The following is a 71,830-nucleotide window of genomic DNA, read 5'->3' on the forward strand; positions in this document are numbered from 1 at the left end:
TCCTCCGCTTTGGAATCAGCAGGTAAATATAATAAAGCTTAAAAAAACCCCAAACAAACAAACAACAACAAAAAACACGCGCACACACACACACAAACAAAACAAAAAAAAACCAACAAAAAACAAAAAACCCAAGCAAACCCCAGCGCCGGCTGAAGAGCGAGACATAAATAACTGGAGGGATTTAAAATCGTTTGGGAAATGCCAGAATAACACAGAGCTGCGGCGGCGATATCAAGCTTTATGCGCTCGAGTCCGTCAGAGTTAAAATAATTATCTTTCGACAAATCTATTTCTCTTCGGAGGAAAGGGGGGACGCGGGGAGGTGGGGAGGGAGGCACATAAACCATCGAATCTGTGCTGTAGGACACTTCATTCTCCTTCTGGGGAGCCTTTTTACTTGTTGAACCAGGACCGAATTAGTCTTAATATCACAGGAGAGTAAAAATCAATACGATTGTGGCAGCGGGTGTCTGTTATTCACTTATGATGGCCTAATCTAAGTTGAAAGCAATCGGAGAGCAAGTGTTAAGCAGAAATTCCGGGAGCCAGCCCGGGTCTTGCGGACTTAGGACTGGAAAATCACACCAGGAAAGCGGCGAGGTACCTCAGGTGCGGAGAAAAAGGCCATTCGAGGGACGGCAGCACCGAAGTGTCCTCGGCGAGGGTCACAGATGCTGAACTGGCTGAAGTTCAGGAGCCAACAGAAACGCCAGCCGCCTCCCGGCAGCGGCCTCGGCCCCTGTCACAAGAAGGAGGGGGAGACCTATATTTTTTGGGGTCACAAATTGCACTTCTGTATGCAGGAGGAGGCATACTGTTGGGGAATAAATGCGAATGTATTTTCTGCCTCTTCGTCTTTTCTCACTTTTTTTTTCCTCGGATGCAAAAGTTTTAACAGCCCTTGGGTTAGACCTTACAAAACCAAATAGAAACACTTTCCTTCCTTCCTTCCTTCCTTCCTTCCTTCCTTCCTTCCTTCCTTCCTTCCTTCCTTCCTTCCTTCGATATTTTTAATGAGGCATTTATTAAAAGGGCCTCCTGAGTATTTCGTGGTTTTACAAACTGTTCAGATTCATCCGACGGAACGCAGGACATTCCGGTTTTGCACAGTTTCCTACCATGAAAAATAGGAAACTCTGCAAAGCTTTTATTTTCACCATCTGTTTTATTAACATATTATTTTTTCTTTGTACTCGATAAGGATTGTACTTATTACAAAACAAACTCCTTAACTTTTCAATACATACATCGGTCATTACTGTATAATACAAATGTGATAGAACTTGTAACATTTCAGTCGTTTGGGGCAGATGAAAAAAACCCCAACATTTGTAATTATTTTTATTTCTTCATTCCTGACTCTCCAAAAATGATATCCGGTAATACTTTTCTATAAAATAATATTTTTACAAATGCATTTATTAAAAATTCTGATGACATTTCAAGTTAGTAACAACAGAAACAAGTCAATTTCTGGTGGACGAGATCTATGGTTTTTTTAAAAAATACCTTTAGTGCTTATTTTTTAACATCAACAGTTGTTTAAAATCACAGCTTTTTGAACGTATTATTCTTTTCTGAACATCACATGTCTTAATTCACAGATTTACCGGCGAAATTAAAAAGATTTGGCTAAAATATGTCTACAGAAGAAATAATCCCAGCTATTAAGTAACTTTTTACATTTGGCATCTGATCTGGTCACAGGTCATCAGAAAATAGAAAGAGGTTCTTTGATCACTTGAAGCAGTAGGTGGCATCCTATACGTTCCTAATGAACAATTGCATTTACAACATAAGGAGAGATCAGTTTAGGATTTTCATATTTATTAACCCAAAATAAAAATAAAGTATCTTGTTACATAATTAAGTGCAATTAGGCCAGTCAGAACAACATATAAACCTGAAACCACCCAAGCTTTTGTTCTTTATACATATTTTGTAGGTGCATAATCCTTTCCAGCAAACTGAAAAGAAATACTTCAGAAGTCCTTCTTAAAATTTTACTTTGATTTATATTCTGCAGTCATAGAATAAACTTCAAGAAACACACGCAGCTAATATATAGTTAATTTTATTCAGAGCACCGATTTTCACATAAGAGCTATCTCAAAGTAATGATTTCTGGATTTAGCAGAAAAATACATCTCTCACTATTTTCTTTTTGGTAGAATTAGTCGTATCGTCTAACGGCCATACCTTGAATTTACCAGCCGTCTCTCGGAAATATTTTATTTTTTTAAATGCACCCAATAATAATAACTATTCTGTTTTCACGTTTGTTTTATTTGTAAGTATGCTGGGACGCATCTCCCTGTTGTATTTTGGCGTACAGAAATATTTCTGATAGAAATAAAAGTAATAAAGACACAACCAAGGAGAAAGCTCAGCAAACATACATGGACAGGTAGATTATTCAGTGAGACATTTCGGATCCACACGTGGTAGCAGTTTAACCTTTTTGTGTGTGTGTGTGTGTGTGTGTGCATTAAAGAAAATATTTACAATCGTCTTTCTTCTCTTTTTTTTTTCTCCTCTTCCCCCCCCCCCCTCTTTTAAATCTAAATACAAGAACGTGACAAGAACGTTTGTGTTTTCGGTGAAAACAGGCAGTTAAACTGTGAAATTACACCATCCACAAAAGATTCTACCAGAAGCTAGTCTATTTAGTGCTCAGTTTCAAAATGCATAGAATGTTTGCGCTGCAAACAATGATACACAAAATAATAAAAATATTCGTAATAATACTAGTAATAATAATAATAATAAAATAAATAGATAAATAAATAAATAAATAATATCGAGACTTTATCACGGATCTTTCTATGCCATTTTTTTCCTTTTCTTCCTTTTTTTTTTTTTTTTTAGGTCAGTCTATTATTTGTTTTGATTTAAACGGAATGGTATTGTCTTTTCAGAAATTCCTTGTTACTTGGAAGCCTTAACAGTCGTTCGGTAAGAGCCAGAGCCAGCAATGGCTTCTGCTCGGAGCTGGCGCTTTTACCTAACGAGCGCTGAGAATTTTTTATTATTTTTTTTTCCAATCCGCGAGACCTATAATGCACCTTGATGAGTATTTGTAGTACCAGCATCGTTATTACGGAATAACATCATCGCTTCCAATCCGGGAGACTGTGATAGTGCAAACTGAAACCCCCCCCCACCTCCACGCACACACCCCCAGAAGCCACCCTCTACCTAACGTTTATTATTTACAATAAACGACTTTTAAGCCCAAGCGGGGGTTTTGCATGTTTGTTCTCAACATGCAGAGCCCTCAGAAACAAATTCCAAACCCTGCACTGGTGATTCCTTTTGCCCACCGGGTGCAATAACCCCTCGCCCTCGGAGCAAACCAAGGCAGGACCTTTTTCCCACCGCAGACCGCTGCTAACCTAAATCCAGCAGATTTGGTAGGGAGGCCGCGGGGCATGCGGTGGGGAGCAGGGGCAGGGGGGAGGAGATAGTTCACTACAAGCCTTAATGAATCTGAACATAAGCTCTTGGAGAGCATCCCTGCTCAGGCAGGTTTGGCATCTGCCTCCAGACACATCTCTGCAGACAGAGGCAGGGACATGTCCTTCGACGTAGATGGAAACGTAAACCAGGCAGGCGAGGGAAGAGAAACAAGGGGCCGTGGAGTAACTTTTTGTTTTGTTTTGTTTTCCTTGAGCTAGCTAGGATGATTGAGGCAACAGCGGAGAGGGAAGGGACCGCTCCCCGAGCCCCGCCGGGCTGCGGCCGCCTGCCCCGGCCCCGGCCCCGCTCGCCCCGCTCCCCCAGCATAGACAAGACCCATCGCCAAAGCCTCGCAAAAAAACACACTCGAGGGGGAAAAAAAAATCCCAAACAAACAACAACAACAAAGAAACTCAACTAAACACTACGAAACCAACCAACAACAACAACAACAAAATCCCCAACAAACAAACCCCAAAACGAAGGCAACCAAAGAAAAAGAGCCCCACACACCAAACCACCGCCGTTTTCATTCATTACCAAGCCAGGGAAAAAGAAAGAAAAACCAGAAAGTAACGAAAAGAGACCCAAACCAAACGTGGCATCATCACCGACAGTTTCATCTTCCGGATTTGTTGGTCGGTTTTGTTTTCCTTCGTAAAGTTGTGACTTAGGTTTCTCGGTTTGTGGTTGTTGCTGTCACGGTATTTATTGGTGTGTGTCTGTGTGTGTTTACGCTTTAAGTTGCTTTCTCCCGCTTTCTGGCGGGGGGCGGGGGGGAAGGGGGGGCAGAGGGGGGATGGGGCCGCAAGAAGTGACCCCCACGGGTTTCTAGAGCGTTTTTACCTCCTCTCTCCTCCTTCTTCTCGTTGGTGTCCCGGTGTCTTTCTGGTTTAATAATTGATAGCGCACACCCCCCCTCCCGCACGTCCCCCCCTCCCCTCTCATCGAGTAGTTCGCGTTTAATTTCTACATCGTCCCTTGGTCCCCAGGAGCTTCCCACGGCGTCTCGGACGACGGCGGCGGTGCGTGGGCGTCCCCCGCGGCTCCGGCCCGGCCCCCCCCGTGCCCCCGGTGCCAGGGCCGCCCCTCCCGCCCGCCCCTAGTAGGTGGCGGAAAATTTCATCCGTTTCTGCTTCTGTCTCTGGTTGCAAAACCAAACCCGCACCACGTTCTTTTTGAGGTCCAATTTCTCGGCGATGGCGGCGATCTTCTCGGAGGAGGGCCGGGGCTGGACGGCGAAGTAAGCCTCCAGGGAGCGCTTCTCCGGGGCGGCGATGGAAGTCCGCTTGCGCTTCTTCTCGCCCCCGTTGAAGAGCTCGGGCTTGTTCATTTTTTCCCGCTGGGCGCCCTCGGCCTCCTCCAGCCAGGCCTGCAGGATGGGTTTGAGGGCGATCATGTTGTTGTGGGAGAGGGTGAGGGACTCGAAGCGGCAGATGGTGCTCTGGCTGAGGGAGCCCACCCCCGGGATCTTCAGGTTGGCCAGCGCCGAGCCCACGTCGGCCTGGGTCACCCCCAGCTTGATGCGGCGCTGCTTGAAGCGCTCGGCGAAGGCCTCCAGCTCCCGCGGGTCCGTGTCCGAGTCGCAGATGGAGGCCAAGCCAGCCGCCCCCACCACCGCCGCCGCCGAGGCCACCTGCCCCGCGGCCCCGTGGTGCGCGGCCACCAGCCCCGGGTGCGGCAGCCCCGACGGCATGTTCATGGCGGCCGGGTGCGAGAGATGGCCCAGGCCGTGCATGTGCGAGTGCGGGTGGGCCGAGGTGGAGATGAGGCCGCCGCCGCCCCCGCCGCCGCCGCCGCCGCCCCCTCCGCCGCCGGCCCCGCCGCCGCCGCCTCCCGCCCCGTCGTGGCCGCCGCCGCCGCCTCCGCCGCCGCCGCCTCCGCCGGGCATGAGCGCCAGGGAGGGGGAGGTGATGTGGTCGAGGAGGTCGCCGGGCTCCAGCGCCTGGTGGTGGTGGTGGTGGTGGTGGTGGTGGTGCGCCAGGGGCACGGTGGAGGTGGAGGTGCAGGGCACGCTGTTCATGGTGTGGTAGGTGGCATCCGGCTTGAACGGGTGGCTCTTGCCCTGCGAGACGGCGATGTCGACGGCGGCCAGAGCCTCGGCCCGCGCCAGCAGCGTCTCATCGAGGCTGGCGAAGATATTGCTCTGCAGCTGCAAAGGGACACAAAACAGAGCGGGGTGCGGGGAGAGGAGGGCAGAGAGGGGGCAAAGCGAGGAGAGGGAAGGGGACAGCGGGGGCAGGTGTGGGGTTGCGGGAGCGCCGTGGGGAAGGAGGAGGAGGGGGGGGCAAGTCGGGGGAGGGGGAGCCCGGGAGGAGAGAAAGAGGTGGGCAAAGTTGGGGGGACCGTGCGGGGGGGAGCCGGCAGCAGTATGCGCGTGTAAGGGGTACGGGGGGCGGGGAGAGCCAAGTGAATGGGGGAAGCGGGGTACAGCAGGAGACAGAACAGGGAAGTGACAGAAAATAGGGGATGGGGTAGAATAAACAGAGGGGAAAGCGAGGAAGGGGAGTGAAAGAGGAAAAGAAGAAGCGAAGAGTGGAAAGGGCAGGAAGCCGGGGGGTGGGAGGGGGGGGGGGGGGGAGTGGGAGGAATCCGAAAAAGAGAGGACGAGGGCGTAAGGGGAACAAATAAATTAAAAAAAAAAAAAAAAGGAACGAAAGAAGAAGAGAAGGGAGGAGAAGAAATGGATCTGTAACTCTCAGCTGGGGAATTGTGTCAAACACAAGAGCACATAAAGCGCATTCCTTTTCAGAGGCCGAGTCATAAAAATTAATACAGAAAGTGGATGAAGTCGGAGACTCGTGTGAACACCGCTTTCAAAAAAGATCACAGGCGCTCAGATGATTGCAGAGGAAGACATGAAAAAAACATTAAGCGCCGCTTGTCAAAATGTGCCTCGCAGCGGTTTTTTTATTAATGCACATACACATACATGCAGTATACAGAAAGAAGAGAGAGAGAGAGAGAAAGTGTGTGTGAGAGAGAGAGAAAGAAAAGAAAGAAAAAAGAAAAGAAAGAAAGAGAGAAAGAAAGAAAGAAAAAGAGAAAGAAAGAAAAGAAAGGGAGAGGAGAGCTGCAGCTGCCTGTCCCTTACCGGAGGAGTTGGTAGACATGCTCTTCTTATTGCTTCCGAGCTGGAGTGTAGAGAGGGGTATTTGTGCTCAGGTAGGGTGGGATGCATGGCAAAATGCGGCTGTTTGCTGTTCATGGACATCATCTTGAAGGCTTGGCATGTAAATCCACAAACACTCCTAAAGTCAGGGGAAAAGTGCTCTCCGGGCGCTTCCCTCCCGCCGGGGGAAGCCGCGGACGGCGGCGGGTGGCGGTGGCGGAGCCAGTGGCGGCGGTGCCGCAGCAGACCCTGCCCCCGCCGCCGCCGCTGCCGCGGTGGCCGGGGCTGGGGTGGGTGGGTGAGCGGGCGGCGAGGCTCCCTCCGGCCCCCGCCGTCTCACTCCTCTGCCAGCCGCTGCCCGGCGCCGGGCGCGCTGCGCTGCGCTCTGCCCGCACCTGAGCCCCGCATCCCGTGGCTACCGCCGGGCGGGCTCTCGCGAGAGCGCGGCGGCTCCGGCTTTGACAGGCATCAGCTGTCTCCCCCCCTTCCTCCTCCTCCTCCTCCTCCTCCTCTTTTTCCTCCTCCTCCTCCTCCTCCTCCTTTTCCTCCCGCCGCCCCCGGTCCCTGCCTCCCCGCGCCTTGTTGCATCTCCCGCAGCCCTCGCCCGTCTCGCCGGGGCGGCGGCGGCGGGGCCGCTCTTATAGCGAGCGACGCCGAGCACCGGGCGGCTGCGGCACCTGTGGCTGCCACACGTGCGCGCTGCGCGGCCATCGGCGCGGCCCGGGGCGCCCCGACGGGGCGGGGATGGGCGGCGGGGCGCGGAGGCGGCGGGCGCCCGCGGGGCGGGGCCGGCCGGGGTGCGGGCGTGCGCCCCGTCCCTGCCCTGGGAGCGGCGGTGGGAGCCGGCCGCCCTCGGCACCGAAACACAACGGTGGGCTGCCCCTGCCGGGGGCGGGGGGCGCGGCGAGTCCGCGCCGAGGCCCCGCACCGCGGAAAGGGGCGTCCTCCGGCCGCACCCCGCTACTTTCGAGAATCACTTACACCGGCTCCTTGGGAAGAACCGCGGTGGCAGACATTTGTTTGAAGCACTCAGAGGCCATTGGCTGCCACAGCGTTCCGTTCCCCCCTGCCCCGGGCAGTTCCCCTGGAAATACTGTTGTGTCAGGCACCGCGGGTGACAGCCCACGGGGAGCGCGGGCTTCTGCACGGGAGGCTGCGACGGAGCCGGCATTGCCCCCCGGCTGCCCAGCCGGCCCTCCCTCCTGCTCCGCGGCAAAGCCCAACTTTCACTGGCGTGGTCTGAAGCAGAAAACATCCACCAACAGCGTGTTCTGTCTCTCTGCCTTTCTGTTTTTATCTGTCTCTCTCTTGCTTGCGCTCTCTTTCCGTCCCTCCTCTCCTTGCCCCATCTTTTTTTTGCTACCCAGGTATCTCTTATGCAAGAAACGAGTCGATTTCACCTTATACAGCCTGAAAAAAAAAAAAAAAAAAAAAAGGAAAAGTAGTTTGAAAAATGTTTTTTTCTTCATTCCCCCTTTCTTTCCCCGCACCCTCCACCCCCCGTCTTTTTGCCTGTCTCACTGTTTTCTCCTTTTTCTCTTTTCTGTGGTTTATTCTTTGAACACTTGTGTTTGAATCAAAAGGTTAAGGAGTGACTCTGGAGTTAATAACGCACGCTTGTTCTTATGAGTGGTTCGGGGTTACTGTCCCGCTTCAGAGCAGATATATATATATGTATATACATATTTTTAGCTGCTTGTGAAGTTGGAGGCAAAACTGTCGAAGGAGTGAATCTGCTGCTGTGCCTGTGGGATTAGTGTGCATCTCTGGGGAACGGCCCCGGTGAATTCCGTCCCCTGGGGCAGGCTGGGGCCGTCCCTCGGTGACCGAGCAGATGCTGCCTTGTTTGTTTCAGAGGCTGCAGGCAGGCAGGCGGCGGGGAGAGGCAGCGGGGTGTTTGGATCAGGGATGTGACAGCCTCGGAGTGCATCGGAATTGCTCTGTTTCTCCTGAACGCCTCTTATTTATGCGCATAAACACAGCCGAAAGGGCAGGCAGGCGCGCACACACACACAGAGCACACACCACGACCCCAGGTAAAGTCCACATTTGTCTTCATAAGCCCTTCCCCAGCTCCCCATCCAGTCCGGGAGGAAGGAGGGAGCGGCTGCCAATTACTCGTGCGAAAGGGAGCCAGGTCTCCATCCATTACCGCGTCCCCTGGGGTGGCGGAATGCAACTTCATCTCTGAGGGGGGTGAAGTTGAAACTGAAAGACACGGGTCTGGGCTCTCCTTATTTATCGAAATCATTGCATCAGAACAGCTAAATCACGTTTTATGTAGATTTCTTAAAAAAAAAAAAAAGCCTTATGACTTATTCTAGCTATTTCTAAGCTACCGTGCCTTGTAAACAGAAAGGCTCCTGGAGAAAGGATGGAGAGGAGGAGGAAAGTGGGGAGACACCAGCGCTTCTGGCCAAGTGGCTGAGAGGCGCCGAGCTGCAGGAGGAAGGCCCGAGCCGCCTGCCTTCCCTTACCGGTGGCGGAGAGCCAGCCGGCGGCAGGCGCGGTGGGGCTCCCGGCTGATCCCGGCGGGGGAGGGAGGCGGAAAGCCGGGATCACTTCCTCACCCCGCGGAGGGAGGTGTGGGATGCTGCTCCGCCTGGGATGCGTGGGTGTTTGTCTGCGCGCGGCTCTGCGCGGCCCTCGCTCTCCGGGACGCTGTCAGGCCAAGTTCATCAGGTTTCTCCAAGGAAAATGCTGAGAGCAAGGGGAAATTGCGCAAGCGGCGACGCAGGCGGCCGGGGAGTGAATTTCTGGGCTAAGCGGTGACCTGCCTCTGCGCCCGCATGCTGCCTGGCTTGCTTTGCCTCTGCGGCCGGGGTCTCTAACCTCTGGGCTGGCAGAGGCTGGGGGGCGTCTACACGAGCGCAGGCGGCCCCAGCCCCGGTCCCGGCCCCAGCCCCAGCCCTGCCCGCAGCAGCAGCAGCGCGGGCAGCGAGGCGGCCCCGGCCCCGCCGAGCCAGCGGGTGCGGGAGCGGGAACGGGGACGGGGACGGGGACGGGCGGCTCGGGCAGGCGCTGGTGGGCCAGACCTTCTCCCTGGCCAGAGGAACATCATACCCCTCCAGTATTTTTAAAACGACCCCTCCTGTTCAAGTGCTGCTTTTTTTTCCGGCCAGAAAGGCAGAAAATTCAGCCCCCCTCCCACCTCCGCCTCGAGCGCTGGCCGTAGGCTGATGCGGTGAGGACCTCTAGATGTTCTAAGGGTCTTCTGTCCCACCTCCCCGGTATCTTCTGGAGGCAGGGGTGGGGGGTCGGCACGTTGCCTCTGCAGCTTGCGACGTGCATCCTGCTGGATTCTCCTCGGTTTGGCACACCCGGGATGAAGCAGCGCCGCCCGGCTGGAGGGGCACCCCTGCCCAGTGCTCCGCAGCCCCTCCTTAAAATCACCGCGGCAGCCCGAGGGCGGGGGGCGGCTGCGTGCCGGGGGGGCAACCGCCTCCGGACCCCGGGGAGGCGTCGGGCTGCGGCGGCCCCCGCCCGGTCCCCTCTGCCACCCCGGAGCAGAGCCTGCGGCAGGAGGCGCAGCCAACTTCTCCCTCTGTCTGACCTTTCCGAGGTGCGAAGAGGAGAGGGCGGGAGGAGGAGAGGATTTTTTTCAGGCACACTTTAGTCTGCCGCCCGAGAGGAAAAAGTTTCCTCCGCAGTCCTTGGGACACTTTTTTTTTTTCTTTTAATTTATTTTCTTTTAATTCTAAAGCAACGCTTAAACTTCCAGCCCTTCCCAGTGCTGTCCCGACTGTAACGCCCGCTGCTGCGCTGCACGCTGTAGCCGGTCTCGGCGCCGCAGCCCCCTCTGCTCCCCTGCCCCGCCAAGCGGGGGGGCTGCTGCCCGGGGGGGTCCCCGGGGGCTGCTGCCCGGGGAGGGTCCCCAGGGGCTCGCCGGGGACCAATCCCCCTTGTCACCAGCCCCCGGCGGCCCCGGCACACACACATCCCACCCCCCCCCCCCCGCCAGAGGCAGCCGGCTCCCCGGGAAGACGGCTTGAGCCAGGCTCAGCATCGCACGGGCCTGGTAATAGATTTTATCTTAATGTTCGCTGTTATTTCTATTCCTCGTGGGTACGTCCAGCCTCATGAATACTGATGGCAATAAACTCGCAGGCTTTGAGGAGCGAGTTCATTGGCGATACGACCATGCTGTAGCCCTGCTTTTATGGCCCAGGATGCTCAATAAAGCGAGGGAGGCATATATATATATATAACGCATTTACTTGTCTCCCGTAGTTTTCTCCAGCTTCAAATGCAAGAAATAGGCAGATTTCCTTAATTGACTGAACTGCCTATCTCGAGAAAGTAATAAAGTAACCCCTTATTCCCACAGTGAAACGATTTATAAATTAATTACTGTAACCCATTGTATTTGATTTCTCTTTTTAGGATTCCCCAAAGATGAATATTCTAAAGCTTGGGATATTAAGTATTAACGTCTGACCATAGTTTGCTATATATCCAGACTTTAAAAAAAAGTTAATGTGAATCTTACAGAAGTGCTCGCTCTAAACCTTCTGGATATTTTTATTTCACCAAACGTTAGCTTTACATTCTTTAGTCGCGGTATTTGTCCTACCCTGAGTATCAGTGGGAGCACCGAGAGAAAACCTACAGTACATGTGTTATTTGGTGAAGTTCACAGAAAGTCAATATCCCATTTAGTGTAAAAGCTATTTTCCCTTTAGATGATAAAAATCAACCTTCAGAAGAAAAAAAACCCCAAAAACAAAAAACAAACACAAACCGAACCCAACCGACCCTTTGGGTGAATGCACAAAAAGTGTTTCCATGTCCTAATGAGGACTTTCCTTACATCAGCAAAGACCTGCTAATTACTGTTGTACAAGCCACAATAATTGCTTTTGCAGCCAAAGTGTAGAATGTTGTCATATTAAAAATTGAAACGCTTGATGGTGATTTAAGTCCCAAGGTAGTTCACAACGTCCCCGTTCGGGAAAGTAAGGAGACCGGAGCAGCCAGGCAGGAGGTCCGGTGGAAAATACTGCAGGTCCTGTTCTAGCAAAGTTTCTCGAGCTTTCTGTTAAGTGATGAGGAGGGATCATAAGGCACACCGAGAACCCCCGCCAGCAAAACACCCCCAGCCCGTGCCCGCGTCCCACACCGCCTCCGCGGGCAACCCCCCCGCCGGCTCCCACCCGCGCCCACCACCGCTCCCGCTCCCAGGGCTCCGCGTCTCGATGGGGTGGCCGAAAGACGCTGCCTTCTGCCCCTCAGAACGACCCGAATGGGGGATCGGAGGGGGCAGGGGTCGGTCCTCAGCCGAGTCTCACCGCGCTCCGGGATCCGCTCGGCTGCCAAAACCGGGAGCAGAGCGCCCGGCTCCCCCCGCCCCCCCGCGCGAATCAAAGCACCTTCCGAGGGGCTGGGAAGTAGTTGCCTTGTCATGTAACACATTGCCCTGATTTATTATAAAATTTTAACGAAATCATGCATATTTTAACAGCCTTTAATCACTGCATGAAAATTTAATTCATGAACTGTAGCGCGTTTAAATAAATGAAGTGTTAATTCATTAGGATTAATTAATTTGTTAAAGGATTGTGTGCAAGGTTAAGGTGGAAGAGAAACTCTTTGTTAGTTTCGCGTCTTAATCACCAGGTTTTGTTAACGGTGAAGGGGGAGAACCCCCCCGCGACGAGGGTTTACGTGGGGCGGGGGCCGGGGCGGCGGCCGGCCCGGGAGGGGAGCACCGGACTCCCCCGGCCACCTCCTCCCGGCTGGGGCGGGCCCTGGCGCCCGGGCCGGTTCGTTAACTTCATCCGAGCCGGGCGGGGGAGGCGGGCACCGGCGAGCCCCGGGCGGGGAGTGGTGGTGGCAGGCGCGTCCCCTCGTTGCCACCCTCCGGGCAAAGGAAAGAGGGCTCTGCGCCGCCGTCCTGCCAGCGGCTGGCAGCCGGCGCCAGCACTTCGTTCCCCCAAATTTGGGGAGAGCTGTTAAGGCGGCGGGGGGAAAAAACCCTAAATCCCTGACATCATTTTTAGCGAGGTCCGTACGGCCGTGCAGCCGCTGGTCCCGGCCCTCGGGCATGCTGCGAGGGCAGTGACCCGGGATGGAACGGGGACCTCTCTCACCCCTGCCCGGTCCCCGGGCTTCCCCGGCTTGAAACCAGCCCCCGACGACATGATGAGCATCAGGTACAAGTGGTAGCTGCCCGATGGATTTTGAGATGGTCCACCTGGCTTCCCTGAGAAACAGCAGATAGCACCCACACAGCCTGCAAGAGCATTAGAGAGAACTTTCTGCTGAGAAAAGCTGAAAAAATCAGGAATACTAAACTTCATTTATTTTCCAGCCCACTTTCATCCTCCCCTGCTACCTCCCGCTACATCCAGAACTGTCAAAGTGCACGCAAGCTTTCCCCTGTGCCAGCTGTGCTTTTCCCTTCCATCCTGCAGCTAGTGAAGGCGGCTTTTCCAGTTAGAGCTAAGGGACACTGAGGCAACAGCTCGATGCCGGCCACCAAGGCAGTACAGACAAGCCACCCCTTCAGGCCAGGCCTGACAAACCGGCGGCTTGTCACAGCAGTACAGGACTGCTGCAACGGGCCAAGATGCAGGAAGGGCCAGACCTGAATTAGTAGCCAGAGGCGCTTGCTTATCATCTCTGACTGTGGGCAATCCTTGGAATAACCGTGAACCCCCACATTAAGTTACCTCGGAGCTGCTTTTCCTCTGATCCACACCTGGGAGGGGAAAAGCTTTAGTCTATTTATGTGGGATGGTCCTATGCCAAAAGCAGCAAGGAAGGAGTGTCAGCTTCACAGGTTGTGAAACACTTACCGTAACCACAGTACAGAAGGTGTGCGTAAAGACTCACAGAGCCTGTGAAGAACAGGCTGGCCAGGGAGGTGGTGGAATCCACCATCCCTGGAAGTGCTTAAAACCCACATAGATGCGGTGCTTAGGGACATGGTTTAGTGGTGGACTTGGCAGTCCTGGGTTAAAGGTTGGACCTGAGACCTTAAGGATCCTTTCCAACCTAAATGATTCTACGACACCGTTTTTAAAGCCTATGGCTGCTGCGAGTCAGAGGCAGGACTTTGATGCTGTGGAAGAATTAGGATCAGACCTAGCTGGTTTAAACTACTTTTAAATGGCATTATTGGGGAGGGAAACAGTTGTGAGACGAAGGGGGAAGACGCAAGTTAGCACACCTTGTGTTGCATATATAAGCTATGCATTGTCCTTGCTCCCTTTTGCAAGGTATTTTAAGAGCAGACAATAAAGCACATTCAAAACCAAACACAGCCCAAGCCAGGATCTGGTGCTGATGGGCAGAACTATTCCAGCAGCCTTTCATATGAGGAAGCAACAGCAAGCAGAACTGGGTTCTCACAGGGCCTTGAGGGAATTGCAGAGAAGCAGGTCACTTGCCAGGCTGCCTGTAGGTAAAACTGCCGATAACAAAGTGAAACCCTGACCTTGGTGTTCTTGCTCCTAGATATAACCTAACAGATTTCACTGGCAACGAACTGAGGCCGGTAGTAATCTCACTCTCTTGCATTACCAATACTCCTGGAGAGCGTTCTCTTCTGCTAAAACCTGCAAGTTGCCTCATATTTAGTAGAGTAAGTATTATTAGATGAAGTAAAAATTTTATGAGCTACTAAATATCATTAGATGTTATAGATCTCATCTGTACATCACTTCGAAACATCTACTGTCTTAATCAAAATTGTAATAGCTAGATTTTAAATCTTCTGTATTCCAGTTCTACATTACTACATAACTAGGTAGCTATCATAAAAAATTGACAGCAATGAACTCTTGTTTAGGCCCTTTTATTCAGAGAGCATAGTTAAGTGCAGCAAGAGATTAAGCATGCACAGCATTGACAGAATACAGCCTGGAGAACTGAAACCCCACGTATGGCCAAAAAATTTATAACTGAAAAAAACTCTAGTCATTACATATAACTTAAATTTTTGATTTGATAGTGCACCAATCACTCTGTCCAACTTTAAGCCAAAAGGAATACAATCTACAGTAACCAAGTAAGATGCAGAATTCAGAGTGTGGCAGTTGTTTTAAAGGCACTAAATTAAAAAAAAACAAATCAAACCCAACCCCCCCAAACAACAACCACAAACAAAACAAGACTAAGATACAAGAATTCAGAACTTGTGAAATGTAAAATGCTCCTACCTATAGCAGTGGGTGCAATCACCGTCTGCTCACTGCATCTGCAGCAGACATCTGAGAGTACAGGAGAGCTTGGAAATCAAGTAATTATGGATAGCTATGACAACCCTTCTTGTCACAACATAGGAAACAACCAGCCTGGAGATGGGAGGCTGTAGGTGACAATGTATGTGCTCCCACAACCGTTCCAAGTGAAAAGCCAGTACCTGGCCTGCAATGTCTCACTCTCCGTCCCCACTTGAGAATAAGATAGCAAGTTTACGACTTTGGTCTTCAGCGGTTTTTTTAAACTTAGGCTCAGCCCTTCTATCCATTCAAGTCGCATGACATGTAAAGTCAAAATATCCATATTGAAGGGCAAGCTCAAAAGCAGTTTTCCTGTCCAAAGGACTGGAAAGTAGCATGAAAATTTTCCAGTGTTTTCCTTTATTCTAGTTTGATTTCAGGTACAATACCAGTTGTATTCATGTTTCCATCAGTGAAAATCATTGTGCATCAGAAGTGTACTAGAGTATAAAACGAAGCCCATAAATACCCCCCCAACCCCACAATGAAACAAACCAATGACCATAAGATTTGTTTACTGCATATTTGTGATTGCTTTGCAATACAAGGATGTTTTAAGAAAGTATGAGACATGTTTTGAGAAGCCCTTGCCTCTTCTCCCGAGAGTTAAATCAAGGCAGCACTTTTTGACTAGTAGTAAAACTAGTCAAATCAAGTAGCAGCTCACGTCTAGATGGCTTTGCCAGCTCCCTAATTTTTGAAAAATATGTTAAAATTGAACAACTATAATTTTTTGTGACGATTAAAACTCAGGTGGTATACTGAAAGTGGTATATGAAAGCACAATGCCATCTTGCCTGTCACCAGGAAAATGTCCTTGTCTTTATGGCTTGAACAATGATTTTTTGGTAAAAGCTGTTTCTCAAAATAGTCCCAGTTTAGAGTGAACAGGCCCATTACACAAATGTACGCACACATTACAACGTGAGACATAGCTCTTGTTCAAACCCCTTACAGGACTTTACAAAAGCCAGTCTATTGAAATCTTCCAAGCGGCAGTCACTCCTTTCAAAGGGACAAAAGGCAGCATATGGATTTTTCATACCACAGGTATTGATGAAGCGAGGACAACTGTTTGTAAGAAATGCCATCAGAGGCCTATATAGAAAGAAAAACCTGCATCTTGCAATTAAATATGCCCTTAAAAAAACCCCCAAACTTAAACACAATAATGCAAAGAAACCAATTTTGTTCTGCTGCTTAATTAGGTCTCCTGCCTCTAGTAGGCCATCACATTATGTTGACCTATGCAATACTTTATGGAAGAGTCACCTCCAGAGAGGCCGAAAGCCATTTCCATCAACTGTATCGATGCTGACACTAGAACGGTAATATGTCTAACAAGGAGGAGGAAGGAAGATTTGAGGTTTTTTTTGTGGAAAAGCTCACATTCATGTTTTACGAAACTAGATACAGATATGTATTTTCCAAATTGGGAGGGGGGGGGCGGTGATGGACGGACACGGACAACATTTCCCCATTCTTTTTTTACTCATTCAGTATGTGAGGCAACATCAAGGATTACACTGCTTATATTTTATTCAATTCACATAGAAAAGCATGCAGTATTAATGTAAAATGGTACAGTATTAATGTAAAATGTTCAGTGCACATTAGGTAAACAAGTCATTAGCATACAAACCCATTTTTATGGTCTATACAGGCATACTGAACACATTTAGAATAACAATGCTTTTGGGGAACTAAATTAAAAATTGTGCTTAACTTCAAAAAATACAAGCCACGTTTGCAGTGTTAAAGAAGAGACGTTTTCTAACTGAAGTGCTGTAACCCTGAAAAGAGGCTGCTACTTTACACCCACTTAAAACAAGACTTTCAGTACAGTACAGTGCTATGCAACAGCCCAAGCAGCAACATTTCCTCTGGGAGGCAAGTTTTATGGCAAAACTGACATTGTTTTATGGCAATTTCATGAATCCATATGATATATAGCCAGTAGCTGCCTTACACACACAAAATGTAATCTTTAGGAATGGGAAACGTAACCTTTAAACCAAATTTCTACATAAATGACTGATTTGACAAGACCACTTAAAACTGTCCTGTTCAAGGGAGCCATTAGCTGTGTTCACAATGGGAAGATCGTGTAACCTGAAAACTTAAAAGATCATCCAAAACCCCAAACCCCCTAAGTAAAGAGAACACCCAGCCAAAGAAAAGAGTATGGAATGGTTCTTCCCTAGGAAAGAGCTTGTAATGGGCAGGGGAATGTTCAGTTTTCACATAGTCAAAAAAGACAGGATCAGATTGCATGGAGGTCATTAAAAATTAAGTTCACCTGTAAATATTAAACATTGGCAGGTTGATGACTTTTGAGTCACATTTGATTTCCAAGCAGAGTCAGTTTTTGGTGGTTTTCGACGGACTAGCACTGGAAAGGCTGCTTTGAATTTTCCTCTTGGTTGACTGACTGACATTCTTATTTTTCTTTTCAGCTATAAAGGAAGACACCCAAGGAGGATTAAGCTGATTGTGCAGGTCAGACGACATCTTTAAAAAGCAGGAACTGAACTTTTGCTCCTCAAACAACTGTTGTGAGTTACTGAACAGTAAACTCTGGGAAAAGTCTCTTTGAAATAAACAGTTTGGAGGTTTGATATCACTAGCCACTACATTTTGGCCTGTAAACAGCGGAAAGTGGTCATTCATATCTAGCTCAGATGGGGAAAGGATGGAAAACATAGCAGGTTTCCAGCCAGTTCTGTCAACTGCTTGATCAGTTGTCTCTGGACACTTCATACTCTGTTCCTCATTCATCTCTTCCAGTTTCTTCTCAGTTCCATTCAGAAGCTTAGAGCACTCTGTTGACTTTGAAGAACTATCAAGATCTGAGGACTTGAAATTATAGCATGGACTCTTGCTGTTGTCTGATTCAGACATCATTGAGTCCAACTCGGAAATTTTATCAAGGTAGGCTGCATCCATAGATGCCTCACTGGAGGTTCTTGTGCGATTCATTTCGGAAGAGCAAAGAGTATGTAACCTTTTAGGTAAGCAAGAATTTGTTTTATCACTGGACTTTGCTGATGTCTCATCTGACCGACCAGCTACTGAATTTTGCGCTGATTCATCAAAATCTAAGTTCTCAGCAAAATTTGTTGGGCAGGTCCCCCAAAACCCTGATTTTCCTGTAGTAAAACAATTTAGCTTCTTTTCGCTATTACAGCTGCTTCTGCTGTGTTCAGGAGAATCTTTGCTGCAATCATCTGAAGTGTCAGAAAACTCTTCAAATTTCAGTTTTCTCAGGAACGTTGATTGTTTCCTTGCATTTTCTTTTCCATCAGGAGTGTTCAACTGAAGGCGACTGAGAGAAAGAAAAGGAGTGCATGGTGGCGGAAGATCATAAAGTTCTTCATCCTTATATGGCGTACATTCCTCAATTTTATTCCACTGCTCTTCTAAGCAGGCATCCATATTTGTGGTATTTTCATCTAGAAGAACCCCACGACATCCTGGAAATAGTTCTTTCTTTGGGGCGCCCTGGATGTTTGAGCCATTTGAACCATCTTGACTAGAAGAGCTTAAACAAGTTCCACCACTTGTCAGCTGTTCGAGACTGTCAGGACTTTGACTGATAGTCAAAGCTTTTTTGTCCTCAATGTGGGTTTTCAAACATGTTGTATCTTCACTGCTCTCAGCTCCTTTAGCATCCGTGGAAAGCGCTCTCTCACTAACAGCACTCACTGTCTGGGCTCCTTCGCCTGCATTTTTCAGCTGTAAAAGCTGACATTCCATTTCTTCTATGTATTTATCACTTCTTTCCAGTGCCTTTTTAAGACGGTTAATTTCACGTTCACTTTGCTCTACCTTCGACTGAAGTGCAGCTACTGTAAACCTACCAAACCTGCAAGAAGTAAAAAAAAAGAAAATATTAAGCTGGAAAAAGACATTCTCATGGTGCTTTGTGATCTAACTTCAGAAAAGAACAAAGCTATTAAAACACTATGTTAATTTGAAAACAAAAGTCAGAACTTTTCTCTGCTAGTTATAAAAAAACCCCGAAACATTATATATAACGTACAAGTGGAGGTGAATACTGAAAAGCCAAAATTAAACTATTAGCAGTAGTAAGGCAGTAACAAGCAGATTACCCTTCCAGGGTCTGGTTCTATCAATTCAACTCAAATATGCATGAAGAATTATCCCCTAAAAGAATGGCAAAGATTTATGATAACATTTGAACAGTGGTCCACATCTTGAAATATTTACATTCAATCATTTTCGTACAGTACAGCAGTGCTTTACAATACATTTCTTACACAATGTCACCTTGTCAAACATAAAATGTCAATGTGAAATTCAGAAATTGCAATAGTCCTTTGAGGTGGTTTAAATGCTTATATAGACCATTTCAGTTACGTTCCCATTAGATATACAGCTTTTCCTCAGCCATCATGTGGACAGTACTTCCACTGACTTCAGAGCTACTTGGTTTTTTGAGTTTCACAACCAGAACAATCTGATTTCTTCCTTGGCTGCAATATAAAAAGCCTACCACTTGTGGTTTGTGAAAGTTGTGTGCTCATGGGGCTTTCCGCTTGAGCACATTTTCAGCTGCCAAGATACGGACTTGCCTTCCCCCCATCCTCCACCAGCTTTAAAGATTGACCTTCCCCAGAGGGCAGGTGAAGGTTTCAGCTATATGCTGTGACTAATTCTAACCTGTCACTGACAGGTGGGCACCAGGGAATTCCCTGCTCCATCCATGGCTTTCAATTTACAGAAAGAAAAAAACAATTAAAGTTCTGGTATTATTAGGAAGGACCTGCAGCCACCCTACAACTCTGACACTTAAGGTTTTATATCACAAAGAAATGACAATTCTCTGTGTGGGCTTACACTAGCTTCCACTTTCCACCTTCCAGCTCCATGTTACAGCAGAAGTTTACTCTTCCAGTGCAAACACTACCTAGTCTTTCTACTCTGCTTCTTTGTCTGTCTGGCCCTCCTTCAGAGTCACAGGAAATTCCATTTTCCCCATTTCACCCCCTTACCTCTTCACAAAAGGCTCCCACTGCAAACCCTAGACCAGTGAGGTCTGAAGATGGTATATCTGGAGCCAGTAACTATGCTGGCAAAACATCCATGAATCTGTGCATGCATTTCCAGCAAAGAATTAAACTGTATTTTGTTTCTTCAACTCCTGAGCCCAAAGCAGTAGGAAACTACTCTATGCTGACAACTGCAATACAGTTAAGTGGGTACTTGGGGAAAGGAATAGGGGGTATCACAAGCCCCAAACAAACTGTGTACGAGTGACCAGATCTACCGACGTTTTTCACCATTCAACTGCTTCTGCACACTTAATGGACTCTGAGGATTTTGATATAGATAGTTCTGTGGTGGGTAAGATTCACACAACAGTCTAAGTCAGTTCTTTCATAGCACTCCTACTAGACCACTTTTAAAATCATATCAGCCTAAGCTTCATAGCTCTGGTATGCGACACTTACCGCTTGGTAGACATGAAATGGCAGGGTAATAGATTTTATATTTATAACAGGAGTGTTCACTTAGTTTTTTTTTTCCCCTAAAAGAAGTTGGCTGGATTGGAACTCTTGTTGAGGCAAGAATCCCTCCACCTCTACATTACCTCTACCCAATTACCTCTGTCTTCACAAAAAAGACGACGGACCATTTTTCATTGCTTACTCTGTAGGTAAGCAGTTTTCTCAACTGATTATAGCAGCTTCTCCATTTCTGGTCACATGCAAGAGGAAATGGGAGAAAAGATGCACAAGACTTCTTCACTCTCCCTAGTGAAACTAGATGAAAGCAGACAGCTCAGGAATGTTCCAATTATATTTTCAGGTGAAGAGTGTTACAATGAAGTAAGCATCCTCATATCCAACACATTTTGGCTTCATCCCTCCTTCAGTAAAAGGAACTGAGATTTTGGTTTAAGACATTGAAGGAGCCACTGTAGCACATCAGGGCCCAAGCAAGACCTTCCCCAACTCCTAGGGTGATCCAGAAGTATTTATTTTGCCTTTTTCTAACAGACCTGTTCACACAGCCTTACAGGAGCAAACCCTACACTGCTTAATAAAGTATATCAAGATGATGCAAAAAACCAATTTAGCTTAATAGCCACATGAGAGACGGGGAAAAATGCTTATGTAAAATAAGCAAGATTTTCTAGAATCTGCTGTTACAGACACTTTGAGATAAAAATTAAACATGTTTACATTTATATGCATACCTGGCAATTTCTTTTTAATGGAAGAATGGTGTAATATGTTTATTTAATGCAGATAGCATTAGTGACAGCCCGAGATTTGCTTATGAGGAAAAAGCACTGTATTCTCAAGTGCAACTTTTATAACAAGTGTCCTCAGGTTAAAAAAATACAGTACGTTGTTCAAAGCCAAATAGCATCACTAATATGTTAACTGTTGCAGAGGTATGTGCTTGGGAATTTCACTTTTCAGAAATGGAGCATATGACATGCTGCCTACAAACAGTTACCTCTGCAGTTAAGCACCAGAACAGTAGTTGCTTTCTGTTCCTGCTTTGAGACTTGCATGCATTTATTTCCTAAATTTTCAAGACAGCCATATTAAAATGCACATATTTAAACCAACTACACCAGACCAGAGCATGACCTGGCAGGTCAGCAGAGAGTTTAAAAGACATGCATATTTGGTTAAAGAAGCCAGAACCCTCTCCAAATCAAACCACCCTCCTAAAAGATTTCCTCTTCTTTTCCCTTCAGATGTACAGTGAGCTGTGCTGTAGCCAAAAATTTACGGTCTGATGATAATAAGAATAGAATGCAGTACAGTCACATGAAAATAACCTGACACTCTAGATAAATTATTTTGCTGAAGTATTTGAACCATTTCACATTTGGTAACAAGTTGATACATTCTTCAGTAAAAGTTAAGATATTCGGTATACAAGTAGTGAAGCGCTTTTTTCATATTCTCATGCAAGGAAAAAATCTTTGGAATGTTAGGGTCTTTTCTTTAGTTTTATCACTTAATGAGTTTGTATCTTACTGTATTTGTTTCAAGTATATCCTTTCTATAGAAAACTGAAAGCTCAGAGAAACTAGTGGTCACTCATAAAGTAAACAGAAAGACATTTCAGGTGGGATATGGATCTTTCAACACCTAGTGACATTTCAGATGGCCTAAGGTCTTTTACATGACTGTTGGCCTCCAGCTATCATTCCAGAAGGATACAGGTGTCTTATAGGTCCTGTATCACAGCTGCCAGCCCTAGGCTGGTATACTAGATATGTTACAGTGTCTCAGGTGACACTGCATGTCTAGATGAGCACCTGAACCCCATATCTCAGGATCTTTCCTCAGAGTCCTTCTTCTTGTCCCAGCATGATTCTAACTTGACACCAATCAGAAAGTTGCAGTCAGCTCTCACCTACAATGAGCAAGAAGAACTAACATTATAGCTACAATGTTTGAGTAACCCTTTTTTTACATTATTCCCCAACTGCTCCCTCAGTTATGTTTGAGTGTCACTGTCCTGGTTAATTTTCTTCACAGTAGCTAATATTAGGGCTGTGTTTTGTATTTGTGCTGAAAGCAGTGTTGATAATACAGGGATCTTTTTGTTATTGCTGAGCAGTGCTTGCACAGCATCAAGGCCTTTTCTGCTCCTCACCCCAACCCACCAGTGAGCAGGCTGGCGGTACCTAAGAAGCTGGGAGGGGATACAACAGGGACAGTTGACCCCAAATGACCAAAGGGATATTCCATATCATATGATGTTGTGCTCAGCATATAAAGCTGGGGAAGAACAAGGAAGTGGGGATGTTCGGACTGATGGCATTTGTCTTTCCAAGTCACCATTATGCTTGATAAAGCCCTGCTTTCCTGGGGATGGTTGAATATCTGCCTGCCAATGGGAAGTGATTGAATGAATTCCTTGTTTTGCTTTGCTTGCGTGGGCGGCTTTTGCTTTACCTATTAAACTGTCTTTATCTCAATCCACAACTTTTTTCTTTTTTACTCTTCTGATTCTCTCCCCCACACCACCAAGAGGGGAGTGAGCCAGTGGCTGTGCTGTGCGTAGCTGCTGGCTGGGATTAAACCACAAGTCCTAAAGATGTCCATTTAGAAACTGTTTAGGAAATCTAATAGTCTTTCACCTACAAGAGAACAAATGCCTTCAGTTGTTTCTTCTTATCTATCAGTTCTGCAAATTCAGCTTTAGTGTTTTATTTTCACATATCAGTGACCACTGACTTCAGCATGTCTGTCTAGTCGAGCCCTTAAGTCATATCAACTCACTTTAAAACCACACAAACTCATACAAAAACATTTGTCTTTTGGGTAGTAAGCAGGCTGGAGCAAATAGTTTTCCTGTATAACCATTTACAGAAGACTGGGGCTGCAAGGTTGCTATAGAAAATGACTCTCCAGTTCTAATCACCTGATGGCCCAGACTGGGGACCTCCCTGCAGGCTAGATACATGAGCATGATCTATCCTCCAAAGGGAACAAAGGGTGAGAAGTGGACAATGATAATGTACAGTCAGAAGCTGTCCCAGTTCAAGATCAGGGCAACGCCAGAGTACACAACCAAACCCAGTCCCACCATTTAGATATATTTTCACTGGAGTTCTGCAGTTAGATGGGAAGAAAAAGGTAGGAAATCCAAGAACAAACCAGCTGAAAGCCCTACCAGTTTTACAGCCCTTCTGTGAAATCGTGTACCAGATGCAGCTGTATGAGAACAAGTTCTGCAATCATTCTCTACATCAACTATGAAAGTGATCTGCAGCAACAACTTGACAATATCCCAGGTTATATACAATTGCCTTAAGAGCGCGTCATATTTGCATAGGCATGTTTAAGAAGAAAAAACAGTTAATGGGAGACTTTTCCTAGCAAGCCAAAAAAAAAAAACAGTCAAGAGAGACACCTCACACGGCTTGCTCTATTTAAGACCTGAAGCCAGAAAAAAATAAATCAGTAATGGGATTTGGTTGCACTGAAGAAGAAATCCTGGGTATAGCCTATTACTGCTTTCCATGCTGCAGACCAGACCAGCCAATAGAAGAAAGTGTACAATGGCTCTTTCTTGAAGGAAGTAGTAGAAACGTTTGCTATAGCTAATTTTCTAAGCTTGTAAGAGAACAAGTTATTTTAAATCTAAGCAAATACTGGGGAGTAAAACCCCTTCATCACACAGTTCACAGAGTACAAACCAATCTAAAGATGCCCGTCCTCATGAAATCTCTTGTGAGCATCAGGGAAATCCACTTTCTTCACATCATGTGAATAAGGCTAAGGTTTACTGTTTGTTGGATGACTGTAGAGCAGCAGGATTTGAACAGAATAGCCAAGTCAAGTACATTCTTTGAAACAAGCTTCTCCTTCTGCCTAGGGAATTGGATGAATCAGATAAATGTGCAAAGCCTCTCCAAGCATTTTAACATCTTTCAGAGAAGCAGCACTAGTCCTTCATGTAAGAAAGCCAGATTATACCCAAGATCGGTGAACAGCATAAACCAGAAAGGATTACTTCAGAATTACTACAAAGAAACCCACCAGAAAGCCCACAAAACCAGTGAGTGTGATCTAAACGTCCTTACTCATCTGCTTAAGGTTTAAATCTTCACACCTGGAGTGGGTGCTTCCTCAGGATTTAACGCTATGACTCAAGAACTCAAAGTTGTTTTGAATTTCTTCTGCTACTATATTGCTTTTTCTCTTATATACTTTTAAGGCCACACTGCAGCTGGTCTTTGAAAATGGCCACTCCTCTGGGACAGTGAGCTTGCAGGGAGGTGAGAAAGTAGCTGTTTTCTATCAAGGAAGATAGCAGCGTTCTTACCCTCTGCACCCTCGACACAGGTTACTAGAAGCCTATTTGTAGGCTGAATGAAATGCAGACTGAATTAAATTGTCTGGCATGAGCGGAAATATTTGAGTTAGATAAAACCAGAATGTTGTACGGAATGACCTAAAAAGACAACAGCCTTAAATTTCAGTGTGCAGGTACCTGAAGTCACAAATAACAGTAAAACCGGAAAAAGGGAAAAAACCCTCAAAACACAACAATACAACAACAAAACCAGAGAAAAGGGACAATGCATCAATTTTCCGCATGTTGTAGATACTTTTTCAGACTGGGATTTTAACTAGCAGAAGAAATTAAAAATTTAGCGAAAAGACTCCTAGGAAGCCTAGAAGTCTGGTTCAAGCTAATTTGAATCTAACCATTCATAAAATACACTATACCCTGGAGTAGATGGACTTGCTAGTTATTTTCCTTCAGGTAAAAAGCAAACATCCCTTTGCCAAAAATGCTTTTAGATTCATTGTGCCTTGCCAATAGACCTAACGTTTTTGTAATTTTAAGTAGAGCTGGAAGTAATAGGCCTTTGTCATCCTGCAAAACTTAAGTTTTAAAAGTTTTCCTGTTCCGTATCAGGAAAACAGAAGTCACTGAAAATTTCTCAGCAAAAAGGGCAAACAAAGAGCAAGCAACGGCCACCAAATAGTGTTATTTGCCTTAGAAATGGGAGACTAGTGCAGGTCTTCGGTAAAAGTCAGAGCAAGAAAATTCCCTCTATTTGCTTTTCAGACCTATGCCCCAACTATATGATGGTATGGTATTCTGGTGAAGGTCTATTCTCAAAAATGTTTAAGCTGAAAAAAATAATTAAATCTAAAAAAACGTGTACAAAATGCCTGACATGGCAGCAATATCAATTTTATGGACATGACATTTTCCAACAGGTTTTAATGGATACTAACAAAGAAAAGAACAACTCAAGACTATGATAAAAGGAAAGTTTTTTTTATTTACCACTGAAGGTCAATTACATTTTTTTTGGTGATGTCAGAGGTAGAGTCTGTGTTACAAAGGGATCATTCACCTGGCATAAGTCTTCCCTTTGGTGTAAAGCAAAGCTTACTAAAGTAACTTAGGTTGTGATATTTAGCTCCAGTGCCATTATGAACAAAGTGAACTACATTTGGGATAAGAAGACTGAATACTGGGAAAGCCTTTCAAAAATTATTTGATACAAGTTTTAGTTAGTTACCGAGCCAGTTGTTTAAGCGGGTTATGAATCCATACCCCATGGATTGTAATCTGAAGCTAAGAAATAGAAGACAAAATGAAACAATGTTGGTGACACTAAATTACAAAGATTCAATTCAGCAGCTATTTTTAAATTGCACTAGAGAGAGCCATTCAGAAACTTTCCAAAAATTACCTTCTGAACAAAATACGCAGAAACAACTGTACTAGCAAATCCACCTGCAGAGAAAGGTTTAATTATAGTGACGTTGCTGGGCTCTGATGTTATGCCTTCAATTATAATTTGATAAGCGGGTAAGAAAACATTTATTGCAACCCCTGTTCAGTGTATGAAGCCTAGCTGAAAGACCTTTTAGATATTACCGAAGTTTGCCACCAGAACTGGAAGAACATTTAAAAAATATCTTGATGTTAGGTGACTAATGACTACAAGGGTGAAAGTTAATTTGCTAACAACACTAAGATGGGAGAGACTTCTTACCACCTGAAGGACATGACCAGAATTCAAAAGAATTGTTTTAACTTTGATATGTGCATCAAAACATCAACCTGAAGAAAGCCAACAAATTGGTAAAATCCCATGCTTTGGAAGGGGACATTAGCATTACAAATGCAAAATGAGGCAGAAAGGTAACTTTCTAAGTAGCTATTTAGCAGAGGTAGTGCTGGGCTAGTCATGCTAGAAGTGCCAGATAAAAGTAAGCAACAAAAAGAGTATTGCAAGATATCAATATAAGATGTTGTAGCAAGACACAAGACAGTTTTTCTGCTCTAGTTAGAACTACTGAGGCTTCTTTTGGAAGCTAGTAATCAGTTCTAAGCGTTACTGCTTCAGAACCCCATAGACACTGGAGACCCCCGAGAGTACGGCAAAACCAAATAAATCAGAAGTTTACTTTTTCTCTTAAGTCACACTTACCTAAAAGAACTGGACAAATCCAGTCTAGAAGACACGATTAGGACTGAATGGATATAGGTAGGGTGAATCAGAATTGCTACATTTAATGTGCTAAAGGGTTTCTTCCAGGACAAATTCCTTATATATACTTAAATTCTTGTAGTACACAACTGAGCTCCAACTGAAACCAAAGCTGAAGATAGCAGAAGCAGGGTACAGACATGCAAACTCCTGAAGTATCTGAACTGGTCCTGGCCCAGTTTAAGCCTGATTCAACTCATGTCCTCAATTCCCATGCTCAATTCTAAAGTAAGCATGGGCCAAAGATAATTCCCAGCAGGCAGGCAGGATGTGACTATCTGTTCTGGAGACTAAAAAACCGCAAAGTTTAATAGTAGAGACATAGACAGGCTGATCTAGCTGGCATCTGCGTTGCAAAACAGACCTTGAAACTGTCCAATTTCTAGTAACATGTGGCTAATAACAATTGTGCTTCTAAAGGAGAAAGTGACTGACTGGTGTTTTAGGCCACGCTGGCAAAAGATGGGAAAGTGATCAGCTGGCAGCAAAGGCTACTTCTTCACACCCCTGTCCCTCCAATAGCTAATTTTTCTGACGAACAAGATGGTAAAGCATGCACAAGCTAGAAGAAACAGAAATTCCTTCCACTGAGGAGTTTACTTGACATCAGTAAAGTAAAAATCAAGTTAGATGACTTGGTCTCTTCTAGCTCTTCTTTTCTAGGATTTATTTGGTTACATCTATTTACTTTACAAGTTTGCCATTCTTGTCAATTCACTCTTGAATCCTATGGGAAGAGATATTCCATGGCATTAAAGCCCTATCCATTGCCAAGACCTTAAACAGGGTTCTATCTCCCTTATTAGGGGACTTCAGGACAGAATGTACTTTTATGCATTTAACAGCATAGCACAAGGATCATGCATCCTCTTTCCTGGGGTCTTGAATGACAGGCAGTCTGGCAAGCAAGCTCTCTATTAAGGACGCATTTCATTTTCCAGCAAGTGAGATGTGAACTAGAACAAAATCCAGAGAGCTCTCTTCTGACATTACACAGGTGTCCCCCAACCCCCTTCCTTAAAAGCACCTTATAAACCTTTGATCAGTGCTGCTCTTAAGGTTTCTAAGTTATAAACCAAAGAGAGAAAAAAAGGGTAGAAAACTGAAAGAACAGAACACAACTTTAAAAATATGAACATGGTGGTTCGCGAAGTACTTCCAAGGAGAGGTACCTTAGCACACCACTGTAATCAGTATGGCAAAGTTTCTGCTTTTTGAGGTCATTGTCATTGATGTTTTAACTGTTTAAGACACAGTACTAAACACAGGTGTCAGTTCTGCGAATTATGTTCTTATGCTGCAGAAGCTCGATTCACATATCTTGCCCAGACACAAAGCTATCAGGGACTTTCCCTGAACAGGGAGCCAAAGTCCACAGAACAAACCCTGAAGGCAGCAAAAGGAAGAACAAACCAAATCCAAATACAAACAACCGGAACATCTGCACTTAAAAACAAATCTTCTACTTCGACCATATACCAGATTTAGAAATTTCCCGGTAACAAAAATAAGTTAACTGTAGAATTCAACTAATAAATCCAGCCCTTCAGTACTGGCCAGGTAATAGAAGGAATAGCACTTCTAGTAATATCATATGCCTTCAGTGTATTTTTGTTGCTATTCTGTAAGTTGCATTTGTCACCCAAGTCTGTGAGGATAAGAACTCCAAAATTTACCTGGAGACACATATGCAACACCATGTACACCACCACAGTTTTAGGTTAAAGTCCTACAACAGTTAAACAGTCTATAAATAAAATACAGTAGCTTTTAAAATATTCACATACTTTTGGGGTGATCTACTATCAACTTCAGCTTTTAGTCGCAAATTCTCTCTTAAAAGGCTATTGTTTTCCATGCTCAGTTTCTTATTTGCCTAAGGAAAAGAAAAAGAAAAAAATAAGTATACAGTAAACCAGAAATGACTTCTAATATTTATAGGACAAGCTGTTACTCCTTTTTAAAGAGACAGAACTAGAAATGTGGAGGCAGGAAACAGCCTTCAGACAGGGACACCACTTAAAAATCACCATGGGAAATGGATTGCAAAACTGAATAGCGAACAGACATTTTTTATTTATATTCCCAAAATACATTGCAAGTGTCCTATCTTGGGAAATAAACACAGCTATGTTAGTTAGCACAGAAAGTCATTAAGGAGATGTACTAATGGCAATTTCATGTTTTTTTTTTTCCACATGACTAAATATGTTAAGTACATTAGCATTACAATATGCAGGTATCAGCAAAACTAATGTTGAACAGCTTCCTCCATTCCAGATTACAGTAAGATTACTTTGGGTTTTTTTGGTTTGTTTTTAAAGCATAGTTATCCTGTGGATGTAAATCCATTACGACAAGCTATTTGCAGTCTTTCTTCACTTTCTTCCAGGACGCTGTGATTAAGACTTCTGATTCACAATCCTTACTTCTTGAATTGAGGTCAATTCCTTCTTCTCAGATCAGCAGACACCCTTGTTAACAAGATACTTCATACAAAGAGAAGTTTTCCTGCACCTTGTTTCAGAACAATGAATGCCTCTATCCTAACAGTAGAAAATAGTCTTTGCACTTCACAGGCAGCTCAATCTCCCTATCCTGAAAACCGCATCCCCAGTCCAGGACTTTTAATTCATAGCCTCAATTAGATGACACTTCCACTGCATAATAGAAGTCTGACGTAGAGTTAGATCTGAGGGAGAAGCTATGCAACTGGGCTCAGTAGTGAAATGTACTTTTTCAGAAGCATCCAACAGTGCATGAAAAGAGGCAGAAAAACTCTAAACGCTTATACAAATATCCGCAGCAACCTTTCCCTGCGAGGCTAAGACAATGGGAGGTAGGGGGAACGGAGCAGAAAGAAATAAACACTCACACTCCCCCCACCCCAACACCACAACATTCCTAGAGGCAGAAAGATTTACTTCTGGTAAAGGAGGAATGGGAATGGTGAGCCCAGGGCTTGGGTGCCTGAATGCCAACTATTTGGTGTTTAACAAATAAAAGCACAAAATCTTGAAAGCAATGAGTAAGAATCTAGGACACCTCCGTTCCAAAGGAGCATCAAACCATTTCACAACATGGCCAAGACCTTTCTCTCTTCCCAGTCACACAACCAAATAGAAAATTATGTTACTTGTGTAGAGTTTGTAGATAGAGCATCCACCTGGCACATGGTAAGACAAGACCGAATCTCTTTGGTGTCCTTCCAGAGAGTGCTCTACCCTCTAAGCCAGTAATCTGCAAGGGATTCCCACTTGCAGCACAATGTCTAGGTTAGGAAGTTCATGTAACCACATTATTAATGAGTTTGTCTAGTATTTCTACTACTGGGTTTATATCACCGCTTCCACACTTGTTATGACTTCACTTAAAGTAGTAACACCTACTTTGGGAATCTCTGCTCCATGACATTATATGATAAAGGTTGCTGCTATTTCCTGACTCAGTCTGGTCTTAAAAGGAAAGTGATGGCAACCACATCTAATGAGGGACCCTGTCTCACTAGGAAGCAGTAGGTGGTTGAAGCTCCTGGGTCAGGTACTTTAGGAGTAAGAAGGTTTCTGGTTCCAGACTGAGTGTATATGGGAAGGGGTCTTGCTGTTTAGATTGGGATTGGTCAGTGCATGCTCTGAAGGGAAACAAGTTTTAAAAGAAGAGTCAACAGAACTGAGAAGCTGTTGAAGAGGGAACAGATGGGAAGAGAGTGTTGGACTCCATGATCTGAAAGGTCTTTTCCAATCTAAATGGTTATATGACCACTATTTAAGGCTTGGTTCCTAAAACCCATTTAAATCTCTATTTGTATCTAACCCTTAAGCAAATTCAGAGACTCCATAAACTTAAAACATTTTTCTTGCTAAACCTGATATTATACTGAACCCCCTCTCAACACACCCCTCCCTCAGTCCCTGCTATAAAAAAAAGTCAGTACAGTTTAATTTTACGACACACACATACCTCCCCAAATTAGGCAGACAAGAACTCTTTGCTGCAAGTCCCCTTTTACCAACTACAAGTGACTCTGAAGCTCCTGGGATCCTCTTAGGAGGGCAGATGCTGTGTCCCAACCTGTAAAGTTGAAGTCTGAGTCTAGCTAAGCTATCGAACAAGCAGATTTTGGAAACTCAGTTTGCTCCTTTTAGTGTTTATCACAGTCCAATCAGGGTCAGAATTTGCTTTAGACTACACAGAGGCAAATCTAGAAGTGTCCCAGTAATGACAACAGCATAGCAGAACAGTATAATGTGGGCCTCTCAGTCTGTAGCACAGGAAAAGCGTAATCACCGTTAATACTTACAAAGGAAGAAACCCGTACTAAACAAAATGCTTCAGTTTTGCAGGAGGCAACCCAGGATTGTTAATAGAAGAAATAAAGACAGCATTTTAAATAAATGCAAGTCCAGTTCTTTCCACCTTGCCTTTCAAATGAATCTTGAAATTTTGCTCTTCTGTGTTTGAGGAGATCCTTCTTGTGCCTACAGGTACATTTTGCAATGTATTTTTACTTAGATGTATTGTCATATGCCTGTCTTCTGCATCCCTCCTCCTGCAGTATCAGGTTTTCTTTTATACTGCATTCAAGATGTATAAAAAAGCTGCAGGTTTCCAGTAAAGGATCTTCTGGTCATAAAATGCTGAAGCTTGTCTATTTTCGGTCAAAGGGTCAAGTTACCCTGTCTCAGCAAATTGCACCAAAAATATCGGCTATCAGGGAGGGCAATAGTGCAAAATCTGCCTCAGCCAACTGTACTGTGTTTGGCCACTGAATGTTTTTAAATAGATATATTATATAGATTATTGCAAGCCTGAAAAATCTGGTCATCAATACTGGTGACAAGTGCTACTATAATCCAATTACCCAGTCATGGAGTGACAGAGGAGTTGAAGAAGAGTCACATACAAGACTCACTAGAACAAGCAATAACATCTGACACTTGCAGAGGCTATATGGAAATACTATGATACACCAACAGTCACTGGAATTCAATTTTTTTTTTTTTTCTTTCTTCTGGATCTATGAAGTACCCAGAGGTCATGCTAGCTCTCGCTCCCACTTAACTAACATGAAACAGTTACAGTATAAGATAGCTAAAGAAATGTATTTATTACCTCCTTCAGCTTTTCCACATTATCCACCACTTTTTCATATATATCATTGGCAGCTTTCAGCTTTTTGCTCCATTCCTCTGGGGTTTCTGGGCCACTGGTACTTGCTTCATTTGCTGACTGGCTAGTTTCCTTGTTTTGGCAAGACAAAGCTGATGCTGTAGGATCCAGAAGAGATTTCAGCTGTGTCTGTAAACTGAGATTTTTACCTCTCAGATCTTCCACTTCTTTTTGCAGGGATTCTATTTCATCCTAAAGGTGTCAGAAATTCACAGGAATTAAAATAATGCATGAGATTAATTAAATAATACTGGCAAGTTCCCACAGCACTTTAGAAACATGGGTTCTGGCAAGCCCAGACGCATGCCTTCACTTACACATACATCTAAGTATGCTTATGTATTGTGCTCTAGGCAGGATTTTAATCAACCTGCACACTCAAGCATAGTGAACGTTTTAGTGAAGGGAATCCCTTGACTACATAAAGGACCCTGAACAAACTGTCGGGCAGACCAAAAGCTTCAAAGCATTCAGCAACATGAATCTATTATTAGGGCACTCTGTGGGAGGATTTCCTGTATCAAGTGTTCTTAAGGTCGTCCTCTGCTGACTCATTTGCTGTTATTTGGAAATGATCTGATGAAACATTCTGAAACATCACATATTCAGATGCTGAAGGTCTCAAGATTCACAATGGACAGAACACTGCCTGGAAGAGGCTGCCCCAGCTACATGAAAGTAGCAACATCTTAGGAAGGACTCTCAAAATGCAAAGAACAAAGCTCTTAGCTGTATTGGTCTGAAGCCACAGAGAAGCAAAAACCTTCAAAAGCCTGTTGTTGTAGGCATAAAAGTAATTTATCCTGAAAACATGTTGTCTACACTGTTCACCAACTCAAGTATTTGAGTTGCTCAAGGTCAGGTTACTAAAGGAGGCCATCTATGGCATTTACATAAACCCAAGGCATAGTTGCATGAATAATCAAGCATTTTTTCCCTCCTCCCAGCATCAGAACAACAATTTTAAATTTAGGTTTTTGAAGAGATTTATGTTATCCTATGCCTACCTGTGTGATTTTGGAGTTGATTCAATAGAAAGGCGGGAAACCTCCTTTTCCTGACTCCTCCTTTCATAGAAGATGAAAGAAGCTGAGCTATAGGCAAGCTTGTCATAAGAAACAGCCCTTACTTCCCCAGTGTTAAGGATACATACAGTGCCCACTTCCTTTCTCCCATTCTCCTCCCTGAGACAGGTTTCCTTGCAAAATATGCAGTCTTCAAACTGCTACTAAGGAAACAACAGCTGAGAAAACATACTAAGCATATTCCTTATTAACACCTTTTCACCTTGTTCCTAAGAGAGTATTTTTCCAGCAGGAGGGTGGAGACAAACTTCCAAACATTCACTCACTTTCAGAAAAGAATACAACAATGATAAAAATTAACCTATGCCAGAAGGTTACAGTTGGCAATATTCTTTAAGAAGGCATTTAGTCTCCCTGAGTAACAGGGAATTACTTCAGAAAATGCTTGCATTTGTATCAAAGAAAAACCAAAAAGCTCCCAATATCCAATATGCATAAAGAAAACCTCCCATACCACCTGAGGAGGGAATTCCCACAAAATCATAGAACTGGCTGTACTTGGCTACCTGTAGCATAGAAAGAATATCACCATGACTTCAGTAGGAGCACTTCAACCACCAGCAAATGCTTTCTTGTAACCTTAGCCAGAAGGTAGGATTTCAACGCAGCCGAGTTTCACGAAGATGCAGTATAAACCTTCACTCAAATTAAAAACAACAGGACTCAAAGCAAAAGGACCAGTTGTATGCGGTAATTTAACAGTTGCAGTTCACCTGGAAAGTCACAACACTCCCCATGTCCTTACCTCATATTCTCTGTGGAGCAATTCAAGCCTTGTTTTACGCAGGTGTTTTCTGACTGTTGGACTAAATATCGGATCACTTTCACTCGTTCCTCCTAAAGCAGCATAGGATGAAAAAAACACTAATATTGTTTCTTCTTCAGTGAACTCAATACTAGTAATCCACCTTATAGCTCTTTTCAAGCATCAACCACAAATACAACTAATATTGGACCAATCTACGACAGATTTAAAGTCCTTTCATTTTCAGAGTATCTATTAGTGATGTTTAGAAGTCAAAATCCTGCCTCACAGCAGGAAGACAGCTTCTGAATTTTTCAACTTTGTATTTTCCTTGACAAATCCTGTATTATTTAAGGCCATATTATTAAAACACAGCTAAGAGGGGGATGGGGGGGGCAGGCAGGGAATCTAGCATATGTTTAAGTAGTACAAGATAGTGTAAGTTTCTAAAGGGAAATTGTTCAGACATATTTTTCTCTCAGAACCAAACAGCAGAGTTGACATTTTATATTAAATAAAGATCACAGTACTTCCTAGCTCTGGGGAAGTTCAGAGCCTTATTCGGGTGTAGCTTTGTCTTATTTCTGTGCTAAGAGACATTTTCTTAAAAATAAAGCAAAAGAGAGGAAACTGAAGAAAACAACAGCAAAAAAAAGACCTCATACACATTAAAGATGCTGGATTTAAGTACTCTATTTCTCAGCTAAATGCTATTCTCTTAGGTCAACAGGTTGCAAGGCATAGGTAGAATACTTCAAGTGAGATGCATGTTTTTCCGGTAAAGGCACCATCCAACCAAGATTTAAGAAACAATCATTAGAGCTATGGGGTACTTGCTGCCTTTGAATAATCTAGCCATTAATACACACATCATCTTTGGCATGTTTACCCTGTAGCTATCATGTATGTTTCTGGAAAGATTTAAAGTCAGATTTTCCTTAGATGCTGGTAAAAAACACACAGAGGAAAAAAATCTAGACATCTTTGGACTCAAAAGAATCTCCTCCAGCAGTAAATACCAGAAAGATATTTCAAAGACTAGAGTTGTCCTTACCTATAATTTCCTTGCAAGGATTTTCAGGTGTGATGGGAATCCTGCAAGCTGGGCACTGATTATTGTTCTTCAGCCACACTTCAATACAAATGGAACAGAAGACATGGTTGTTGACACAGATGACTGGGTGACGGACCTTTGAGTATTCAAGAGAAAAAAAAAAAAAGAAAAAAAGGAAAGACAAACAGAAAGACACTATGAATACTTTGAAACTCTTTCAGGTAACAGAATAGGAGAATACACTACTCCATCTCTCAGCACAAGTCTGGTCTTGCAGGAAAGAGACACTGTTGTTTCACAGAGCCATCTAGAAGTGACCTCCTGACTCATGATACCAAACTCCTCTATTACTGAAGGCACCAAAGCTATAACCATTTTTGCAAGACTAAGGTCCTTGATTCCAGGAACTCATTAATGCACAGTATGGCAGGCACCCTTCCTTCACCTCACAACCTCCAAGAACTGCAGCCAACCACTCCAATGAAATGCACTTGCCTTCCCAGGTAGAAGGAGATCAAAAGACACACATCTACAGATTTCCAAAAGTGAGGGAATGAGGGACTGCTCCCGGCAACAACCAACACTTTGCCTTGGAAGAGGTGTCACTGAAACAGGTAGTGTTACAGATTACCTCTAGCCTATGCATAATCAGCTTCATGAAAATGAGCTTTAAAAAGGGTAAAGGCCAAAACCACAGAGAAGAAACACGAACCAGCAATCACTAATTCAAGCCTCCTGCTAGATATGCATTGCTACTAAATAAGTAATTACCCAAGAATGGGGCAGCTAACTGAAGGATTAAATATTCCAATCAGACACAGATCCTTTCAAGAAGCTTTTCCTCCCCTTCCAAAACAGCAAGGTAAACAAACTTCTAGAAAATATTAATGACAATGCATTATTCTCTCTTGTCATTTAAATACAAACCCCATTTGAAAGTGAGTGTGCATAGAGGGACCGAATACGATATGGAAGAAAAATACTTTCTTCTATATCTATGCCTTATTGCAGTTTCTGTTACAGCTTACCGTAACATACACTCTCAGATCTCTTAAGACTGCATTAGGGGTCTTAAAAATAATTATTTGTTTTTCCTCCTCCCCTATCTCTGCCCAAGAAACGTGCTTTGAGACACAGAAGTATCAGTATCTATTACTTTATATTCTACTGTGTTGCACTTAAACCCCAAGTTTAAGAGAATCCTTTCAACTTTAAAAGAAGTTCTCATCATCCCCAAGATCTTTCTCTTTCATTCTATTAGTGAAGCAGTCAAACTAGAAAGGAAAAATGAAATGTGGCAGGGAGAAGCAAGCAACCGGGAAGGACAGCCAATAATCACTTGGGAAAACAGATTAGATGTGTCCTGCAGTAATCATACCCATACAATCGGTGCTGGACAAGCTAAAACCCAAGCATTTTACCACTGAAATACATATGGATCTGAATTAAGGCCCAGATCTGTCAGCTTCTTCTCCAATTTACTATTTATGCCTCTGTCACATTACAGGATTCACAATATTTTTAAAATCTCCAATATGACAGTCCGGGGTGCCAAAGGATCTATCTATACACAAACCAAAACTCAAGTTATTGAAGGTGTGAATAGAAAGAGATGAAGCTGTTTCTCTAAGTGTCTGCATACTTTCACTTCTGATTAAAGAGGCTTTCTTACTATTAGTGCAAGCTTTAGCACACCAATGCTCTGGAAGCGCTTAAATCTTACAATTTCAATTATATATATCTCTATATAAACCACCTTGTTATTTAGTGCTTTTCTTTACCAAAAAAAAGCTTTCTCCAGCTTTCCCATCCGCAGCTAGAAGAAAAAACCCAAACATTTTTTTTCTCTAGTTGTACTTCTTTCTTACTCAGAAGCAGCTTGAGAATAATTATATGGATGGCGATGATAGGATACAGAGCAGAATAACATAAAGTAATCCAAACAGGAAGAGACATTTCAGGAGTGCAGGTCTACCCTCTGGGGAGCAAAAGACCCTCAGTTACCCCAAACCTGACAGGGAAGCATACTTCTTGCAAGTGAATGATTACTCTATATCTCTAGCAAAATAGTAAGTCACATTTATTACTCTCCAGGGTACAGTGCTTCTGATTTACACACCTTTACAAGTTTCATTTCAGCGCTGAGGTTTATACTTTTGTTGGCTCAGGATCCACACAAAGCAACCCATGCGACAACAGCAGAAGCCGCTATTGAAATGTCACACAATGGCTGGGGGTGCCGCTGCCCTTCACCCAGTCACTGAGCCACTGACTGTGAGAAGCCCGGGGGGGTGGGGGATCAAAACACACTCGTTACTAAAAAAGCATTTCACTTGAATTACAGCAGTTTCAGTTCCTAACTAGACCATAATGTCTAGAAAGACTACAGCTTATTTGAGAATGCTTGATGAGCTAGGTGATTCTGAACAATTTCCTAATTTTTCCCACACATATAACGCAATCCCTATGCAGATCAAAATCAAATCCTATACACATCTATGTCACTTTGAAGGCACTTCGAGATCTTCAAGCAGCATTAATAGAGGACCAGGCACACTGATACCAGTGAACAAATCCCCAGACGTTGTATGTCTTTCAACACATACAGAATTGTGTGCCTGAGCCCAAGCAAACTGTCAAACCCAGAACTAACAGGAAAGACCTTCAGTCATTCTAGGATGAGTAAACCTAACAGCCCAATGCAGATGACTTCTGATCTGCTCACTAGTTATGAATACAGATATGTTAGACGGTAACCCCAGCTGTGTTAAAAGAGCATTCAGGGAACAAACATGGAAATTTATCCAAACAATTATCTGTTATTATAAATGGTTATTTGCACATCTTGCCAATATACTTTACAACACTGTTCAAAGGCACAAAACAGGCTAACATCATGCACCGTGTGTCATGTTTCCCCCACACCAAGATTTCTGTATCATTAAAAACAATGAGTGTTTGACATTATTGAATGAGTTTCTCTTTGATATCTTTTTTTTTTATCCCCTTACCATTATGCACAGTGAACAGTTTCTATTTTGCAGTCAGTCCCTTGCAAATTTTGCAGAGACAGCAAGAGGGAAACTCTGATTGTAGGTTGGGCCTTCTACTCAATTTGAAGCCCACGCTACAAACCACAGAAGTATTACAGTATGTCGGCCCTCCAGGACACTTTCTGGTCCTCCCTACAAGACAGGGCAAAACCAGCAAGATTTTTCCTTTAATTTAAGCTAAATAACTGTTTCTTCCTCTAACCTTACTCTTGCAAAAAGCTTTTTCTGATTAAGTTTTTCAGTGAAGTTCCAAGTTAGAGACAAATCTATGTACTTAAAAAAAAAAAAAAAAAAAAAAAAGACAGCCAGAGCCATCAACTTCGGCAAAATTTAAACAGCTTCATGCATCTAAAAAGAAAGCCATTCAAATACCTTTATTACAGATATCACCAGATTCACTTATCTGTTGATCATATATTACCTCAGCGCAAAACACAAAGTAAGAAGAGTGTGGAAATCTCTTCCAGTACAAACTCGGGAACATCAATTCCTGATCAACTCCAGGTAACAAGCACAAGTATGAAACAGTGGCCTGAAATAACCCAGTGGCTTTATAGCAAAATATGAGTGAATACCTAATGAATCTATCAAGTGTTTAGGTTAGAAAGTCACTAGGCTCAGATTCAAATAGCAAATACATTGTTGGTTTGATTTTGCCCTCTTTTTCCAAGAGTAGCCACCCTGCATTACAGACACAGTAAATCTGTGTTTTCCTCTATTTTCATTAAACAGATAAATGTCAAAAGGAGAGGTAACAGAACCACAGCTGGGAAGTCTTGCTCAACTTCCACAGAAAAGCCAAGAAATGAGTAAACATGGTTGCTAAATGCATCATTGCAAGAATTAAGAGAGCCGAGAAAAGGGAGATGTCAGACTATCGCTACCAGCGCTACACCAACTTTTATACATCAAACGTGCCTGTTCTTTTGTTACCACTCCAGCACAGAAAAGGTCTTGGAGTAAAGGCCACGTGAGGTAGAAAGAAATCGGACAGTAAATGCCAGAGTACAAATATAAAAGGCTATTTCTTCCCTTGTAATTACTGTTGGGCTTGAAGATGTTTGATTTGTTTTGGAGAGCAAGGGAACAAGGGGGGTGGGGGTGGTTAAGAGTGGTGGGGAATGCGCAAAGAATTTGAGAAGCAATTAGTGACAGCTATGAAATTAGCTCTGGGGCTTTTAGAGAAGCACAGGCTAGCAAGAACCCCCCACTTCCCGCGGGAGAAGAGGAAGAGACTGGGAAAGGGTCAGAAAGAGGAAATGGAAACTTTTTCTCCGGACCGCTGCAGTTTTGCTCGACACTTTTTAAATCCACTCGGTTACACACCCCCTCTTTTGTTCCACTGCTCCTCCGCGACACAGCACCACGCTCCAACACAAACTCACCCAATATTTTACAACAGATTATCCTACCGGTAGCCGAAGGAACCCCCGAACCCCACCGCCTGGGCCCTGGGAGCCACACACCCACGCTTCGACGCGGGGGCGGGCTCGGGGACGGGGCCCCAGCCCCCGGACGCCGCCGTCGAGGGGGAGCACGGCTCCTACCACCCCAACGGCGGCAACAAACCTCGCCCGCCCCGGGGAACGGCCCCCCGGGGCACGGAGCCCCCCTCCTGCCCAGGGCGGGACCCCTCACCACCCCTCGGAGAGGAGACCCCCCCCGCCCCTCGGAGAAAGGGCCCCACACCCCAACTTTCTCCCCAGCGCGGAGCCGCAGCCCCTTAAAAGAGACAAACGCGGCGGGGTCTGGGCGGCGGGCCACGGCGGAGACCCCCGAGCAGCCGCCAGCCGAAGCGCGCCGGGCCGAGCCGGGCCTCCCCGTACCCACCGCCGGGCCACCCCCAGGCGGGGGCTGAGCGGGAAGGGCAGCGGCGGCGCCGTTACCTTCCCCAGGCAGATGTGGCAGGTGATGGGCAACGTGAGGGACAGCGTGACGCTGGGCCCGTGCTGCGCCATCGCGGCGGCCCGGCCCGGCTCCGCCAGCACGGAAGTCCCGCGGGCGGGCGGTAACGGCGGCCCCACGGCAGCCCCGCTACGGCAAGCCGGCGAGGCCAAGCGGCCGCCCGGCGGAGGGAAGGCGGCGCGCGCTTTTGCAGCGCTCCCCTGGAGGGCGGGCGGGAGCCGCGGCCCCCTCACCGCCCTGCCCGCCGCCCGGCCGCTGCCGCCCCCCGCCGCCCCCCCGCCATGCCCGTGCCGTGCCTCGCCGGCCCGAGGAGGCGGCTTGCGCGGCCCGCCGAGCTCCAGGCCTCCGCGTGGCCCTTCCTGAGGCGGAACACCGCGCCATGGGGAGCGCCCGGGTAAGGGCCCTGGCAGGAGGAGGCCGACGCGGTACAGGGCTTTCACCTTATTAACCTGTCCCTCGCTCAGGTTTCACTGCGCTGAGCTAAATACACGGGCTGTTTTAATGCTTTTAATTCCCCCGAGTCTTCCTCCGAGATTTTCCCTAGGACTCTTTTTTTTTTTTTTTTTTTTTTTTTTTTTCCTACTCCAAAATACGATACAGCAAATGGGAACATATTCCAGGGGGAAACTCTGGGGCACACACTCCCCTTGCCCCCGCTGCTTTATGTCTGGCTGCAGCAGCCCATGCCCGGTGGTGCTCTGGTGCATGGCGTGGCCCCCCCGGCTCCCCTGCTGCCCTCCTGTAGCGCAGGTGGCTCGGCTGAACTCAGTCGCTGCTTGGCCCCAAGCATTGCCTGTCGGCTCAGGTGGAGCCAACATGGCTGCAGCTTTGAGGGCGACGAGGAAATGAGGACTGTGGTAAGCCCCGTGGCCCTGCGAGTGCTGTGTGTGGTGGTGCTTGCTCCGTGATGCCTGGTGGGAATCCTGTGCTGATCCATGGAAATTAAGGGGTCAAATCCACGGATGAAAATTCTTGGCTGCCACCCAGCTTGCGCTGATGTTTTTCCAAATCGCAGAGCCTTGGTGTTGTGTTTTCTGGGCTGCCGGAGAGCAGCTGAGAAGCGGTGCTGGTGGGACGGGAGGCTCTTAGGAGTTTGCTCGTTTGACCTCAGTCCCAGGATTCCTGTAGTTTCTTGTAAATGTGCCACAGCAGGCTGAAAATTATAGACCTGAGTGATTTAACATTATACCACATGATAAATGCTCAGAATGCTGAGCAGCTAATTCAAACAAGTGTAAAGTTGTGGATGCAATGATTAACAAGGAAAGTATCTTAGGCCGACATAGCGGAGCTGCACAGATGCATTTCAATTTGATATAGGTAAGTCGCTGCAAATAAAGCAAGCAAACTAATCCATGGTGACATTCCAGCATAGACAAGGCGCAGCGGCTTTGATGGTATCATACCCTTAGGTGGGAAAGCACAGGTTTGAATAAGGTGCGCTTGATAAAGATTCACTATTTGTGTGCTAAAACACAACACTTTTTTTATTTAGCAACATAATAGACATACCATTAATTATCATAAGCTGGAGTGAGTGGACATCCACTGCGAGGAGATGCGTTTAGTCCTGGCACAATTGACCTAGCACTTAGGTAGGAGGGTGCTCACAGAGTTTCCGCAAGAGAAATGTAAAATTATTGGGGTTTGAGCTTTAAAAAGAACCACTGGAGCCTGAAACTCGTTGAGTGAGTTTATTATGCAGCCAGCGAACTGCTCAGGAATACAGCGAATCCCTGTTATTATCTTTCTTAGCTTTATTTTATATTGATTTTTATTGAAAAAATGTGAATAGACAATACAAAGAGCAGAAAGGTTAAATGCATGAAAAAGAAATCAAAAGCAAGGAGATGCATCTTACAGCTGACATGTGAAACTCTTTTAGATGAATCTGGGATAAAGCAAGAACCCTTTCAAAGGCATGACTTCCACTGCTTCAAAAAAGTGTATGTAACTGGAAAGTGACCTGTTGGAGAACAAGCTCTGTTGGGATGAATATATTTTCTCTCAACCAAAAATAGCTTGTAAAGGAGCTTATTTTTCTGAATAAGCTGCTAAAAGGAATATGTTTTCTGTGTAAGAAGGTTAAACTTGTTTGTTTAGCAGATTTCTGCTGAAGTTGGATGCCTAGTCAGTGAATGAATACTTCAAAAATTATTTGTGATCTAGTAGTGCCTGAGGTTTAGTTGAAATTTATGGGATGTTGTTACCAGCTCTTCAGGGGCATGGAAAATATTTAATTCTGTAGTGCTGAGAGAGGGAGAGAGATCGCAGAGAGTGAGGAGAACAGAGCTGGAGGGGTAACAGTCTGCTGCAGCTAAGGGGAGCTGAGAAGTATGATGTGACTGCAGGGGGTAGCAAATGTTTAAGAGGTCCAGGCTACCTAACACAGTAGTCTGTGTAGCATGGAGGGTGCTTTTGCAGTAGAGCTGAAGCCAGGATGAAACAGATAAAACACTTCCTGGAATGCCTGGCATGTAGAGGCACTGGGGTGTAAGGATCAAATAGGCAGGCAGGAGATGGGTGTCTGGCCACTGCTGTTAGTAAATCTATAGAGAAAGGATGGTTAAAAAGATGGGTTAAGAGTTGAGAACCTAACCATGAATGATCTCCCAAGACTGGGGCTTTATCTTTGAAATGCCTCAGCCGCTTCATGACCTGCTCTTGAAATCTCAAAGACCTTAAGATGGTTAATGGTGAAAATATGAAACATTGTCTGTCACAGAAATGAAACGTCCTATGATGAGAGCTTGAAGGGAACTCACATGGGACAAGGTAAACTGGTCAGAGTACTATGAACCAATTAAGTCTTTTCAACTTGAGACTTACATCGTTTGATTCATAAAGCTGAGCAAAGTTACCATATTTTTGGCTTAAAGTGCATGTTGCCTATGTTTTGGATCTGTGCACGTTTCCTAGCAGCACACTGAGCAGAGAGGGTGAGGAGCAGGTGAGGGTGCAAACAGTGAAATTTGTGTCTACTTGGCTGGCTAGCCCTGCTGATAAGCAGTAACTAACTAATGCGGTTGTATTTTTTCAAATAATTTGGGTATGTTTGGAGGTGTGGCTTTGTGCCATGACAGCCTAACTTGAAAATAATTGTTTACACCTGCACAAATAGATGTAAAACACGGATTTTTTTCTCCCTTCTTTTTCTTTTTTTTTGCTGAGGTAGAAATGACTGGAAGCTGCCAAGTGGTGCCAAGCCAGGCTATCCACTCTCAGAGTCCACTTCTGCAACAGTGAAGTCTGTTTGAGTTTGCCGTGATGTTTCCTCTTTAAGAAACAAGGCTGGATTTTTAGCTTTTAAGAAAGATTTTCCATGATTTAGGGGAACGTAGAATGAAATTTACCTAAAATCGAGAGTAAAGAAGCTTGGGAATTGGGTGCCTAAATTCAAACTGGTGGTCCTTAAAACATTCTACTTTTCTGAAAGGGTGAAAACAGGTCCCCCCTGCTCAGGATTTTACTGTTGACGAGCCCTGCAGAGTGATGGCCTTGCTGGTTCCTGTTGTGAGGCACTGTCTCAGGAATTTGCCGGCTGCCTAATCCCTTCTTCTTGATGCTGTTTATAGAGGCCATTCATCAGAAATACCCCTTGTATTTGCTTCCTGAGTACAGTAGGCTGCTCTTGCTACTTGCTCTTTGGGGGTTCCCATGTGGCTTTAATTTTAAAATGAAGGCAAATTTCATCTCTCTCTTTAAAGCAATGTTTTGGCTGTGAAAAAGGTGTACCACCAGAAAGGAAATAATATGAATCCTAGAGGCCAGAAGGTAAATCTCTGGCCGTTGGGTAAGTGAGCTGCGGGCAGAGTAAGAGCATAGCTTTGGCAATTTAATAATGTTTGAGATTGATGGTCTTGTGTAAGCTTGGTGCTGTTAGTCTTCTTCACATGAAACAGGAAAAGATGACAAATCGCTTTTACACATGCAGTTTTTGTTTTGCGTTTAACCACTGTAACTTTATCACCTCTTAAACTAGAATATGCTTGCTCTCAGGCTTCATGGTCCACAAAGGAATTCAAAGTGACTAGCTCAGACCTAAACATCTTACTTTTGGGCATCCAAAGTTTATTGAGAACAAGCCTGTTCTTTATGACCTTTTTTAGATTTTTTTTTTTTTTTACCTTGCCCTTCTGATACTTTCCATTTTTCTTGCCATGTGTCAGCAAGGAGCCAAACAAGTAAATGGAAATGCTGGGTTATACCTGAAGACAAAGCAGCTTGCATACCTAGGATGTTAGGCTATGCCTGTTTTTCTTTTTGAGGATCATGCAAGAGGTTGATTTCCTGTCAGACTCTTTTTTTTTTTTGATGAATATTTTATCCAAACAAACTGAATTATACTAGAATGACATCTGAGGGCAGGAAGAAGCTCTAGAAGTATTATGCTGCACAGGTGCTCTCTAACCCACCTGTAGTGGTACATCTCAGCCTAAGAATATCTCTATGGGCTTTTCAGGAGACTGTCTAGGGGAAGGCTGGTTGCAGTGAGCCAGGGGTGTACCAGGCAGTGTCCTGACCATCAAGAGGTATGGATAAACAAGCCGTGCTTTGTGTTCTGTGCTTATTTTATTTGCTGGTGCATACTGAACCTTTGTGAAATAGGCAATATAACAGAGAAGAGAGGTGAAATTTAGTTAGTTTTTATGTGTAGAAGATCTCTCTCTAAGCCTTACATCCAGAGAGATTTAACTGACTTCAGGAGAACAATGCTTCTATCTAACCATGCAGGGAACATCTTCAAGTTTGGGCCATTATTCTGCAAATTTTGGTTGCTGCCTAACCTCTGATGTTCAAAGTCCTTACACCAGAGTTTGAGCCATGGAGTATGCTACTGACAAAATATATGCACAGGTGCAACAGGCCTTGATTTACGTTGTAATTATGATGGCATTTCAGTACACCCTATGCTACCAGCTGAGGATCTGTCCACTGGGATGTAGTAAGGAATAAGGCAAAGCACACAGCAAAAATTTTTAAAAAGTTACAGGGATCACAGAGATCACGGACTTTCTTTTTGTTTTGGAAGCAAGGGAAGGCTGGCATTAACAGTGTAAAATCTTAGTCAGTATATTGTGCTGAGCAGTGCGGTTCACCTCCGTTATTCTCCCAGTCTCAAATGTTTACCAGCCAATCAGAGCATTCCTTAAAACCAGAGATTTATAATGAAAAGTCAGCCCTAATTGAATTTCTTTATTAAGAACACCATCAAACAGATACAGAACACCTTACACCACCTTGTTTAAATTAGATTCATTTTTCTGATTAATTATTAAAAGGAAAGTTCAAAAAATCATAAAATCTTAAGTGCTATTAAAAATTGATTAGGAATGCATTTTTTCATTGACCCAGTTTGTATTTTTTTTAAATTTTTTTTTTTTGTCAAAGCTAATACATTTGAGTAGCTGCCTCAGACAGAAGTTTGTAATCATTTGGTCATCAGTCAATTAATCACAGCTTCATAAATATTGATCTCAGATTACACTTATTCCTCATTCTTGAAAGATAGTTTTTTATTAATTTAGGCTCACTCACATACATTGTGGTTTATGCTGAAATTATTTTTAAAAGTTCTATTAAAATTTAATTTGAGCAGCCAGCCAACAGTGCAGCCACTGTGCATTGTGCCACCTTTCGGCAGGTTTATCGCCTTCTCCTGAAAGGTCCTGAGCACCCACAAGCTCACACTGTAGGGCTTGCTGGCATCTCTCCCCTATAAAACCTCTTCAGCTGGAAGTTGCAGGTCACTGTCATCCTATGCAGAAGGAATAATTTGAGAGTAAGTGTGGATCTTTCTGAGGGGAGAAAAGAGGGCTCTGGTGTTTCCTGCTCCACCCTTGGTGGTCGTGTCCTGATTTCTGCTAGTCCATCACAAATGGTGGTGCCTTCCTGATGGCTGTACAGGGCTCTGGCTGCTCTTTGGCCTCTCCCAAGCATCAGACAAGCTGTGGGAGGGGTGTGTTTCTAGGTACGTATGTTGAATGTCCCAGTCCTGCTGTAGTCCCTGTCGTGGAGGTAAATACGTGAGGTGATGACCCAACCCAGCACAGTGAGGATACCTGAGGGTGTTCTTGCAGGGTCTGCTACTATTCTTTCATGCCTGGGAGTAAACCCAGTACTTACTTTTGCAGGAGTTGCATTTGTAAACAGAAACTCTTCAGGATTTTTAAAGAGAGGTGCTGTGATGAAAAGCCTTGGCTTTTTGGTCTCAAGCATCTGGAATGGACACAGTCCTTCTCATAACATGTTCACCACACTTGAAGCAGTACTGAAACAATGCAAGCAATGTTTAATATTCCTGGTCCAGTTGCAGCTAATAACCTCCCTTTTGGCAATTAAATATCTTTTTCTTGTTGTTGTTATTTATGCTTGGTGTTGTAATTTAAAAAACACAGAGATGGATGTATCAGGGGAAAGAGCACACAGCTGAAGAGTGACCTGAAGCCTTCACTGAGCAGAATGAATCCTTTTCTACCCTATACTTCGTGTTTTACTTTGAATATTGTGCTTCATGCTGAGCATGAAAAATTTCTCCAGGCCAGGAAGATCTGAATGGTAGACTTGCTTCAGCTTCTGCAATACATTTGGCTTCTCTGTCTTACTCTCTGGTGAAAAAGCATGTTAAGATAAGTCACTGTTCCCTAAAATGTCATTTGACTGAGGACTTGGGAGAAATGGGATCATGTAGCAACTGCTATCTTTTACATCTCTGAAAAATCCCATGCCTCATCTTTAAGGTCTGAAATCAAAACTGATTGCCCATTATTGTCACTCCAAAACTCTGTTTATTCGGGCACAGCTCTTCTGAGATGCTCTGAAATGCAGCTTCAAATCATGGGCAACAAAGCGTCCTGGTGTGCCTCTCAGCTTCAGTATGGAGTCATGCAAACCCCTGTCAACATTCCTTATTTTTGCTGACATGGGATATGTGTAATATGGAGAATGGATCGTTTTTATGACTATCCATGTATCTAAGATTGAAAAAAACTCATTTAATTTTCAGAGTCCTATTCCCCAGTAAACGTATACTACTAATTTACCATATATTCTGCTGTAATGTAACATCCTTGTATACATTTGGCATATCCATAGCACTGGAAAAAAATGAAGCGACACTACAGAAAGTTTTCGGACCCCTTCCTTTAAATTTCAGCCTTACACAGTGCTTTTGTGCCCTTTCAGGAAAGTCATCCTGTAAGGATCATGTCAGAGACAACATGTGCAGAAGGCACCCAAATAACCCATTTGTTTTACAAATAGCTGTGCTGGCTTAAGATCATACCACCTCTGAGCTGTTTGCCACCCCTGTTCTCCTTATCTGTTTGCTGCAAAGTCAAACTAATTTTTGCTTTTGTTGTCCGTGGGCTGTCAAGATGCTGGGCAGAATCTGTTTGTTTTGCATTATGGCAAATCAAGAAGGGTATTGTCTGCTGCAGGGACAATAATTTCCAGCAGAGAAGTGCTAGCAAGTGTATGTAACAGGGGATGTGTTAAGTTACTCCAGTTATATCCTTAAAAAGATGCCTGCCTATTCTCTATATGTTGTGTAATCAGAACTGGATTCTGAGTCCAGTTGCAGCTGACATCTTCAAACAGGAGGGATGCTAAGGAGATCTAGAAATATATCAATCATCCAGTGAGCATTTCTTTGCCATAGTACGGGAACCAGCTGTCTGTTTATCCAGCGATTTGACAGATGCTAGTGTGAATGTGAGCAGTGTGTTAAGTTTTGTACTGAGCTCAGTAATTCTGGACAGTCTATCCTGGCAGAAAAGAAGAAAAGGAAAAGCTGCAAAGCAATAGAGAGAGACAATTGTAACCGTGCCCCAACTCTTCCTGGCTTTTTGCTGCAGACACCTGCAAAATGGCCTAATTGGAGTTTTCCCACTGAAGTATTGTGACACTAACTCACTGCTCAACAACTTTAGCACTTCTGGGAATGAACCCGGTAGCTGTATATGAGCTACTAGTTTATGGAAATGCATCTTTCTTTAAAAAAATAAAATAAAATTCAATCTCTTCCTAAACACGCAGAGTTCTTTTATTCCTGAATGTACAAAGCTGTGTGTTTTAATGAAATTGTTTTAACTTAGTAATGATGTAAGAGAAAAATAATGTCTTTCCTGTGAGTATATGCAGTAGGTAATTCTCTCTCTAAATTTTGCATTCATTGGATTGAGATTATGTAATAAATTCAGCTGATCTTTGAAAGACTTTCTAATGGATTTCTTGTTAGAAATGTAAAAAAGTATTGTTTTGCATTTTGTTAATATATATGTTTACTCTTGTCTCAAAATCAGAGACAAAGCAACAAAGGCATTGTATTTGGCTCCCTGCAGGACCAGGGATTTGCCAGCAAGATACATAAGATGCTAAAGATCCAAATCAGTCCCATGTCTTTCCTTCTTGACTTACCTCTGAAATCTGTAGTCCCAGTTTCTGTCTCTTCATTACGATAACCTTTAGAAAGATTCAGTATTCAAGCAATTTTTTTTGTTGTCTGTTATGGTAATGTTACCAGCTTAAACCAGAAACACCCCACCCCATTTTTAATAGTGACAATAGCTTGTCAGACACAACTTCAGAGACTTCGGAGTGCTCGTGGGACACTACAGCTCAGTTAAATGTAGACTCAGCCTCTGAGGCTAGTTTCAGGAAAAACAGTTAAGAATTCGACTGCTGTACAGATCTTAAATCGACAAGATAGAAAGGGAGAGAAGGATAAAACATACATCCAGGAACTGCCGGGGTTTTATAAGCTTTGTGTTACTGTTTTTTAAATCTATCCAGGGGGGTTATGTTAGGAGGGAAATGAAGAAACGGAAAAGCAAAGATAGAAGCAATTGGAGCGAGCAGCCAATAAACAGAGAGAGAGGCCAATGTGAAAACTGCAGAGATGTTCTGATGCTGTTATCAGTATCCATCAATTCTGGCTTGAGTGGCGGCTGCAGCTGTTCTGCCAGCTTCTCTCTTTGGCAAGCTTGTGTCTACAGGTCCTCCTACCCTCCTGCACTCGTGGGGGTGAAGGAGGAGGAGACCCTGCGAGAGTCCTGGTGGCCATGAAAAGTGGTGCTCTGAGTGTGCATGCACGTTTCAAGGAACCCATAAAGAGCCCTTTGAAGGGCATGCAGGGCATGCAGCTGGGTGTCTGAAAGATGAGTAAGAATTTTTTTGTTGATTCCTCTTCACCCAACAAAAAGGTGTAGGTATCTACATATGAGCAAATCTCAACAAATGCATCTGGGAGTCACTGTAGAGAAACAGAGCTTTTTAGGATATGATACGTCATATCTTCAGATAAACATCCTTAATGACCTGATTAATTTTGTTCTACAAGTGCCTAGTTTTTCTCTAATGCCTATAAAGGGACCCTAGGGTGAGTAGACAAGACATTGTAGATCTTTCTTAAGACTGATGAGGTGAACCCCGTACTTTTTATTGGAAAGCTGGGATGAAGAATCATCTGTGTTTCAATTCAATATGGTTCGCAAAAAAGGGAGCTCTGACTAGTAACTGAAGATCTTGATTTCTATGACATTTCTGTAATCATTTCCTAAGTGCAGTGGGTTTTATTTGCAGCTGTTTATTGTCTGGGGGAACACTAAGCCAGATTTGCTTACAACTCTGCTTTTCCTGAAAGCAGCCAGAGTCTTGCTTACTGATAAATCTATAAATGAACCATTCTGCCAGATATACTGCACCGCTAGCTTTCCTTGGGAGTCTCACTTGCTACAAAACATCCTTTGAAAAGGACTGCACTCTGGCAATAAAATTTATCTTTTGGAACCTTTTCCTACATAGTTTATTTACATTTTTTTTTCCTTAAGTGTTTTCTGTTATTCAGGAAAAGATTTTTGGTAACTTTAAAGCGGATAATAAAGTCAGTTGATTAATACATGTATTTGTTGAGAGTGCTTGTAAGAAAGCTGGACTGATAAATCATCTGTGCTGAAACAGAAGTGATTCATTTGCTAAGTGGAATCAGGAAAAATCAAGGACTATTTATATCTGGCTTCAGCTTTGATTTACTTGTTAAAGCTCATTGTAGAAAGTCAAGTAAAAACTTTGATCTTACAGCATTCTCCTGAAAAAACCCCAAATTTCACTGGAATTGAAGAGTGAGGAGGCAGCCTGCAGTGTCTGTGCCTGAAGGCCTCTGTGCTCAGAGGTGCTACCAACAGCAGTGGGAATTTTGCCTGAGTATAAAGGCATGAACATGAACCTAGAGTAGGAGCAGAGACCATGTTGCAGCTTCACCTGAAAAACGAAGCTTATAAGGACTGTAAAATGTTGTGGGTTTTGGTTTTTTTTTTGTGCTGTGTTGTTGTTTTTTTTTTTAAAGATAATATGCTCCAGCTATTTTACATTCAGGTTGGACACCTTTAAACTGGAAGGAGAACCATACTCACACTGATAACTTAATAGCACATCTAAATGTCTTTTAAAATACTTCAGTTTACCTATTAAGACCAAATAGACTGTCTGTTAATTTGACAGAATATCCATGTTCCCTGAACTTAGGGCTATAAAAATTGTTCATCTGCTCAGTCACAGGCCATTTAATTTTGGATGCATCATTGCCAGTTGGTTACAGTAATTAGCATTCCCTGTATTGTAGCAGCTTCCCTGAAGCTATGCTAAGTAGGGTTACACTTCTGTATGGAAACATAAGCAACCTTGTGCAAATGAGCCTGGCCACCCATCTTAGAGACAGAAGCCCTAGCTACCGCTTCTTGGCTCAGGGTGCCCTATATGCCCACCTGCAGATCTTATTTACTGGTTATTAATGACATGAAGTGTAGGCAGCTGTGAAAGGCACAGCATGGCAGCTTAAAACCTCTGCTCCAAACTATTCTCTCAGCCTTGTTATTTCTTTGAGTGACACCTGATTTCCTTTTTTTTTTTTTTTTAAAAAAATCTTTCCCTTTATACTCCCTTTTAATGCAGGTATTAGACATAAATAAATTCTGTGGATATAAATATTGTGTTGTGTATATATAAATATATATGAAAACCTGTGAACTGAGACATAGCATTTGCTAATGCAGTTACTTGCTACTTAAAAAACAGGAGTTCCCCAAAATATTTTGATAAATCCTTTCTTGTTATGAACACATGCTGCAGATATTTTGGTTGGGTATGTTTTTCCATATCTCCTAATGCCTAAAATAGTATTTTTATTATATTTTTAATAGAAACACCAACTGCCAGTACTGGAATATGAGTAGTGCTGGAATTCTTTTGTAAAGGCTAGAATAAACAGCACAATAGCTAAAGCCATAAATAAATTAAAGAGAGGCCAAGATTTTTTGCCAGTTCTGCAGCCTATGCACATTTTCTTGTTCTGTGTTGAATGCCTGCGCTTCCTTTTCGTTTCCTGGGAAACAATGAGGGGTTGTGTGCACTGCAAGATGCACACTAAGAATAATTCTTCCCATTTAATCCACTCTGATTTTTACTTCTTAATATACTGGAAGATAACTAATATTTAATATCATGAAATGTATCTGTGCATGTTTAATGATTCAATTAATCAGAGAGAAACCTTCTTTATAATTAAATATGGATAGGCTATAGTCTTTTTTTTCTCATTGACTGATGCTACTGAGAATAAGGGATAAGAATAATTTTATACTATTATTCTGTGTACCTTTTATTAGAACCCTGAACTGTTTGGGTGAGTAAAATCAATGATAAAAGTACATTTTTTTCTTAGAGTTATGCACTCTGAAGTTTCTGTATTCCATAAAAATGTAACCATATGAATTTAGAAACCAGTCCTATGAAGACTTACACATATGTTTAAGCACAAGAGAAGTTCAACTGATGATAATGTGATTACTCATGTTAACTTTAAAGCCTGTGCTTGAGCCTTTGTATGACTGGCTTTTTCAGGTTCTGGAAGCGGCCTGATGTGAACTTGGTAGAGATCTTATATGCTTGATCTGTAAGTCCCAATTTGATTGTGATTTGCAGCCATAGCTCATTTCTTTATGAGTAGTAATTTTATTAATCTGGTCATGGATGTCTCTTGACTTGGTTGCTTAAAGAAGGGCTACAAATCATCACTACAACTTATTTTTCTAGAGCGCTATACAAAATTATATAAGTATAGGCTACAAAAAAGCCAACTATCTTCCATACAGTATGCAGATAGGGTGCATATATTGGCAAGTTAATAAAACAATGATGCACATGCAGGCAGACTTAAATATGGAAATGGAGATTTCCTGCTTCTTGACTTCGTATAAATTGTTGAATATATTTGTTTAATGATTTACACAGAGCCTCAAGCCATAGCAACTGGGTGTTGTTTACAAAAGTTAAAATGTAAGTTACATGCACAGCCTACAATGGGCTTCATTAAATGACCACTTCTGCTGCCAAGGATATCATCTATTAATAGTAATGTTGTGTGACCATACCTACCTGTTGAAATGCCTTTCTATATTTGCTTACCTATCTACCCATGGATACATGCAATACTGCTACATTGTAAGTGACATGCTACTTCTAATTTAAATATTTTAAAATGCCTGTGCTTTTAAGTTTGTTTGCACACAGATGAATATACCTAAATACTCAGAAATGAATGCTTAGGATTGCCTGTGCTTCCACAGGGTCTTTTGTATATTAAATCCATATGGGATGGTGAGCTGAGATAGCAATCCCAAGTTTGATTGACTGAACTTTCCACTGAAGGCACAAAAACTTCAAGTTTTGCACTGCTCACATTTCATATAGTCATATTTTTCAACATATGTACCTACCTTTTTCATGAGAGGATATTTTTCATTATCATTGTAACAAGGAAATAATTTGCAAAAAAATCGAATGCCAACATTTCCCCTTATAAATAGATTACACTTATAGTGGGTAATATGTGGCCAGGAGATGCCTAGTCTGAAGAATAAAGACATGATTATACTATTTCTATAGCACTTCAGTCAAGAAAGGCCCATTAATTTGTTTTTAGGATGACCTTAAGCCAGAAAAATAAGGCTTTGCTTAGTTAGAGCCCAGGTATCTGGTGCAGAGCTCATGCATACTAGTAAAAACACTTCTGTTGAGACCTTAGAAACTACGGGCAAAAACCTGAAATCAGTGAGGTATTACTGAGACTAGGTTTTCTTTCTTAGGGGTGGTAGCATGCTGTACTCAGGTGTTTGTTAAGACGGTGATGTTCAGTAAAAAGGAAACCAGTAGCCTTCTCGGGATAAATGACCCAGTCGGTATATAAGTAGGAACTGGTGCCATTCATGTAGTCTGGCTATCATGTTTAGAACATTTTAGTGCCTCACTGTATTTTACAAATCAGTTCTCAAGGCTTAAAGCATCCCTTCATTGCTGATGTTAAGTTTTCTTGAACTGGAGGAAACAACTGAAATAACAACATTAGAGAGTGAAAGGCTGTTGATGGTGAGCAAACGTGCCACAGGTGAGGAAGCCAACACTGCATCTGTTGTGAAGGAAGTTCTTGTCAGCCCTTACCTATACAAACTGCAGGATGATATGGTGAGGAGTTTTTAGTGTAGGTGCAGAGTCATCCGGTAGCAAAACCTCAAATAAGCTATGCAGGTAATTTGCAGATGAATGCTAATGACAGGTTTGGACCATGCCAAGCAGTCACATTGGGAAAGAGTCTAAGTCAAGGTATTTTAAGGGAGCTCACTATTTTAGAGAGTTTTAAGCAATGTTATTTGCAGTGTCTCTGAAATTTCTCCCCTTCTGAAGCCACCTTGGGTAGCTCTTCTTCCATAAATGTACATCATTACATGATTTTAAAGTGCATCATCTCATTGCACTGCAGAGTGAGAGACACGTGAAATGTTCCCTTGGAAAACCAAGGTTCCCTTTCTCTTAAAATGCCCATTTCTAGCATAGGCAAGTTGGGAAATAATGCTTAAACCCCTAACACTTTTGTGTACAAAAATGTTATCACTCCAAGATGAATTTTGCACACTTGACTCATGGATATTTGCAATTGTGCATAGAACTCCACTTTTGGTGAGAACAAAAATTTTTAAGGGCAAATTTAATATGACTGACTATTGCCTGTTTGGAATGTTACACTTAGTCATATGGATACAGGAGATAAATATTACTAAAAACATTGTTATCACATGGTTGTGCGAGTTAATATTGCCATATATGTGACATAGGGTATATAAATATCTCTTGTTCACGAGTATGAAAAGAAGTGTGAAGAATCATCAAACTGTTTTCTTGCTGGGTCCTAATATCAGAATATCTCATGACTGAAATTTTCCGAAAAAGGCAGAGTTGAGGGTAATTTGGTATAGTGGAGAAATGAGAAAGTAGAGATCTAATATCAGATAACACGGAATGTGAGATATATTGGGCTGTGGAAGAGTCCCTGAAAGAAGCCTGACTACGGAGTTCTGTTATAATCTGGACTGGGCAAAGCACTAAAAATACCCAGTAGGGAATGAAACTGTGTTGGCAGGGAGTTGGGAGAGGTGATCCAAGACAACTTACCTGTCTCTTCTTTCTATAATTCTATTGTATTACTGAGTATAAGGTATTCTTTATAAGCAATGCAGCATGTGGTATAGACTATACTGAATAAACAATTCATTCATGTTGTGGGGCTTTTGTTGTTGCTGTTGTACCTGGGGTCTTAAAATGCTTTAATCTGAGCTAGTGTGTAATCACTGATATGTAACCACCCTTGTTTCATGGCTACTGGCATCACTGTCATGGCAATACTTACAATTTTTATTAACTTATCTATTTAGATTTATTGCATTTATCAATATTTCTGACACTGAAGAACGGATAAGCAAATGCATGGAACACAAATCCACTAGAAAAGTAGGTTTGTGGTTTTTTTTTCTTTTACCCCCAAACAAATCTTTAAGGAAAGCAGATACTCCGTGGCCCAAGTGAAGTGCATCTACACCAAGGCACGCAGCATGGGCAACGAACAGGAGGAGCTGGAAGCCATCGTGCAGCAGGAAAGCTATGATATAGTTGCCATCACATGGCAGGATGACTCACACAGCTGGAGTGCTGCAATGGATGGCTACAGACTCTTCAGAAGGGACAGGCAAGGAAGGAGAGGCAGTGGGGTAGCCCTGTATGTTAAGGAGTGTTTTGACTGTCTAGACCTTGATGATAGTGATGATAGGGTTGAATGCTTATGGGTAAGGGTCAGGGGGAAAGCTAATAAGGCACATATCATGGTGAGAGTCTGTCATAGACCACCCAACCAGGATGAAGAGATAGATGAAATATTTTATAAGCAGCTGTCAGAAGTCTCACAATTGCTAGCCTTTGTTCTCATGGGGGATTTCAACTTAGCAGATGTCTGCTGGAAGTACAATACAGCAGAAAGGAAACAGTCTAGGATGTTCCTGGAGTGTGTGGAAGATAACTTTCTGACACAGCTGGTGAGTGAGCCAACAAGGGCAGGTGGCCTGTTGGACCTGTTCTTTGTGAACAGAAAAGTACTTGTGGGTGATGTCATGGTTGGAGGCCATCCTGGGCACAGTGATCACAAAATGGTAGTGTTTTTGATTCTCAAAGAAGTAAGGAGGGGTAGGGTAGAGTGTCAGCAGAACTGCTACCTTGGACTTCTGGATGGCAGACTTTGGCCTGTTTAGGACACTGGTTGACAGAGTCCCTTGGGAGGCAGTCCTGAAAGCCAAAGGAGTCCAGGAAGGTTGGAAATTCTTCAAGGAGGAAATCTTAAAGATGTGGGAGCAGGCTGTCCCCATGTACCAAAAGAGAAGCCAGAGGTGAAGAAAACTGGTCTGGCTGAGCAGAGAGCTTTGGCTGGAACTCAGGGAAAAAAGGAAAGTTAATGTATGACCTTTGGAAGAAGGAGGGACTGCAAGGAAGTTCTGAGGTTAGAGAAATAGAAGGACCAAAGCCCAAGTAGGACTTAATCTGGCTGCTGCCGTAAAAGACAATGGAAAATGCTTCTATAAATACATTAGTAAGAAAAGGAGGGCTAAGGAGAATCTCCATCCTTTATTGGATGCAGGGGGAAACAAGTGACAACGGATGAGGGAAAGGCTGAGCTACTTAATGCCTTCTTTGCCTCAGTCTTTTAACAGTAAGACCAGTTACCCTCTGGGTACTCAGCCCCTTGAGCTGGAAGACAGGGATGAGGAGAAGCAGAATGAAGCCCCCATAATCCAAGGGGAAATGGTTAGTGACCTGTTACACCACTTAGACACACACAAATCTATGGGGTTGGGTGGGATTGACCCAAGGGAACTGAGGCAGCTGGCAGAAGTGTTCACTGAGCCACTTTCAATCATTTATCAGCAGTGCTAGCTAACCAGGGAGGTCCCAGCTGACTGGAAGTTAGCAGACGTGGTGCCCATCTGCAAGAAGGTCTGGAAGTAAGATCGAGGGAACTACAGACCTGTCAGCCTGACCTCAGTGACAGGGAATGTTATAGAGCAGATCATGCTGAGTGTTGTAACCTTGCATGTACAGAGCAACCAGGGGATCAGGCCCAGCCAGCATGGGTTTATGAAAGGCAGGTCCTGTGTGACGAACCTAATCTCCTTCTGTGACAGGGTGACCCGCTCAGTGGATGAGGGAAAGGCTGTGGATGTTGTCTACCTGGACTTTAGTAAAGCCTTTGACACCATTTCCACGTTCTCCTGGAGAAACCAGCTGTTCATGGCTTGGGTGTACTCTTTGATGTATAAAAAGCTGGCTGGATGGCCAAGCCCAGAAGGTGGTGGTGAATGGAGTTACATCCAGCTGGTGGCTGGTCACAAATGGTGTTTCTCAGGGCTCAGTACTGGGGCCAGTTCTGGATGAGGGGATTGAGTGCACCCTCAGTAAGTTTGGAGATGACACTAAGCTGGGAGGGAGTGCTGATCTGCTTGAGGGCAGGAAGGCTCTGCAGAGGGATCTGGACAGGCTGGAGCTATGGGCCCAGGCCAGTTGTATGAGGGTCAATAAGAAGAAGTGCCAGGTCCTGCACTTGGGTCACAACAACCCCAGGCAAAGCCACAGGCTTGGGGAACAGTGGCTGGAAAGCTGCCTGGTGGAAAAGGACCTGGGGGGGTTGGTCAACAGATGGCTGAACATGAGCCAGCAGTTTGCCCAGGTAGCCAAGAAGGCCAGCAGCATCCTGGCTTGTGTCGGAAACAGTGTGGCCAGCAGGACTGGGGAAGTGATCATACCCCTGTACTTGGCACTGGTGGGGCCGCACCTCGAATGCTGTGTTCAGGTTTGGGCCCCTCACTTCAAAAAAGACATTGAGGTGCTGGAGCATGTCCAGAGAAGGACAGCAAAGCTGGTGAAGGGTCTGGAGCACAAGTCTTATGAGGAGCAGCCAAGGGAACTGGGGTTGTTTAGTCTGGAGAAAAGGTGACTTTGAGAAGACCTTATCACACTTTACAACTACCTGAAAGGAGGCTGTAGTGAGGTGTGTGTTGGTCTCTTTCTCCAAGCAACAAGTGACAGGATGAGAGGAAATATCCTGAAGTTGCGCCAAGGGAGGTTTAGATTGGATATTTGGAAAAATTTCTTCACTGAAAGGGTTGCCAAGCATTGGAACAGGCTGCCCAGGGAGGTGGTTGAGTCACCATCCCTGGAGGTATTAAAAGACATGTAGATGTGGTGCTTAAGTACATGGTTTAGTAGTGGTGGACATGCCAGTGTTAGGTTTACGGCTGGGCTTGATGATCTTAAAGGTTTTTTCCAGCATAAACGATTCTATGATTCCAGTTTGGATCCAACCACATCCTGCAGTCTGGGTTTCCTTATATCGAATTCAAAGTAATAATAGCAGCATAAAAAAGTATGAGGTAGCTGCATGCAGTAGCCTAGTGCTCCCACTGCTTAGTTGAGATATGGCTAGAACATGGCCCCAGAGCTTAATAATGGGCAATGTTGTTACTGATACTGATTTCCTGGTATAAGTTCCGACTTAAGCAGTGTAAGGCAACAACCTGAGTATGCTTTTTTCTGTGATGCCAGCTCCCTTATGCTACTTGCTGTCTTTGCATGCTGCTTTGTAAGGCTTTTAAAGCATGGAAATTGAAACTGCAAACCACACAGCACTTACACTTTCTTGTGCAGTTCATGAATCCCAGTGGCTGTCTTTCAGATTCAGCATTTTCGCAGTAGTAGAACTTCACACATATTTTGAACTTGATGCTTCAGCTATTAAGTCTAGGCTTTGAATTTTGGACTTCTGGATTAATGAGCCTTGTATCACAGATTTTAAATTCTGCCTGGGTTGTCCCATAGTTGCTCAAGTCTCTTTCTGGATGTGACTCTATAGCCATGTTTCTTTAACTTTTGCTCCACCATAGGAGCACTGTTCCATGCACCAGAACAGCCCTGGTTGAATTCATGGCTTCTGTAAACTCAGGTGTTTGGGTCAGCCTTCTGCATGCTAGAATTTTTTCTTAGATGACTTGCCTAGGACCAGCCACTGTTTTAGTTGTATCTCTCAGACAAGGAAATAAGTTGCTCTGCCATCCTCCCCCTTCCAAATCTGAGATTTTTCTTATTTTGAAATATGATTGTATGAATTGCATTCTTGTGTTTCCTGTTTGGACAGACTTATATTTTTATTTCTGTGCAATGTTATTAATTCTGGCCCTCCAGTGAATGACATTTCCATCACTAGCTTCTCCCTTCCCTTCAACTACAGAAGTAAATTAGACTTGCCCCTGAGAGCTTTCTGGAACAGAGGCAATCTTTGGTGTATTTCAAAGTGAGGTTATTGTATCTGATCGAAGGTTTTTGTTATGACAACAAAACAAATAGTGAATAAGTATGCTTTTAGATGTGCAAATGGATGTCAAAGAAAGCAACTAAGAAGCAAAAGGACCAGACCTGGCACTGTCCCTTTCATTTCCACTGGGAGCTGGGGAATCATAGCAGGGAGACTCTGGGAGCAGAAAGTAGAGCTGAGCCTCTGTAAAGGCTTGCATCTGTGTTATCAGCTTGCCAGGGAATACTGATGCCTGTACATTAATCTGAATTATCACAGTCAGTTTTCACAGCATCATGATGTCTTTCCTGAATCAGAGGTGAATTGAGCCCAGCATGGTGACAGGACTAGGAAACCTAGAGAAGGAGGGAATAAAATTAAGCGAGCTAGACAAATCAGAAACAGAAAAGAGACTGAGACCTGGCCCAACTTTCTTCTCACCTTAAGTTTTTAACATCATAATCCTAGTTTCCTTCAGTACTCCAAGTTCTTATCTTTTTCCCAAACAAAAATCTCTGCATCTTTTGAGTGTCTGTGTTTTGTCAGTTTTCCCTAGCAACATATTTTCCTCTTTGTAGACAGGGTTTCTTTTAAGGCCCTATCATTACCTTTCTAATTTTAAAATAATCTTCTTTTTAAGCCCATTTATTAATCTTAAAAGGCCATCCTATTGCTTATCATGCTTCATAATGCTTTTAGAAATGTCTAATTTGACCATCTATAGACATTTTTCCTCATGATGGTGTGATACGGCTTAAAAACTCTTGTCCACACATGGAAATAAACTTGTCAGGACTGAATAAAAACTTATTAAAATTCAATTTATTCTGTTGAGGTTTGGATCAGAGTTTCAGTGAACCGCAGTCTGTCCACTTTTACTCTTCCTTCCCTCTCCTTTTATTTCATACCTTTGACAGAAGTGCAACATACCATGACAAGGTGTCTACCCAGTTTGTACTGCATTCAGTGTTTCACATGTTGCTTGACAATTTTCTTGTATAAGGCCTTCTCTTCTCTTTTTCACTTATTTGAGAATCTCTGGTATCCTATGGGGATGTTTTGTTTTCCCTGTGCAGTTAGGGTGTCAGTGGTTCCTCCGTAGCAACCCACAAATCTGATTTTCCTAGTCATGTCTCTGAATGGTGTGTTGTGTTCAGCAAATATTCTCTTGATGGGTTAGAAATTCCCAGGCTCTGAGATAAGCATCATAACACAGATTTGGAGGGTTTTCAGAATCATCCAAAGTTTTGTGAGAGGACAGGAGAATATGTTGCAGTGCAGAGACTGAAGGTATTTGTTGTACTTTGTGGCTTTTTTTTTTCTTTTTAATTGGCCAAGCACTCAGCGATTGGTCCTGATCTCTCTCCAAAATAACACAGGGAACAAAGCTTTTATCTTTCCAGGATGAATACGTAGTTGTCTACTACTTCCTTTCTAAGGAAATGTGGGACGCTAGCTATCCTCAGCGTAGCAACTAGATTTGTTGGACAATTATGTAGCGTGGCTGAGCGTAGGTGCTGAAGGCCCATGGCAGTGAGAAAAGTAATAGCTCCCCAATTCTTTCTTACTCCATGGAGAGCAGAAATATTTATTCCCACTTTTAGAAATGCTTGTTTTTATTTTGTCTTTCTGTTTGGGTGAATGCTCTGATCTCCTATTTTTCCCTTAGGTGGACACCCATCATAAACTTTTTTAGTGTCAGGGCTGTGGTAGCTGCTGTGGTGTACCTGATCTCATGTGCGTGGGAGGCTTGAGCAGTAAGTTCCCTTCATCACAGGGCTGTTGGGCAGCTCTTATCTGCACACATACGTGTTTTGCTTTGTTTTTGCTTTTGTCAGTGTCCTGCGATATTGTGCCAACTCCCGACCTCCTCCTGCAAGGTTGAGCCAGCTTCTCAGCAGCATCTGCAGTTGGAATCATTTGGGTTGGTGGCAAATATTTTCTGCTGACATGAGCCAAGGGAGTTTGGAAAGCACAGAGAAATACTTGCAAACTGAGTACATAACACAGGTGGTTGGGATTTTGCAGAGAACTGGAGCTGGATTTTTAAAGGCACTTGGCACATCTCGTGCCTAGAGGGCTTTTCCAAACCAAGTTGAAGTAGCAGAAACAAGCCATTCATTTTGCCTAACTTTGGCTGTGTAATCAGCTAGCTGACTAGACTATCTCTGCAGAGTGGCAAGAACTTCCAGATTTCATCCCATGCGAAAATAGGTGCCAGTCTTTAGCATCCTACTGGGTGAAGAAAGTAAGAGAAGATTGTCTTGCAACCCCCCGTTTGTATTCCTACCATCAAAACAAAACCAGGGAATCGTGTAATTTGGAGATTATAGGAGGGCTAAATTGTTAAAATACATTTTTGCTGGACAGTGTTTTTTTGTTGCTAATGACTCTGGCCTCCTGTCCTACTCATATTGCTTACCAACCAAAATGCTTACTGCCATGCCTAATGTCAATGAGTATATCTAGTTGAAGGAAAATGCAAACTCAGGTAAGTCCAAATTAAATGTTCTTTCTGGGGTGGATTCATAAAATTGTTTCAGATAGAAACCAACCACATTTTTTTAAGGTAGCATATACTCATGTTACATTTTGTGAAAACTTTTTTTTTATGTCGCAATGACATATCAAACATTATTTATTTTTAGGTGATTGAATCAGCAAATAAAGTATAAATGTTTCACAGAGATCTATAGCTCAATAATAGACTACTTTTTGGAACTTACAGTAGCTTTGCAGGATGGTAACTGTTTTCATGCTTTTGCGGTGGTCTCACTAACCTGAAAAAAATCCGTTAAATTGTTTCAAATACAAGCAAGATATGTTCTTGCTACATCTGTATTGGTAAATAGCACTGGAAATCTTTCTGCCTGTGGTTTTGGCCCGTACTGAGTAATGGTTTCCCAAACTGCCTCTGGTGACGATCTGGTCACTGTTCATGAAGGGCACTGCTGATTCCCGACAGGCAGCTTGGATAAGGCCACCCATTGTTGAGTGCAGGTTGACCACAGTGCCAGGGAGTGCACTAGGGAACGTTTGACATACTGACAGAGCTGGGGCTTCGGAGCAGTAAGTACTTAACACAAGCCATGTTAATAGTGAACACAAGCTAAAAACCAGAGGAGGAATGCCTCCCCAAACCTACATTCATTCTTGTAAGAACACAGATGAATCTGGTAGCAAGGTTATATACCTAATTCAGCCACAGTGATGGTAACCAGGCTTCCAGCTCATTCTATGGTAAGAAGTGGGATTTATTTGTTCATGTTGTCTGTGATGTCCAGTTGCACATGATGGAATGCAGAGACTGTTTAGACACCTATATCCAAAGCTGCGCTACATGAAAACTTCTCCTAAGGATTACTACCTTGGGCTCTGAAAGCCCCTTATTCTAGAGAGTCATGTCCTTCCATTCCAGTAGTTTTGTGAGGGGACATTGTTCGAGTCTGTCTAAATAGGCTTTGGCCATGATTCCTTCTTTCTTTTACATCCATGTGAAATATTCTCCATACTGTTTAATCTTGGCCCAGTAATTTTAATATATGTTTTATTTTGTTTTCATTTCCTCCTCATGTTAAATTCTCCAGCATCTTCAATTAAGCTGCACTTGGCTGGCAGACTTAAAGAATGATCTCATTCCTGTGCCAGACAGACAGGGTCTCTCCCAAGTCCACCCAGTGTAAGTAATGACTTCCACTTTCAGACAACAAATTGAACTCTTTAACTGGCTACTGAACATATCCTTCAAGAGCAATTACTGAGCTAAATATTTTCTTGTTCCTTGCAGGTATCTTGAGGAAAGGAGGCTAAGGAGATGAAAACAGAATTTGGAGAATAAAAAAGATACATATTTACATACACACACATAGGTAGGTAAAAAGTGTTTTTAAATTAACAGACTTCTTTTTTATCATGCGTGGATTAGTGGGGAGTAGGAAGAGAGGAGGAAGATGGGGAGTGCATTGAGACCTCCCCTGCTGGGAGCAGAGCCTGTCTCTGGGTCTCTTCCATGCCTGTGTCCTCTGAGCCTGAACTTCCAACCTGTTAGCTTTCCACAGCGATTTTTACTCTGCATACAGTTTTATACACAAATCTGCTCTGTCCACACAATGCATTAGATTAAGAACTGTATGACTCTCTTTGATCGATGCTATATTCTGAACTCATTCAGACAGGAGGGTTGAGGTTATCATCTTGGGTACTGGTTTAGCACCAAAGATCTACCTTGAGTACGCCTGTAAAATCCATGAGGTTATTGTGAGAAGAAATACCACGCATTTGAGTGGGAATAGGTCTTCTAGTAGCAAAGAAAAATAAAAGGAAATCTTGTTTTAGTGTTAATTAGGGTTAAAATGGTAAATAGCCCTTTGTTCTGCTTTGACAACACTGTTTTGAAAAGACAGCCTCTGACCCGTGACTGATACCCACACCTTTTTTCTTTCTTTACAGACGACCACTTTTTTTTTTTTTTTTTAGAGATCTATAACAATGTGGGACTCGGTTTGAGCTCTGTGATGCTGGTGTTCCTCTTACATCTGTTTGAATGAAATCAGAAGACAGACTTTGGGCTCTTGGGTTCAAACTGAATTTGAAACTGAAGGGCAAAAGCACATATTTGGTCTTTGATCTTGTATATGTGTCTTCCAACCACATTTTCAGTTTGCTGCATTATTTGATTTGAAGTCATGCTTTTTTTTTTCTTAGAAAGTTCACTGAGCCAATTGCATGGTTTTCATAGTGATGGGTGTTTACTTCCCAATTAATCCCACTGGGCCAGCAAGGCTATTTGTCTGAGAGCCCTCATCACCGTGAAAAAAACCCCAACCACCCAACACAAAACAATGAGGTTCACAATCTGGCCCTTTGCAATTAGCTCAACATTGTCAGGGTTTCACTTTCCTGCTTAAATCCTGTAATGAGCAGCCATCGGAAGAGGAGGTAAATAAAGCTGTCATGCATATTGACAGTAATACAATATCACTGCTCATTTTTTTCCCCCAAAGTTAGAATTGCAGAATTAGCGTGGCATATGATGTTCTCCCCTCTCCAGCAAAACACATACCAGCTGCAGTCTTTTAAAGTCCCCTATCATTTTGTTAGCACAATGACTGCCTACGTGAGCAAAAAAACATGGAAACTGCATCCTACCACAGTTGACAAGATTTTTTATTTTCATGATTACTTCTCTGCCTTTTTTTATTTTGCCTGCAGGCAAAGGTTGGCATACATGTCAAGAGAACATTCTCCAGCTGGGGCCTGCAGTATAGAGAATTGTATACTCCAGAGGGCTCATGGGACCTTAGGCAGATTATTATGGTAATATTGGAGACTGCTGTCCTTTCCCTCCCACAGCTGGGCCGCCTCTCTCATTTTAAGTATTGAAGCAATATGTTTTGCAAATTATACATTGGGAACAACAGGGACCAGGGAAAGTGAGGGAGAAAGAGAAACATGGCAAAATGTTGCCTTTAATATGGTATTTTTCTTGTTCATCAAGCAAAAATAAATTAAAGCTTTAATTTTTTTTAATTAAATGAGGATCATATATTGGGAAAAAACAGCTATAATAGTAAAAAACTTAATATTGATTTTATTGAGTGTGAGTTTTAAGAAAATATGGTTTATTATAGGGAAATTTCACATAGTAACCTGATGCAAGAGAACCGGAGTAAGATTACATAATAGCTTTTATTACAGATTTCAAAAATTCTTTTGAGTCCAATGAAGCTGGATTAACAAAAACTGCACAAAAAAATATCATTTTAATTAGTGCTAATGTGATCTCGTCATGGTCCAGCTGTTTCACACAGGATGAAAATCTGTGTTGCTTTATTAGCAATTCACCCTCCAAAATAATGTCACTTCTAATTTTTTAACATTTCTTATTGATGTATATTTTTATAAAATAGCCAAATGATTTGGTGGGTACTATCATAAGGAAACTGAAGGGTTTTTTTTCTCTCTTCTTTTTAAATAAAGAGAGAGCAAATATAGCTTAAAAGAATTATTGGCAGATAGAGAAATATTTCATTTTTTGTTCTTTTTCAGGAACTGTAGCATTAAAGTCAGATTAAGATTTGTACAGTGGCATTTTAAATGTGATTTTATATTTATAAAACTGAGAAGGAAAGTAAATATTACTAACTTGGTAACAAGTTGAAATGATGGCTTACATAGGCTGGATACTTTTCCTTAAAGACTTGGTTTTATCTGCCTTTTAGTAAGCATGGGCTTCAAATCACAGTCTTTAACCAGTATTCTACTATTTGGTTAACCAACGGTCATTTTCAATTTAGATCTCCATTCATTTTTGACAGGACTATTTCACAACTCAATTCCATTTGGAGCTAAACTTCAATTTTAATTAAATTAATTTCAAGTTACTGAAACTTACTGCTTCATTTATACATGAAACCACAGTATATTGCCTTAGACACCTGCCTGAATTCTACATTAAAAATAAGCAAATGTAGAAAATCTCAGTGCTCACAACTCAATTTTCTTCTCCATTATTTTTATATGCTTTAATACAGTGGAGACCCGTTGCATGTACCGTTGTAGAAAAAGACATTTATTTTTAATAACTTTATTCCTTTTCCCTATGTTACTTAAAAGATTTCATTATGCACTATTGGTGCTGTGCTAATGTATTTATCAGCTCTTTAATCTAGCTCAGACTTTGCTAATGTATTCCAGGATGATGACCAGTGCTTGTGTTTTTTCTTAAACATTGTATGGTTTATTTTCCAATTCTTAGGTAGTGATTTTATAATAAACACTTAGTACAGGGAAACAGTTTGCAATACTATAGCAATTGTTGTAAATTAAAGTGGGGTTAATCTGTGCCATATGGTGGATTTTTTAACTATAATTTTCAATCGTAATAATAGAAGAGGTTACTAAAGGAAACAACACAAAACCTCTTATTTATTGCACTGTATTGGTTGATTGCCTTATAAAGTCTTAAAAAGCCCCTGATGATACAATGATGTTAATTGTCTCCAAATCTCTGTGGTATAAAACAGCATTAGAGGAGTCACCTTTTGTAAAGAGGAAACAGCCCCCCAAAACCAGTGAATTGGTTCCACGTGTCTCTGTGAAGCCAGACATTTGCTATTCCTGAACTGACATGAAAACTTGTATTTAACGTTTGTTGCAAAGTTGCACACAGCAGGCGAAAAGGAAATGGTAAGGGGCATTGTTCTGCAAGATACAGAGGCCAGTGCAGTGTAGAGCTTTCTCTTTGGTTCTCCTGAAAGTCAGAGGACTCCCAAGCCTAAGCCACCCTCCTCCTTGCCTTCCTTTTACTACTGTGAATTCCTGCTTCTAGGCATCACATATTGGCTTTCATCTTTCTGAATTAGGGTAATTCATTGTCTGAGGTAGATTGCCCCTCCAAGTTACAACTTTCTGTATTTTCATCATTGTCCTGGTGTCAAGTAGTTTTGTCACATATTCTTGAGGTTCCTCAGCTGCTTTCAACAGCTGTTCTTACTTTCAGCATTGCTAATGACAGACCACATTTTGCAACCAAGCATGCACAGTTTGCGTAATACTTACCTTCCTAACATAATTTTTCTGCATTTGTCACGTGTGGGTAAAGTGTGACATTTAGACAATCCAATCCATTTAGCTTATTCCTATTTTGTCTACAACGAAAAATCCCAGTGGAAGGAAGAATTGAAGAAATTCTGCATTTCTCCCTTGGGGCTAGAGTCTAAGGTGAAATCTATCCTATCTGATGAACATGCCTTAGGGAATGATCCTTAGCCCATGGGAAAAGTGGTGCACACTTACTTGTTCATATTTTTCAGTGTAGCAGGACAGTGCAGGGTTGAGGGAGTCCATTTTGGATGTCTGCTCTGTACCATGTTTTAGCAATGGTCCCCACAGTGAACTACCCCCCAGATTCCACTTGATTACTGTTTTGAAGGGTGTTAGCTGATTCATTCCTAAAGAGATCCCAGTAGCAAAGTAGCATTTTTGCAGGGCAGGTGCTCAGAGGACTCAGGATCCTGTAGTGAGTGGGGAAGGTCAGTTATCTTGCTGTGCAGGTGTGCTGTAATGCTCCAGGCATTTTCTCCTGCAAAATTGTGACAGCAAAGAGAGACTAGCAGGAGGCATCTTCCAAGCAATGGTGCTGTTTGTGAGCCCCCACACCAGTTACGCTGCCTTGACACGAAATGTATCAGGAAGTGACACAGATAAATGTCATGCCAGGTTTCTTTTCTTAGCAGGTGTGAAGGACTTGGCTCCTGAGATGTGTTGGGTCTTGCCAGCTTGTGGCCCTGGGAACTTTCTGTTTACAAAAAGCCTTATCAAAGTAAGATAAGGCTGATAAGTCAGATATCCATGCATTAGCAGAATGTATTTATGCTGATAAATTTCTTGAGGCACAGTTTTTCGCAGAACTGGACTTTGGTATTGTTTTGATATTTTTGAGGGAGAGCTTGCCTCCATCCTGCTGAAGCATGACGTGTCATACGGGGTCCATATCCACGTTTGTAATACAGAGGTTAAAGCAAGAGTTGTTTCTATCTTTCCTCAGCTGAAAAACTGATTTGAAAGGCCTTGTAGACTTGATGTCTATTGGCAGACAGCTGTCATGAGAAGAGATTTTGAATATGCATGTGACTCTGCTCTTGAAGATCTTAATGGGACAGATAGAGTAGGCATGATTCAGGCTCAGATGCTGAATAAATAGGTCTTGATTCTTTTTTCCTAAACATAGTGTTTAGGGACATTTGAAAAGCTCTGGGCAAACTAGCTGTCCTGCGTGGCCTTGCCCGCTGATCCAGAAGGGTTCAGATTTCCCACAGGTCTCAAGTCAGATCTGCCAGTGACATCCAGGGATCTCAGATGTCCTGCACCATCTCAAATGACACTAAAGGCCTATGCCAAGGCAGTAATTAAGACCCTGCACTAGGGGATGGGATTAATCTTCAAAGTGGACACCTAAATGTGTCTAAATAGAGTTGTATGCCTAGCTGTGAGGTAGATGTTAAGCCAATTTTAGCCAGTGGAGACTGGTTAACACAGTCAGTGAAGCCTGCAGAGCTACCTAGGTCACTCTAACTTACATTTAGTCAGCTAACAGCACTCTATGTTCCACTGGGACAGATTTGGGTGGTCTGTGATGACAGCTTAGGCACCTAGGGTGGGATACAGCAGCCAGCTGAGATATCCACCTGGCCTAAATAAGAGAACTGAGATCTCACAATTTTGGTGTCATATCTGGTCAGTCCTGTGATGATGTCTCAAATGGCCCCTATGTACTTATGCTGGAGCAATTAAATCCTGCCCTTTACAGATACCCTTACAGATACCTTTATTTGGTCTGGAGCTGATACCAACCCGCTTTACCTCTGCTAATTTTTTGGATGTTCTTCCTGGTATCTGGAGCTTTTGCACTTGTGGCTTTTACATCATGCTAGCTACAGTCTTTTTTCTATATTTTCTTACAGCTCCAGCAGATCCAGTACTGGGTTTTTTTTTCATACTCTTATAAATTTATGCTTACAGACAATTTAGCTCTCACCAACTGAAAACAAGGAATCCTTCTTGTGACCAACAGTAGCCACCTGTGACTTGTAGTGTTTCAGCTAATTTGGAGGAAAGTTTTGATATCTTCCCTTTCTCTTGAAGAGCAAATCTATCAGATTAATAGGTGAGAGTGTATACAGAAGAAAATTGTTCTTTTGTCTTGTTTTCCTTCCTTTTGTGATGATTGTTTTGCAGCTCTCCTAGTGAAAAAGTGAAAGCCAGCATTTTTTGAATCTGTCCCTTCAGAAATACACCTTTAAGCACACTTAAAATGGATTTCCCCCCTTCATGATATGAGTGGTAGAAAAAATTGTACACAAGCAACACATGGCCTTTGAGAAACAGGTATTTTTGAGTAAATTACCAAATGATTATTAAGCTCACTTGTTGGATATAATACAAGGGACTTTGATATTGTCAAGGGTTATGCTAAAAGGGTAGAATGGAAGTAATTACTGGAAAGATGATATTCAACTACATTGGGGAGTGAAGGAAATTCTACAAGTTTAAGCAGACCCTATGATTTAGACATATTGAGAAATTAATTGGCGTGTAAATCTTCTCTTTGTCAAAGTGTCAGGACTTAACCAATTTAAAGTGAGAAATCCCTTTGCAAAATACCAAAGCCCTGACTTGTATCTCCACCCAGGATTTAAGTCGTGAAACCCTGACTGTCTTCAGGTGAACAGGATGTTTCTTCCATGTATTTGGTTCGGAGACAAAACTTGGTGAGTCCTCTGGAGAAGTTCCCTAGGCAGTGAAGGATATGCACCCCTTTCTGCTAGTGGTCTCCAATGCATGTTCAATATTGCTTGCAACCACCTTCTCCCTTGAAGCCCTTTGTCTCTAGAGTCAACCAGACTCTGACCAGCCTGGTATGATGGGGAAGACTTATTATAATATACTGTAGCTTGCCTACCTAGTGAAGAGTGTTACAAGGGATGTGTCAGATGTTGTCCTAAAAATGAGTGACATAAATGTCAAGAAATTTCATTGTTGCTGTCATGTTTGACCTCCAGTCTTCTTGCATAAGTCTTCAGTAAAAGTTGTCTTTTCAGTAGTCTTTCTTTACAAGGGAAGGGTGATATAGCTTCCATTCCTCTCTTTCTATGACTTTAAATAACTTGCTGGAATTAATTTTTTACTGTACTGTTTTCCTTACATTCTCCAGGATTTGATTTGGTATTTATAATTTTTTTTTTTACTGTGATATTTTTATTTTTCTACAGCTGAAGTCCCATGGAATGACTCTGTGCCTCCAACCTTTTAATCTCTTATGAAATTAGAGGTATATAACTTATTAGCATGTGAGAATCTGGAGGTACACAAAAGCTTTAACAGCAGATGTTGAGATGTCATCATCATCAAAATTTGAAGGGACACTGTATCTAACTTCTGTGAGCCATTACGTTATTGTATTCATCAGTTCATTAAGAAGGCACAGGAGCCAACATATAATGGACAGTTATGGCAGAATCATTTGTTCTGGAACAGATTATCTTTCCTGTCCACATTAGCTTTGTGACAAACTTATTTTCATTTCAATTTCCAAGTTCACTTCCACTCAAACAAAGGTAATGGAGAACTTGAAAGTTGCTCTCCCATAGATAATTTTAGGAATTTAGTAAGCACTTCCAGTAAGAAACTTCTTCCATTGTCAGGTGGACCTTTCCTCTGAAGTCTGCTTCTTTAGTTCCCAATTTTTATGAAGGTCTCTCTAAGAAAACTTTGCTGACTTTCTTCTGGTACGATTCACAGCCTTACTCATTTAGAATAGTGATATTAGATTGGGGATGCTCTTTCTTGTATTTGAAGGCAAGTTATTGGGATAATCTAAGGTGTGTTATGCAGTTAAATTTATTAACAGTATTTCTTATATATTTCTGGATATTATGATGAGATTTCCAGCTATTTTTACATGCATAGTTGTTCAGACAAAAAGGGTAGGTAGGGTACATCTGATCTGATTATAGGGAAACAAGATCTTATTCAGAGTGTTAAGAAATCTTAATTTAGAAAAAAAACCAATGAAGCAACAACCCTGTTTAATGAGTGTTGCCTTCTGGTAGAATGTAGCTTTACACTTCTTGCCTTCCAGTCCCCATTGAAGGGGTTGGTCATTTTTCTGTTTGTTTATGCTGGTTTATTTGATTAATTATATTTAAAATTTAGACCTGGAAGCTGTTATTATCCTTCTGCATTTTGGAAGTGGATACTAGTAGCCCATCTTCTTCAACTGATAGTCTATATTAAGGATTTCACCAACAAATATGAGGACATACTAAATTAAACAAGAAAATTCTGCTGTTGGGAATTTGCTTAAATTTGTTGTATATAGATTGGAGCCTCCACTGGAATACATATGAGGGATTTTCATTATGGTAAAAAGGCTGGAAACTGCTGCCGTAGAAAACCACATTCTCTAGAAATTAATCTTTAAATTAAAGACAGGCCCATCTGTGTGCAGCACCAAATTGGAATTGGGAGATATAACTCAAGGGTAGGCCTCGTGATACTGCTTCTCCAAAGTGTAAATTTCACTTGTTTCCACATTGTGAAAACAATATTTTGAACATTAAGGGAAAAAAGTGCTTTGTTCCATTGAAAGTTGAAAACTTTACAAGGTACTAAATAAAATAGAAGTCACAATACTGTGTTTGGAGACTTTAGTAACTTTAACATTCCAGCTGCTTATTTTTAATAATATTTGAGATAAAATATATGCTAATTTTAATACATTTATCCATAGGAAAATACTTAAAATTGCACTAGTAGGTAAATAAGTGAACAGTCATTATAAATCTTGTATTCCTAGGCAAAGTAAATGTAAATTTCCAAAGACAGTTCATCCCAGTCACCTTGGACATCTGCTTTAGTAAGGAATGAATGTCCTTTGAAGCTTCCTGTATTTCTCCACTGATAACAGACCAGAGCCTGGAAAAGCAATTAAGACTAAATGCCTGTTTTAGGTGAGATTAATTCTAGCCTATTGCCAAGGGCTCAAGTCGGGCATCCATAGATAGGTGCCTTAGGCCATCAAGTATCTCAAACATGTACATGGGGCTGGCAGATATCACACAGGAGTTATGGGAGACTGGTGGTGACCTTCTGTAGTAGTAGCAGAGGTGCAGGTAGGATGCCTTAGGGCAGGGGTCCTCAAACTTTTTAAACAGGGGGCTGGCGCGCGGATGAAGTGGCAGGCAGTCATCTGTGGCTGCTTGGTTTCCCCCCCCAACCCCCGGCCGGGGGTGGTGGTGGTGTGTGTTCTGTAAATACCGGGGGCCGGATTGAGGACCCTGGGGGGGCGTATCCGGCCCATGGGCCGTAGTTTGAGGACCCCTGCCTTAGGGAATCTCAAATGGCTTTAGGTGCCTAGGGAAGGTAACTAAATCAAACCAAAGGGATCATCTCCATTTTAATAATGTGAACTGTTGACTGGCCATTCCCTGAAGTCCTGAACAAACAAAAGTACTTTCTGAAGTCCTGAGAGTGCCAGTATTGTGGCTCACTGGTTCTTCAAGATACTCCTCTCGGGCATACAATAAAGCAGATTATATCTTTAGGCTTCCTATAGGTGATTCTAGATGTGATAGTAAGTGCCATCCCCATATTCCCTATCATCCCATGTTTGTGCCAGCAGCAATGATTCTAACATCTGCATTCAGTCTTATGGGCAGTGTCTCTTGCCTGACAATTTGCAACCAACCCAACCCAACAGTATGGTATAACAACACTACAAC

At 43.0% G+C, this 71,830-nt stretch overlaps 2 protein-coding genes across 2 annotated transcripts; both read right to left on the bottom strand.

Annotated features, from left to right (window-relative positions):
• Positions 1-4,531: 4,531 nt before the first annotated feature.
• POU4F1 (POU class 4 homeobox 1) lies at positions 4,532-7,086 on the bottom strand. Its single transcript, XM_056329863.1, has 2 exons — positions 6,557-7,086; positions 4,532-5,614 (listed from the first exon to the last, which is right to left on the bottom strand). The coding sequence occupies exons 1-2, from the start codon at positions 6,677-6,679 to the stop codon at positions 4,565-4,567; spliced, it is 1,173 nt and encodes a 390-aa protein (XP_056185838.1). The 5' UTR covers positions 6,680-7,086; the 3' UTR covers positions 4,532-4,564.
• A 9,229-nt stretch (positions 7,087-16,315) lies between these two features.
• OBI1 (ORC ubiquitin ligase 1) lies at positions 16,316-40,017 on the bottom strand. Its single transcript, XM_056328522.1, has 6 exons — positions 39,811-40,017; positions 34,872-35,007; positions 33,818-33,909; positions 31,931-32,179; positions 28,606-28,694; positions 16,316-18,664 (listed from the first exon to the last, which is right to left on the bottom strand). Exons 1-6 carry the CDS (start codon positions 39,880-39,882, stop codon positions 17,161-17,163), a joined length of 2,142 nt encoding a protein of 713 aa, XP_056184497.1. The 5' UTR covers positions 39,883-40,017; the 3' UTR covers positions 16,316-17,160.
• Between the last annotated feature and the right edge of the window lie 31,813 nt (positions 40,018-71,830).

Source organism: Falco biarmicus, chromosome 2, assembly GCF_023638135.1.
Source record: "Falco biarmicus isolate bFalBia1 chromosome 2, bFalBia1.pri, whole genome shotgun sequence".
Lineage (NCBI taxonomy): Eukaryota > Metazoa > Chordata > Aves > Falconiformes > Falconidae > Falco > Falco biarmicus.

Excerpts from the sequence above, each read along its gene's own strand:
- POU4F1 (XM_056329863.1), bottom strand. The coding sequence starts at position 6,679 with ATGATGTCCATGAACAGCAAACAGCCGCATTTTGCCATGCATCCCACC. Across the intron at positions 5,615-6,556 it reads CATGTCTACCAACTCCTCCG|CTGCAGAGCAATATCTTCGC; the intron begins GTAAGGGACAGG and ends GTCCCTTTGCAG.
- OBI1 (XM_056328522.1), bottom strand. The coding sequence starts at position 39,882 with ATGGCGCAGCACGGGCCCAGCGTCACGCTGTCCCTCACGTTGCCCATC. Across the intron at positions 32,180-33,817 it reads TGCTCCACAGAGAATATGAG|GATGAAATAGAATCCCTGCA; the intron begins GTAAGGACATGG and ends TGACACCTTTAG. Across the intron at positions 18,665-28,605 it reads GATAGTAGATCACCCCAAAA|GTTTGGTAGGTTTACAGTAG; the intron begins GTATGTGAATAT and ends TACTTCTTGCAG.